We start from the raw sequence: 72,089 nt of genomic DNA, 5'->3' as shown, positions 1-72,089 counted from the left end.
TTTTGACTGACTCTAATGGACCACTTGCTAAGCCCTGGACCAATCTCCATGGTCAAGGAACTATGATGAAAACGGCTACACCAGAGCCCCAAGAACTGATTGTAGAGAACAGCTGGCTTCCCAGGAAAATCAGAGAAGGAGCTAGAATCAGCAGAAGCTAAAAGGAAAAGGGGTTAGTAATGCAGCACATATCTACAATCCGACAAGAATAGCCCCCAAACTAAATAGGCTGGAGGATAAGTATGCTTTTATTTATTGGGGGTTTGATGTTCTTTTACTGAAAAAAAAATTCATCTGGTTTAAAACGTACATCTAGCCATCCAGTTGCTTATACACCCTGAAATAGAAATAGCATCCTAAGCAAAGCATGAAAGAGACATGTAGTGATACCAGGGATCCACGAGCATGGTCTGCAAACTACTGGCAAGCCAACTCAGCTTCAGAAAAGCCAAAGGTCAATCTCATGAGGACGAACTATGGCAACTGCCATATGAGGGAACCTCAAAAAGTACTTTGTTTCTGCTTATTTCAACTTGATTTGCACTAACCAAACAACAAGCTTAAACCAAAATAGAAGGGGGTATGTTTTCAGATTGGGAAGTCACTATCAGAAAGTTAATTTAAAAAGCCAAGTGCTCGAGGGGATGACTTCTGCCAAATATTTTCTGGAAACCCAGATGAAGTTAGGAAACATGGATGTGGCAGATGTACAAACCCCAGAGCAAAACCCAGGCCAGTCTCTCTATTAATGCCTGACAACACCACATGGGCTTTATAATTAGAATGAGATGTTAAGAGATGACGTAAGTCATCCAGTTGGCAGAAGATCTAAATTCCTTGGAAATGTCTCCCGGCCTAGCTTGAACTCCCTGCTCTGAGCTAGCGGGCCGATCTTCACAGTGTAGGGCGACAGAGGAGAATGAGAGACGTCTCATCCCATGAGCTGCCTAACCACATCTCTGATGGATGGCCGGCGGTGGTGGTCTGAGGATGACTCCCTCTTACTCCTGTGCCCACCCCGACACCATCTTATCACGGTCCCCATCATACCTTCCAAAGTGGTACGGCCAGAAAGAAACCTAGAGGTCAATAGCACACCAACCTCCTCATTCCCAGATAGACAAACTTGCAAATAAGCTCTGTAGATATTTTATTTACAATGTGAGAGTGTTTCCTTGCCCTCGAACAAGACATATTTCTGTTCTGTGTTAATCTTGTTTCTTTCCCATGGTTCATTTTTTTCTTCTTCTTCTAGAATCATCTACCTCAAAGCTCTCCCTCTGTGTCAACCAACCAAATGCACTGAACTCTAAAACAAATGAAATGGAAGAAAAAAGACAGACTTCCAGTGCTGAAGTGTATGGAGGACATGATTATGTATGTAATTTAAGGCAACTGATCTGAAGCATTATCAACAACCTAATGATACTGTTTTAACCAAAACCCGTTTATCTACAGTGTTGTGTCAGACAGATAACAAATGGAATTAAATGGACGAGCTCCAGGCTTCATATTTACAATACCATGTAGACTGCTGTATGTGGGTCGATAGCAACAACTGTTTTTCGTAAGCATCACACATGACTTCGTAGATCTCAGATGTGGGTAGATCCTCGAGCCCCTCAGTAGACTTCTCAGGCAGTCACAAGCCCAGGAGGGCATCCTGAACTAAGGATAGAGATCACCCTGCCTTCACATGGCCCATATCACCCTGTAATATGGTGTTCTTAGAGACTACCCTTACTTTATGAGTTCAGAGTCAAGTCATGACCCACTACTAGCAAGGGAATAAGACTTTATGACATGCCATTTTGTACTTCATCTTTCTTTCTTTCTTGTTTTATTTTATTTGCTTCTAATTTATTTTTAGTTAGCAATATAATTTACATTTTCATTAATCGTGTTGCATCCTTTACGAGGCAAGGCATGATTTTTTGTTATATTCATTATCCTGTATCAAGTTACACTACTAGTGTGCATATAAATTTGGAAGTATCCCAGAAAGAGAAAAGACTTTGAAATCAAGTGGTCGTCCTTTAAATTTCTCTCCTGTCTATTTAGTACTTATGTGATCTAAGATGAGTTATTTAACTTCTCTGAAAGTCATTGAACTAGAAATGAGAATATCTACCTCAGAAAAGGTTGTCAGTACCAAACGTAGCATAGGTAAAATACCATGCACCTTGCCTGGCACTGAGTAATAACCCATGTATCATTGGATATACTTATTTATGAAGCTGGTTGTCCACAAATGTTTACGGGTGACCCCATCTTCTAAACAGGATTGAGTAGAAGCAAGAAAAGCAAATGCAAGAAGCAAGACTACATCAAACTAAAAAGTCTCGGCATGAGAAAAGAAATTGTCAACAAAATGAAAAGGGAACCTATATACTAGCGGAAAATATTTGCCAACTATATACTTGGTACAGGGTTAATATTTAAAATCTATAAAGAATTTATAGAGCTCAATAACAACAACAGCAATCAAAAAACCAATCTGATTTTTAAAATGGGCAGAGGAACTGAAAACCACATTTTCCCAAAGACACCCAAATGGTTGACAAGCATATGAAAAGCTGCTCTACGCCACTCGTTATGAGGGAAATGAAAATCAAAACCACAGTGAGGTGTCACCTAACAGATGTTAGATGGCTAGGCTCAAGAAGACGAGGTAACAAGTGTTGGCGAGAACGTGGAGAAAACAGAACACGCATGGACTGTTGGTGGGAAATGTACCTTGGTGCAGCCATTACGGAAATCAGTATGGAGGTTCCTCAAAAAAACTGAAAATAGAACTACCGTATGATCAGAGACAGAGAGCAGAATGGTGGTTACTAGGGGCTGGGAGGTAGGGGAAATGGGGGGGAGATGTTGCTCACGGGGTACAAACCTGTGGCAGGAAGAGGAATAAGTTCCGGAGACTGAATGTACAGCACTGTGATTATCATTAACAATACTGTATTATGTATTTCGAAGTTGCTAAGAAACTGGATTCTTAAAGGTCCTCACCACAAGAGAAATGATAATTATGTGATGGGATACAGGTGTTCGCTAATGCGGCGGTGGCAATCATTTTGCAATATCTGAATGCATCAAATCAACATGTTGGACGCCTTAAGCTTACCGAATGCTTACTAATAACAATAAATAAACAGGATTGAGCATTTCCTGCCAGGTTAACAAGGCGGAGTCTAACCCCATCAGTACTGAATGTCTTTCCCTGTCCTAATGCAAAAGTGCCAGCTCTGACCTTCCCTAAGGTGTCACCTCGAGACAGGGAGTGAACCAACAGGAGAGGCAGAGGAAGAGACGTCAGGAATGAATCAAATAAATAGCCAACAGTAATCAAGGCAGAAGGGGCCGTTATATGACTGGCTCCCTCGTTGCAGGATCACTAGCCAGTGTGGGTCTCAGTACCAACTGGCAACTGGTAAGAAAAGCCCATCAGAGTCTCTTACTGTGGAACCTGAAATCTTGACGCAACAAGCTCTCCCGGTGATTCTCATGCACGAGGAAGTTGGAGAACTACTTCCGGAAAATGCTAACGATAGAAGGTAACTGTGGCTGTCCCCCAGTCCAGATGGAAGAAGCCAGTGACCCCATAAGTCACATCTTGCCTCCAGGATTCTCCATGCAGAACTGCAAATAATATTTTAAATAGCCACTTTCACATTTTGACAAATGGCATTGCTAGGGCATCTTGAAAAATCAAATTAAATCTGCATTTCCGCGAGGCCACATTGAACAAGGATCAAAGAGTGGCACCCCCTTTAGAATAGTCTGTGCCATCCATTTTGTCTTGGTTCCCACCAGTCCCAATTATCATGGGTCCCCACACCCCACCTAGAGATCCCGTCAGGCCCCCGTGTGCTTTTGGAATGACCTGTCCGGAGTTGGTTCAACTCCTCCATTCCCCATTCAGAAAAATAAAGCTCATGTCAGAAAGTTTAGGAAAAGTCAGCCAGCAATGTGGGAACAGAATAATGTCTGTTATAAATGGTAGCTGTTGTTATAATATCGTTTATTAAAAGAAAAAATAATTTGAACCAGAACCCAGGCTTGGGGATCCCCTCCCTCCGTTGTTATGGTTCTGCATCTGCTTCCCTTGTGGCTGGCCTTGATGTTTGTTTTCATGAGATTTCTCCCACATCAGAACATTATTTGGAAAAGGGAGACACGAAGTGATTTGCTGAGTTTCACAGGAAATAATCCAAAAAGCAAAGTTTCGCTCTTACACGGGCTACGTCTTGTTTCGGTATTACCTAGTCAAAGGATCTCATTTCTCCCTTTATTTTTTTTTCCTAAGGTTTTATCTATTTATTTGAAAGAAAGAGATCATAAGTGGTGGGGGAGAGCAGAGAGAGAGGGAGAAGCAGACTCCCCACTGAGCAGCGAGCCCAGGACACCGAGATCGTGACCTGAGCCGAAGGCAGATGCTTAACCAACTGAGACACCCAGGTACCCCCAGAGGGTCTCATTTCTAACAAATACCAGAAATTACACTTACAAATGGTATGCTGGTGTTTGTGCTGGAAGACATTTCTCACATATTTGTATACATGGATATTTAAAGTTTCCCAGGTGATTCCATTTCATGCGACCAGGTTTAGGAAACACTGATTTGTTCCACTGCCACATAATCCAATTATCCTCTCTCTGTCACCCTAGACAGACGGGATGGTCATTTTTTAAAATGTTTTTCAAGCCAATCGAATTTTTGGAAAGCTGAGCTGAAATCCACTCCCTGCAATGTCTCTTTTCTACCGGATTCCCTTTGGAAGCTCTTTTAGGACATTTTGCACATCCCACCCCAACAGTGTCTCCGCTGATCTTTATATTGTTTCCAAACTGAGATCCACTGCGGTCATGATCTTTGGAGCAATGATGAGATTAGTCTTTTACGAATACCTTATTCTGTGTCAGACACAGAACTAGGAACTTTGGATTCCTTCCCTCACATTCTCAACAAGACAGAGAGTGAATTCGATTACCCATTCTTTCACTGGCAAACCAGAAATGGGTCCAAGGCTGTGGTGCTATGTCAAAGCTGTGTTGGCCTGGCACCATTTGGTAACCAGATCTGGGCACAGAATTTTTTAAACGGGGAGCTTCCTGGTCTAGAACACTATATTTTCAGGTTTTAAGTAAATAAGCATATCATTGCATAATTTGTTTTAAATCCAGCCTCAGGGGTGTCTGAGTTAAGTGTCTGCCTGGGGTTCAAGTTGTGATCTCAGGGTCTGGGATGGAGCCCCGAGTCAGGCTCCCAGCTCAGTGGGGATTCTGCTTCTCCCTCCCCCTCTGCCTTCACCCCCATTCATGCACTCTCTTGCTCTCTCAAATAAATAAATAAATAAAATTTTTTAAAAAATAAAAATAAAAAAAAATAAACCCAGCCTTGTCTCTGACTGGTTGGATGATGAAAGGGGGAAGATTCTAGCATCACCGTGCCAAATGCACAGTCGATCCCTGAGGCCACCCATAAGAGCCAGGACATCAGGAATGAGCTTGTCAGGGCCTTGAACACAAGACTGGAGTCCTGGCAGAATAGGGAAAAGGACAACATCAGCATAGTATTCATTGATGACGAGCCTTCATGAGGGGCTGGGAACTATACGTACGCTTTGACCATTAAATATAGGCTGTATATGGGAATGTGAAAAACAGGATGGGGTGGGGGTAGGGGAAGAGCCTGGATTGTTTTGTTTGTCCTTCAGTCTGGGTCTTGGTTTATTTTATTTTTGCTGGTCCCTGTTCTCCTTGCATTCATCTTCCATCTCCCATTTAAAAATAATGCATCAGGGTGCCTGGGTGGCTCAGTGGGTTAAAGCTGCTGCCTTTGGCTCAGGTCATGATCTCAGGGTCCTGGGATCGAGCCCCACATCGGGCTCTCTGCTCAGCAAGGAGCCTGCTTCCTCCTCTCTCTCTGCCTGCCTCTCTGCCTGCTTGTGATCTCTGTCTGCGAAATAAATAAATAAATAATCTTTTAAAAAAATAAATAAAAAATCAAAATAATCCATCAGTGAAGGTCACCTGGCCTGCTCAGTTGGTAGAGAAAGCACTTCTTGATCTCAGAATCATGAGTTTGAGCCCCAAGTTGTGTGTGGAGATTCCTTAAACATACAATCTTTTAAAAATAATAATAATAATAAAATAAATGAAATTTATTTTTTTTAGACGGAGAGAGCAGTTTCCGCACTTGGCACAGAGCCCAACACCGGGTTTTATTTCAAGACCCTGAGATCATGACCTACACTGAAATAAAGAGTTGGACATTTAACTGACTGAGCTACTCAGACACCCCTGATAATTTAATTTAAAGAAGAATTGTAGTCTATAATTCCAGTGACCGACCCCCAAAATAAAGAATAAGAACTACAGGGTGGGCTGGTATGCTCGGCTAACATTCGTCTTCTTTCTGCATCTTACCATATACAGGAGACATCACGAAACCTACACATTCCAAATAATGTGCTTGGCATTTCTGTGTCTTTGTCACGGAGTGGTGAGTTCATTTCCGAGGCCTCACAGACTTCTACGATTTTATTCTATGGTACCGCGTCTTTGTGGACAATCCTTTTACTGGAAATGCGTTTAGAAGATAATGATTTTTTAGCCAATGGAGTCATGTGTGAGGAACAATTCCTTACCTTACGTTGTAGATACTGTTTCAAATTCTTGGATGGCTGTTTCAAAAGAAGAGTCAGTGTGAACTCCAATTTATGCTTGTATTTTTAAAAAGCTTCAACAAACTGAGTCTTTTCTAATTGAAAGTTACTTGTGTAATTATGCAGCCTCAAGAACAATGGCAAAGTCAGTTTGCAATCACTTGATTTATTTCAAGTTTTGCCACCCTGCCGTTATTAAATTAATTCACCTTCTAATAAAAATAATTCCTAATGTTGAGAAAATACAGATAAGTAGAGAGAAGCTTTATTAAGATCATCAGTATTAAAACTAAATCCTTTTCTTCTCATTAAAGAAGATACAGTCAATTTAATTAATTCACATTAATCCCTAGTTGACATTAAATTCATCTAAAAATCTACACTCATATAGATTATTAACACAGAGCCATAAAAAATGTTTGAAATGATTAATATATAAAAGAAACACAGTTCTAAAGATTCAAGTGATTATATTTTAAAATGTTCTATAAGGGCACCCGACTGGCTCAATCAGTGGAGCGTGCAACTCTTGAGTTGCAAGTTCGAGCCCCACGTTGGGTGTAAGAGATTACTTTAAAAAAATAAAATCAGGGGTGCCTGGGTGGCTCAGTGGGTTAAGCCTCTACCTTCGGCTCAGATCATGATCCCAGGGTCCTGAGATCGATCGAGCCCCACATCAGGCTCTCTGCTCAACAGGGAGCCTGCTTCCCCCTCTCTCTCTGCCTGCCTCTCTGCCTACTTGTGATCTCTGTCTGTCAAATAAATAAATACAATCTTTAAAAAAAATAAGTAAAATAAAATCATAGGGCACCTGGGTGGCTCAGTTGGTTAATCGACTGCCTTCAGTTCAGGTCGTGATCCCGAGGTCGTGGGATGGAATCCCAGGTCAGGCTCCCCTGCTCTGGGGAACCTGATTCTCACTCTCCTTCTAGATAGAATCCCCCTGCTTGTCCTCTCTCTGTGTGTGTCAAATGAATAAATAAAATATTTTTAAAAGATTTTTAAAAAATTAAAAATCTTAAAAATAAATAAAATGTCCTATAGACGAACTAATCTTCTGAGGCCACTTTTTCAGTTTATCAAATACTTGGGATTTAGAAAAACAAGACGTCAGAGGAGTATCTTTTCTAAAGAAAAAAAGTAGAAAGTTTTACTATGATATTGACCTAGGATTGATGTTTCTTTCTAAATTAACTGAAAGTGATCATACTATAAAAATCGAGCCCCAAATGATCTTCAAACGTACATCATTTAAATTCTTATTTTGAGAGACAGCTCTATTTTGTGAAGATTTCTGATATTTTGTCCCTTTATTTTTCCTAGAAAAGGACAATTATGGTAAGTGTCTCACCTGTGCCAATAGTTCACCTCCAGCACGTTCAGATCATTCTAGATTGTAAAGCCATTTTATTTTAAAACATCTTTGGGTATGAACTTATTTTAATTGGACTTTTAGAACTGACCTCTAAATATGAGTAGATGTCAGGTGGCATATTTTTATTCTGGCTTTGTACATCTGTTTTCAGGCTATAGATCACTTGACAGAGAATGTCATCGTGTATGTTTAACACTAATGTCAGACTGAGTTCTCATCCCAAGTCCACACCAGTCAGCATTATAAAAGTGCAACCTTGGCTCATGAACTCCTTCCTGCAGAGTTCAAGTCTTCTACCAGAGCAAGACAAGCCAAACAAAGTAACTGTCTTTTCAGTGTACACTGAAGTAAAGAACTCACCTTTCACATCAAATAACAGCAACAAGAAATAGACTTGTATTTCATCCAGCTTTTCAGTTCCATGATAAGCTCTAGAGCTAATTAATTTAATAGACTAAAAGATGCCAATTTTCTTTATTTACTTTTTTTGTCTCGATAAACATTAGTGTGCTTGAGTGGACACCTCTTTTTTCCTTGGGGTTTTAAAGCTTCCTTTCATGTGGGAGAAAAATGGCTAACTATGTCAGGGTTTATCAAACAGAGCCTTGCTTTTTTGGCTGGTCCCTTTTGCCTTATCTAGCAAACACATTACCCTCTCCATCAAAATGTGGCAAGACAAACACTGCAGTATGCCCTCACACATAACCGGAGCTACCTTTAAACAGGCTCTGGACTCTTTAAACTCAGCTAGAAAGCTGATTAGGTCCCAGATCTTGCACATTATCTCATTTTTGATAGCTATGCTATGAAAAAGCAATAAAGAAAAGGCTGTCTAATAAGAAGGCAAGTTAAAGTGTCTGCTTACTTAAGAGCTGTACTTAAAAAGAAAGGGGAAAAAAGAACTATGTAAACTGGTTTAACTATTTGCAAGTCTCAAAGGCATAACGTTCAAAAAAAAAAAAGAATTTACATGTGAGTCAAAGGGGAATCATGACATTTCCTTAAATCTCAACATTCACATACAGGAAACAATTTCATCAAATCTGGGGCAGTTCTCCTATCTTTGTTTAGTACATTGTAGGCAACTTTGAAGCTGTTGTTTGTCCAAATATGAGAAAGTCAAGGATCCCTTCAAGGCCTATGGAACAAACACAAAAAGACACATAGGAAGTTATGTATATTTCACTAACGTTACCTTTCCCTAATTTAAAAGAGTACGTTAACTAAAATGGGAGAAAATATCTAATCCTGAAGCTGATTTGAAACATCTGAGACTCACTTCTCTTAGCAAATAGAGCAATGACAGATGATACTTAGGAGGAAATATTTTAGCAATATTTCTCAATATTGTAGCACATGAGCAAAATACAATATTTGTTTTTCTGCATCCTAACCTCCAAAAGCGCAGCTTCTCAGGACTTTGCATATTTCTGGCCCTTGTGCAGAGTGGAAACAGACCGTCTTACACCAAGGAGCAGGTTAAAAAGAAAAGATGTGAGCAGGATGTGGAATGCCGATTTAAAGAGATGAGGGGTGTGGTTCAAAGTGGCAAGGTCAATGTTAACATGTGTAAGAAAACACCAGCTCCTGTCTGGGCTTGTTTGCAAGATTTCATTTGGGAAGTGACATAAAATGAAAACTATTCGTACCTGAGGTTCTGTGAGCCAACTGTAACAAAAGCAAGTCATATCTATATCCACATAGAGCGACTGGGAGGCGGTGGGGAGGGGCACCGTTAGCCGCCTTTCAAGGACTCGGGTTTCTCTCAGCTCAGATCTTCAGTTACTATCTGAAAAGGCAATAGAGCCGCTCAAAAACATAAAGAAGGCTCATAGTTCAAGTAATGCTGATTTTATTCCCCGTTGAAACGGGCTTTGTCTTAATTTCAAAACAACGTGTGAAAAAAATCAAACCCTGAAATGATGTATTATTTATTTCTCTCTTTTCACACCAAGATCCTAGTTTTTAATCAACATTTTAACATTGGAGGAAACATTCCCTCTCTGCTAAAAATAAATTTCAACTCTAACAGTTTCATAGAGAATAGTGCCTACCACAAACAAAAAGAGTATCATAGGGGCACCTGGGTGGCTCAGTGGGTTAAGCCTCTGCCTTTGGCTCAGGTCAGGGTCCTGAGATGGAGCCCTGCATCAGGCTCTCTGCTCCGCAGGGAGCCTGCTTCCCTCTCTCTCTCTCTGCCTGCTGCTCTGCATACTTGTGATCTCTCTCTCTCTCTCTGTCAAATAAAATAAATAATCTTAAAAAAAAAACAAAAAAGAAGAATATCATAAAACCCAAATGATCTTAAAATATGCCACGAAGGACTTAGGCACACCAGGTAAAATGAGGATGGAGTGTGCTATCACCCTTACCAAACGAGTGACTGAGAAGTCAGTCACATAGCTGTTCGCCTTCTTCTAGGCTCTTCGTGGAGTTTTCCTGTGATCTGATGTTCAAACAGTTCAGTGGCGCGTTGTGCCAGCCACACCCTGGAGTCCCATTTTACTTGGGCTGTTTCATTTTACTTGGGCTGTTTACAAAGAAGGCAGCTTAGGAGACAGGGACAAGGACAGTAATCACTTTGCTCCAGGGGCAGTTTTCACTCAATCCAAGTTGATGGGACAATGCCTTAGTAGAAGCACTCGATATTTAGGGCTTAAGTTGTGGAGTCTAGGCACAACATCCCGCGTGACCGTAACTGTTGTCAATAATAACATTAATGAGACCCTGATGCATATATGAGCTATCATAATAGTAGATGACAATCTAGTAGGAAATAGACGGCAGATGCGACCTCAAGAGCTTCATGGGTTAACTCACCTCTTACAGCAACCCCTGAAACAGGTACTATTATAACTTCACTAGATGAGGAAACCAAGGGAGAGAGAAATAAATTAACTTGCCCAAGGCTATAGAGCTAAGAAGTGGCCAGACTTCAAAGAAGTTCCTTTGTAGATGTGTCTGTGTGTGAATATGTATTAAATAGGATAAAAGTGCTCCCCCTGAAAAGAAATAGTGCCCCATACAATTTATTTGTCTCTCCAGGAGATGACATGTGGAAATATTGTTTTGTTTTTGGTTTTTTTTTCATTATTAGGAGTAATATACATTGTGTTCTATTCAAGAAACTTGGTAGTGGATGGCTTTTAAAAGGTGTAATTTTTTTAAGGTTTTATTTATTTATTTGACAGAGAGAGAAATCACAAGTAGGCAGAGAGGCAGGCAGAGAGAGGAGGGAAGCAGACTCCCTGCTGAGCAGAGAGCCGGATGTGGGACTCATCACAAGACCATGAGATCATGACCTGGGTCGAAGGCAGAGGCTTAACGCACTGAGCCACTCAGGTGCCTCCAAAGGTGTATTTTCAATGCAGACCGATGATTTCTTTGTAAAGAGTTTTGGAAAATGGCTGCAAAATGATTCACCCGGTTTCTCAAAACTCCTTAGCTCAAATAATTAAAATGTGTTTATTTCGTTTGCCACAAATAGACCTTTCCTTCACCTTGCTTGGTTTGCCTTAGTACCCCTTGGCTAACACTCTGTCAAAGGTAAATATTTCCTTTGTTAGCCTACCTTTCACTTTTTCTGTTGGATACTCTGTCTGTACTTACTTTTGATAATGACTGTTTTTCTCTGCGGAAAGATGCATGCCCTGGACTTTTGCAAATATTTTGGTTTTTGTCATTGAACACTATCTAGGGATAAATAGTAACACTAAGGGATTAAAAAAATTGCTGAACATGATTTCATCAGCACAGAAGGTATACCATCGAAGTCCCCCAAACCTGCCCCAAATCTAAGGGACACTTACAAGAAAATATTAGCTGGAATTGAAAGTATAGATCACACTTGATTAATCTCCTTACCATCATTATAAAGTACACAATCAAGCCCAAAGATGCATTTTTGTGAATGACAACAGTAAGAAAAGAGGGGAAATGAATGAATGAGTGGATGAATGGTTGAAAGAGGAAGGAAATTTTAATTACAAATGTTGGGGTACCTGGGGGGCTCGGTCACTGGGCTTGGGTCACCATCCCAGGGTCCTGGGATGAGTCCTACATCAGGCTCCCTGCTCAGCAAGAAGCCTGCTTCTCCCTCTTCTACTCCCCCTGCTTTTGTTCCCTCTCGCTGTCTCTCTCTCTCTCTGTGCCAAATAAATAAATAAAATCTTTGGGGTGCCTGCGTGGCTCAGTGGGTTAAAGCCTCTGCCTGCAGCTCTGGTCATGATCCCAGGGTCCTGGGATGGAGCCCCGCATCAGGCTCTCTACTCAGCAGGGAGCCTGCTTCTGCCTGTCTACTTGTGATCTCTGTCTATCAAATAAATAAATAAAATCTTTTAAAAAATAAAATAAAATCTTTTTAAAATAATAGTAATTACAAATGTTGCCATTGCTGCTATCACTGGGGTATACAGATTTTTTTTTCTACAATGTTAGCCGAAGAACTGATGAGAAAAATAACTACTTTAGATGTGCTGACTTATGGGGGGGGGCAATTATGTACTTCACATCTTTTTAAAATGCTATGAATTTTCACACTCTGGTGCAGCATTATACACTTGTGCAACTAACCACATTGGTAATGACCTTCCCAGCTGATCTAGAATGACAACATGAAACTGATGGACAGAGATTCATAACAGTGCTAGGCACATAAAAGTACCTTTCTGGGCTTCACGAGTCATCCCAAGAGTTTCTAAAGGATAAATGTAAAAGTACCAAACACAATAAAAAACAGCACCTCTATTAGTGAAAAATAGCACACATCTGAAACTTTATACCTTTTATTTTTAAAAATTTTTATTTATTTATTTGACAGACAGAGATCACAAGTAGGCAGAGAGGCAGGCAGGCAGAGAGAGAGGAAGGGAAGCAGGTTCCCTGCTGAGCAGACAGTCCAATGCGGGGCTCCATCCCAGGACCCTGGGATCATGACCTGAGCCAAAGGCAGAGGCTTAACCCACTGAGCCACCCAGGCGCCCCTGAAACTTTACACCTTTACACACACACCCCCATTGCTAACCAGATTAATGCACAGAAGAAGCGTGTTCCACTTTGGAAATATTTTTCAAGCACAAATGAGTTGGTACACGTACCCATTTGTACTCTGTTGGTGTTAGTTTTTAGAAAGTCAAGGAGAAAGTTCCTTTCCTCCGTAATTATTCATTGGTCCTTCAGTAGGTAAGGCTAATTTTAGAACCACTAGACTGTGCCCAGATTATTCATGTTACTTGAAAAGACCCAAATATTAGGGAAGTTCGTGGACAGTTTGTACTTGTGGTGGTGGTGGGGGGGGGGGGGATCTTTCCTCACCCAGGGGGGTGAGGGTTTGGGGGGAGGGTTGGTCATTGAAGACTAGTAAAATCTGCTGCTAAAGGACTTCAGGACCTAATTCCCAATGCAACTTCAGGAGACAGTCGTTAAAAAAAAAAAAAAAAAAAAAAAAGAACCATTTGTCTGCCTTTCTCCTGCTTCCACATCCCAAACCTGCTATTGAAAGAAAGAGACCAAAGGAGAAGAAAAAGAGGAGCCCACACTATTTGACATTTTCACCACCAACATACCCCACCACCAGTCCACCCCCCAGTTATGGAAATATTGGTCCAGCCACACATTAAAATGAATAATCTGATTACACTGGGGAAACCAGGGTAAATAAAGTTTGTGTGCCCTGTAATTACACAAACGGAACCGTCTCAGAAGGTATTTAAAATATTTGGGGGTTGCAGGTGGAGAAAGGTTTCTTGGCAGTAGTTGTTCATTGAAATCTCTTACAGGATTTTTTTTTTTTTTTTGAAACCTAGGCTGTGATGCAGAACCCGCTGTGCTAAATTATGAACCAAAGGCTTTGGGGTGGGAACAATCAATCAAAATACCTGGGGTAGTGTGTAATGTGCGTGCTCCTGTCAGCATGAGCAGGCTGCCCCTGAACACAGTCCCTCAGCAGGTTAAATAAATATGATACTATAGACAAACCGACAGGATCACACGGCTGCATCAATCAGTTGTTGATAAAATACAATCTTCCTTTAATACACGCTGAGAAAGTTATTTAACACTTACAAAACCTATATCCATTTCTTGTCTTTTTTTTTTTTTTAAGTCTTCTTCCAAAGTGTAACTCTTTTAAAGGGCACGGGGAAGAAGTTGCGCGATCTCGGGTGGAGGAAGGGGGTTTAATAGAGCCAAGGAAACAGAGAGAAGCAGCTGTCTCAGCAGGGGGTTTACAAATAACAGCCCGCAGACGTGGGGGTGGGGGGTGGGGGGGGCGGGGATCTGGCCAGAGGGTCCGTGAGAAGGCAAATCACACCTGAAGCTTTGCCACGGGTCTCGAAAACCTAGACACCCCTTTGCAAATACTCCTGCAGGGAAGTCATGCAAAAAGCAAACCATGTTATTTCAATGTCGTTCTCCGTTCAGCTCATTTCAGCTCTGCGGTTTGCGTGCATCTGGTGCAGATGAGAGAACTATTCTGGATTTACTGAGGGCGGTGGGAGGGGGCGGTTGCTGGACAGCAAATGATTTTAAAATCATTTAAAAGATGGGGAGCTCCAGGGAACTTCGAAAAGTGACCGCACTAGAGCTGGGGGTAAAAGGGGGAGATCGCGGATGACTTCACGCCGCGTGAAACTTGGCGTGGGGCGGGGGGGCGGGGGTCAGGACTGGGGAAATTGAGTTAGCGAGGGTGCAAGCGGCCGTGTTCTTCGTGGCTTCCGGACACGCCTGTCTCCACACTCCCCACCTGCAAACAGGCCAAAGCGCCAGGGGTGGGTGGCGGGACCCTCTGGAGCGCCGGCACAGGCTGCCTGCCTGGTGATCTAGGTCATGCTGACGTTCACCTCCGGCTGGCGCCGGCCTCTGCCGCACGCTCCCTGCCGCAGGTTAAGCCTGGGGTCCTCTCCGCGGTGGCGCGTGGCCCTGCGGCCCGGCGCGCGCGGGTGGCGGGTCCCGCTGCAGAGTGGCGGAGCGCCGGGGAGGGCCGCGGCTGCCGAGAGGGGGAGAGCCCCGGCTAAATGCTGACAGGCTATCTCTTAACAAGTGAAGATTAATGTCCCATCTAAAACTAAGCTCCCCTAAGTGCCGTCGCGGCAAAGGAAACACTGGGAGTGAGGAAAGGCGTCGCCTGCCACTCAAAATGCCGATCTTTCCCAGCCTGTTGAAATAACCCGCCGGGGCGGCTCGAGGTGTTGACGGCCACGTTTGTCAGCTCGTCGGGCCGCCCCGGACCTTCCTCCGCGGCGACCGGAGCTCGGAACCAATCCAGTCCGGGCGCCCGTGGCCGCCGCCCGCGCTGCTCCTCCCTCGGTCGCGCACGCCCTCCCCGCCGGGTTCCCGAAGACTCGCGCGGGCGAGGGACCGCTCTGGAGACCCCGGGGCCTGGGGTCCCAGCGACTTAGGTCACCGCGAGCCGGGTTCCCGCCCTCTCTCTCGCCGCTCGCCAGCAGGCTTGCCCAGCGGCCCCGGCCTCGTAGGCGCTGAAGGCGACCGATCGAGACCCGGCACCGAGCCCGGACCGGGACGACCGGCCTGGACCCGCTCCCAACGCGTCTCGCATCGGGACGCCGCACCTCGCCAGCCCCACCTCCAGTTCCGAGGCCGGGTCCTCTGGGCGGGAGGCGGGGAGGGATCCAAGGGAGGGAGGGAGAGAAGGGGGAATCCGGCTGCCCTAACAGCGCTTTCAATCCCAGAAAACTAGCTTGGGGTTCCCCCCTTCTCTCCCGCCACCCTCCACCCCCCGGCGGCGGATTCCGCTTGCGGTGGCGGCGACAGGGGCTCGGGGACTGGAGGAGGCGCTGGAATCCTTGTAACCTTTTTGGAGACTTTGCGCTTTCAAGAGCTCTTTACCTGAAACTGACACCCGCAAGCACTCTCCGGGGACCTGTTGGGCAGATGGAGTGGCAGGGCCAGGCGGGGCCTGTTGGCGAGACACGGGGACATTTGTCATGGGTGACCCGGCGCCTCGGCTTCTGAGCCCACGCCGGCGCGGGGAGGCCCGCGCTAATGTAATAAAGCGAGAGCGACAAGAGGAAAGGCCTCTCTCGCCCCGGGGCCGCCACATGCTCGCTCCGTTTTACTGTCAGGGCTGGTCGAGGCTGTGGCTTCATTTCATATTCCATTAATATTTACAGCAGCTATTGAATTTCCCATTACAAAGTTCACCATACACACTGCTAATATGAAATTTTAATAGTATTGTGCACATTATGAAAAGTCCCGCCATTAAGAGGGGATGTGGGAGGGTCCTAGGGAGAAGTTGCCCTGGGAAGTTATCCTCCACTGAACGCTGGAAACGCTCCCACCCGCCCCCCCCACAAGTCGTTACATGAATTCATTTGCCACCATTACCATAAAGATGTGAAACGGTGTGTCTGTTATCAATATTGAAATCCAAAGTGAGGGAGGGAATAAAGTGGGTAAAAATCTCGCTGGTTAAATTGAGTTTGCAAAGTTGCGCCTGTTGGTGCTTGGCCCTCACTTAGGGATGTCTCCACTGCTCTAGAGTTAGCCCTCCTCCCGGAAGCAGGCAGGTGAGGACTGGGCAGAAGTCTCCAGGTCCTGTGGGTTTCTGGCTGCAGCCGGTTCCACTAGGTGGAGGCCCTGGCGACCTGGGAGGCCGCAGGTGTGTGAGACGGCCCTGACCTTCTAGAGTCCCCCCACTCCTTACTCTAAGCCCCAGAAGTTCGAAAAGCTGCAGCGCAGATCTGACCCTGGGGAGAAAAAAAATTCCCCCAAGAACCATGAGTATCATGTTGAACAACTTCTTAGGACTGGCGCCCTAAGTTTCTGGTAGGTTGTCCTGAGAAACTTGGCTCCTTTTCCAGAGTTGTGCAAGCTCGCAGAAAGGGACCCAAGCTAACTTGGAGTGAAAAGCGAAGGAGGGAGGAGGAAGAGAATGAAGCTGGCCTGGACTTCTGGGAGTGATCATGTAGGAGGGCGACCCCAAAGTTTTGCAGCCTTAAGTGGCCCAAACGGTGTCAAATCCGGAGGCTCCAAGGACAGGGTTTCTTTCCAGAGTGGAGCAGTGAGCTTGGGCTGGTGGTTCCTGACGGGACCCAGAGGAGCAGCGGGGGAGAGCTCCCCCTTCAGCAAGGGCTCCCAGGCCAATGGATTAGGTCCTGTCCACCTGCCTTGGGGCCCTCAAGCCACCCTCCCAAATGCATCTGGCCTTCCCAGTTTGTGCATGTGTAAAGACAGGCAACTTCCTGAAAGACCCAGGGAGCCTCCAGACCCCTGTCGCCTCTAGCATTTAACCCTATCCCAGAAGGGATAGTTAAAATAGAAGCAAAATCACACTTTATTTTGTTAAGGGGTGCATGCCATGTAATTTCTCTAGTTGCACCAGGCTGTCACACACCCCTGCCCGCCGGCCCTCACACCATCCCTCCCCATGCTCCCGGGGTGCAAATGGCAGTACTCGGGAGCCACGGTGGTGTTTTAATAGGCTTCTATTTCTGCAATGAGAAGGCAATTTCTGAATCCTTAGGTTACTTTTCAGCTACAGGAAAATGACAGTCCCAGAAGGTAAAGATGGTTGACATTTCCACAGGAAGATCTGGTGTTGATTTTTTTTCCCCTGAGTTTTAAAAATTATTAGTATTATTATTGTTCCCCCAATTTTGTCTGTGTCTTTTTTTTTCTTTACAGCCCCTAAATGTGTCATGCTTTGTCACATCCTCTGTGTGTGTTTTTAGAGAACATTTGAATAAAAGGCTCGATGCCAGGTATTGGTGACACAGGGGGTCAGCCGTTCCACAAAGAGTTGGCCGCCTCTATTTGCATAAGGTCAGAGTAGTGCTTCTGATAGAACTTTAGCAGCATCTCTGTCTCTTAGCAACACTCTTGCACTCTTGGTCCCTGCATTAAATTGACTGGTCCCTTCCTTTTCTTCCTTTCATTGGGAGGCTTACAATAAAATGTCACCCTTCCAACCTGTGCCTGTCACCCAGTAGGTCATCTGTATCTCCCCCTTCCCCCTCCCATCCTCCTCCCCTCCCCTCCCCTCCTCCTCCCCTTTCTCTCCAGTTCCAATTAGACAAGGAGATGATTCATTTGGTGGGTTCCCAAAACTGTTTCATTCTATTCTGTTAATTAATATTAATACCATTTCTCCTTTTGTTATTATTTAAAAGGCCCTCGTAAACAGAGGCGCGCGATAAGGAGCAAATTGCCACCACCTGCCCAACAATGGGCCTGGAAAAGGGGTAATAAGGCGAGTGCAGATAGAGAAAGCAAGGTTTGGGTCAGCCTCCCCAACCATTTAGTTGATGCAAGGTTGAGCACAGCCTGAAAACCCTTGAAGCACTTGGAATATGCCAGGCGGCCCTCTTGGCGCTGGGATGGGACACAGTGACAGAATCCAGATGCTGATAGGTGGTGTTAATGGAGGGTCACGTTTGGACAATAGTATCCATCACTTGCCTCCTGGCTCTTCAGTCAGATGGAGTCATTTCTGACGACTGCATCACTCAGATTTGGGATAGATTCAATTATTACCTTCACCTTGGCAACGGGATATACAAATCTATGCCTAAAGGACCAAATTATTGCTATTATTACTGTTACTGTTATTATATTTTGCCTGCATCTCCCTTGTTCATTTTAAAGTAAGAAGCCCCTAAGTGTTCAAATACCCCTTTCCCGTTTTAGCCTACCAACAGCTGCCGAGTTACTCAAGCCCACAGAATAATGGGTCCTTAATTAACACAAAGAAAATTTTGTTTGAATGCCTGGATGATTATTGCTGATTTTTATAATATGATCGGTTGCCCAAATTAAACAGGATCTGGATATTTTCTAAGGTTTTGGGAACACCCAACTCGGGGTCTTGGGGCTACGTTTCAAAGTGCAGAGGCTGTGTGTCTTCCCTTTTTGAGAAGTGTTTGCAACTGGGCTGCGAAACATAAGTTGAACTGAAAAGGAGAGGAGGAAAGGGAGAGGGGGAATAGAGGAGCCCTGGATGTAGCCATCGCTCATAAAGTTAAGAACTGATTTCCATCAGGTTAAAGATAAAATTAAAAGCCTGAGAAGTTCTTCATAAGGGGAAAGGGAATCAAATGACGGGGTGATGATGACCATCCTTTCAGTTCTGTCTCCGTGTCCTTGGACAGAGAAACTGAACTCTTTCTTGGAAGAGTGGTTTGTTTTCTGTAACATCCCTGGAGTGGGGCAAATGGGAAGGTAAAAACACCCTGCTTTCCCCCGATATTTTCACAAACCCTGGCTCCGCTTTTTCCTCTCTTCTTCTAGCTTGCACGCCCTGTAATTCTTGCTGTACGTTGCTAGATAAATGTGCAGGTAATGGGGTCTGAGAAAAGCAATCAGGGTTAGAAGTCAACTAGCTCCTCTTTAATAATTCACGTGTCATATTTCTTCCACTATGTCAAGTTTGCTAAAGAAGATGGACAGGGGCTGATGGGCAGCCACTTGAGTTTATTATTCTAAGCCTCAGAAGGGAGGAAAACCATAAAAAGAGATGTCCCCCGCTCTTCTTACAAAGGGGCTAAAACAGTTTAAACCTTTCTCAGAGTTGTCTGTCCCATCTTGCTCTCGCCCTGCTTTCCAGCTCTTCTCTGAGCCACTTGGAAGATTTGTAAAGACAGGAGAGCCAAGCCTGTTCCTGGGGATTTTGCCTATTTCCCTTTACCTCTCCTTAAACATTTGTCCCCTTGCCTCTGCCCCACTGCCTTCATTCTTAACTCTCTTCCAAGTGGCAATTCTGTTCCGGTTTTTTATTTTGTTGTTGCTGTTTTTAGCCACAATACAGAACACCTCTGCCAGGTCAATTTCAGTTACAGATGATGGCTCTTGTTTTAACTTTCTTACAGACGACCTTTCTTATTTTTAAAACTTTTTCTTTTTTTTTGCGGCACACTGTTGGTGACAGCTTCACATATCTTCTACTTAAATCTCAATCCTTTTTGTTTTTGGAAGGTTGGGGGTGGGGGAAAGTTGGAGATGTGTGATTTTTCTTTACTCTCAATAATTGGCTGTTTCCAGAAAGAGGGAGGGACACGGTATATTGAAAGGACAAGGACATGTGAAATCAATGAAGTTTTAAACATATTTAAGTTGGATCCTGGAGGACAAATTGATATGTCTTTGTGGAGATATCTATAGGTAGATAGAGTTCAAAAAGGAAGAGAGAACAAAAAGATAAAGATTGAATAGATTGATTCTTATGTGCGAAGACTTTGCCCCAGTGCAGAAACGAGCATTTTGTTCAGTGCATTGGCTTTTCCCCATTGCTCTTGTTATCCCAGCAGATTTGTAAGGATTCCTATTCACATAGCCCCAGCCGGGGACTGATTTCGTTTACGATTTCTTCCTCCCAACCTTTTCAAAAGCCAAACACCAGAGGAAGGCTTTCCATCCTGCGGGCTCAAACTCATTCTACGTGTGACTTATTCCGTGAAAAGAACCCAAAAGTTCCACAGATCTTTTAGCTGATGGGTTGCCTATGGCCAGTCCCATAAGGAACAACTATTTTTGCATTTTTCAGTTCTGAAGAGTTTTCAAACAAAAAGAACACAATATATCGATCGATCCTTGGGACAAACAGTTTTATCTTCAAGGTACAATTATCAGTAATGGCACACGTCATGACAGAAAAACAGGGTCTCCTATTCCCTTCATTTTGTGACTTCGGTGCTCTAAAAATGATCTATTTTCCAGGTGCCTTGCCCACTCAGTTTAGTGGCTCTTTAAATTTAGCACGTTTCTGTGGCAGATGCCCACTGTGGGCACTCACGATTTGGTTTTCAGCTATGAATCTTCCCAACTTGTAGTCATAACACTGAAATACAGACAAAGCTGTATATTTGTCTGTCTGACAAAGCTGTTGGGGGAGGGGGGAGGGTGAAATGAAAGTTCCAGAAGAACAGCAAACAATGGTTTATTTTTTAAAAATCAGGCATATTTTGATATGAGGAGAATAAACAGTTCTGTGGGGGGGAAAAAAAACTTAGAGTAAAAGATTGGGTTGAAGTTGGAAAAACTAAGTTGTTTGCCCTGGTCTTGTTGCAGGGTGCGGGGGAGGGGTAAGGTCTGTCCAAGATCATCACTCCAAGAAACCGCCTCTTTAAAAACCACTCCTTACAACTTTGTGGGGTTGTTACCTTTTATCTGCTTCCATCATCAGGCAAACACTGGAGCCATTTTTCAAACACCCCTCAGGACCCAGCCCTCTTTAGAGAGTGGAAAATACTGATGGACACATGTTACCTATCTGCAGTTAAGCTCTTCTCTCTTCCTCCTCAAGGACAGAGGTTCATATTTTATTTGCATTTTTTTTTTTTTTAACCAGGAGTGGAGAGGAGGCAAAGAAGGATCTGTAGGGGTTGGGGGTTTTGTTCTTGTTTTTAAGCATTTTGCTTAAAACACTTATTGTGCTAAGTGTTGCTGATAGAAAGTTTCTAGTTTTCTGACTTTGATGAAGCTCAAGCCCTTCAAAGAAACGAATTTTACACCGAGGCTTCCTTTTGACTATGAACTGCCTCTTCTCTAGATTTGAGAGATGGGAATGGAATTTGGATAAACATATCACTTGTGGGGATATAACGTTCCCCCCACTTTTCTTCCCCAACTTCTCCAGATAACTAGCCTCCCCGCCCCTAACTCAGCGGGCATCTGAAGACGACCCGAAGCTCGCCAGCTCATTTCCAGATGGGGCGCTGGCTTTGTGTCCCGTTTGGGGTTCCCTGTCCCACTTTGAGTTGAGGGCAGACAACGCTCTGCAGGTCTGAGCGCTCACAAAGACAGAACTATTTTCCACTGGCGATGGGTGATGAAAAGCTTTTGAAAAGCTGCCAGGGAGAGGGAGAAGGAGAAGGAGGACGCGTTCCCCACCCTGCAAACTGAGCTCCTCGGGAAGGACCCTGAGCCCCCGCTACAGCTGTGGTACTGACTTAGCAGAAACCCCCAAAGACGCATCTCCCACCTCGGAGAAAAGAGAAGTCGGCTGGATCGCATTTTTCACCGGTTTAACTAGGCTACAGGATGTAAACTCAGAGGCAAACCAAAACAACTCAAAGAAAACCTAACGCGAGTGTGCATGGGGCACATCGCAGATTGTGGGATGAACATCCCTACTGTCGCAGAGGTCCCCGAAGCAACAGTGCCCCGGAGAGAGGGAAATGCAGATTTCCTGCGCAGAACCTAAAACACAAATTTGGGCGGAGAGGGGAGGCGTGAATTTTCGGGGCGATCGCGGGCCGTGGCGGGGCTCCTGGAGCGAGGGTCTGGTCTGGGGCCGGTTGGGGGGGGGCTCTCGGGCGGGGCGGGACGGGCGGCCCCCGGCACCACCCCCGGCCCCCCGCGCACCCACACGCCGCGGCCCCCACCCAGGCCGAGCCCACACATTCCATCTCGAGTCCTGCTCACACCTATCATTTGAAGCCATCTTCGCTCTGTCTTCCAAACATCTCGAGCATTTGTGATTCCGCTCGCCGCTCCTTCTTATTGAGTTCTCCGTGTCTCTCGGCAACTTGTCATAACCTGTAATAAAATGCCCTTTCTGGCGGGAGGTAGAGTCCAGAGGGCAGCGGTTCTATTTTCAACTGATAGCCCAGGAAAGGAGCCGCGGCGGCCTCCCTTTTGTCTGCCTCGGGCTTTAACTCCTGCGGGGCCGGCCCGGGGCTCCGGAGATCCCGGCTGGGGAGTGGGGGAGGCGGTGCCCGCCCCCGAAGGCGCCCCTCCGGCCCCCTCCGGCCCCCTCCGGCCCCCTGGGCCCGGCTCCGGGAGAAAGTTCTGGGCTTCTGGGGCGGTGCATACACGTGCAGCTGAGGCGTGTTCCACAAAATGAGAAGAGCCTGTTTGCGCTTTTCGTTTCTTTATTTTTTTTTTAATGGGGTGTTGGGGGGCGGTGATCCCCAGCAACAGAACGGGATGGGGACAAATAGAAGGATACGGAGGTCACCTCGGCCAGCATCCTGGGAGCTTTTCACCGGTCCGAACCCTTTCCTTAATTAGACCCATCCTGTACTTATTTTAGTAACATGTATTCGAGATTTTTCTATCCGATGTGTGAAGGTGAAGGGTTCCCACGGCCTGCAATGTAACCTCGCCGGGGATGGGGAGCGCGAAAGGGCCGGGGGCTGCGGTGTCCCTCCGGCCGCCTGCGTGATCTTGCCCGTAGGGGTGAGCGCCCCTGAAAGCGAACTCTGGCTTCGCAATTTCCCCCCGGGGTCCGCGGTGGCCTGGCACCCCCTCTCCAGCAGCCACCGTTCAGTATTGAGAAGGACCCCTTCTCCCGCTTCATCCAACCTGAGTACTCCGGCCCACACACACCCATCCACCCAGAGAGGTCACCTTGGAATTCCCTTGGGTCACCGATGGGAGACATGGAATCGAATATTTTTCAGGTATCCTTCACTATCCGTGACGGATGTCCCCCGACTGGGGAGGAGCATTAGGAAGGCAGGCAAGGGTGACAGGACAGGCAAAGAGGACCCAAACCAGAAACCTTGCAACTGTCTTCTTGCTGCCTTATTTTGCCGTTGGTGTATTTGTTGAAAGAAGGAAGTAGGGTAGCCGGACGAGGAGATGGTGTGAGTGTCCCCTCCCTGACCCCTGAGGCCCCATATCCACATATCCAGCCCCAGAACTCTTGATCCAGGTCCCGCCTGAATGAGGAGGAGGCTGTGAAGTTATTCTCATTCAGCTGTGAAGCAGAAACAACCTATCCTTATGTTGCTCCCTAGGCCTGTCATCCTGACCTTCTCAAGGGCCTTTCCAAGAGAGATGTCCGAGACTCAGGCCTGGCAGACTGAGATTCCCGACTTCCGGTGGCCCCCCCCCCCCCCCCCCCGTCCCAATTCACACACTCTCCCGTTAATTTCTTTCTAGTAAAAGAAAGCTAGTAAAACCTTCAAAACAGTACTTGAAAAACCCAAACCACCTTCTAGCCCCTCAAGGAAACCTGCAGAAAATGGCCAGCTGTTCTGCAGAAAATTTCCTTTTCTTTGCAGGGGGGGAGGGGTGGGGAGAAGTCGAGGAGAAGGAAGAGTTTGTGTCCTAAACTATGATACGAGTCGAGTCGGGAAAATAGAAACATTTGATTTGAGACTAGGGGCTATTCGGGATTCTTCCACATGAAAAGTCCATTCTGTGCAGTTAAGAAAAAACAAATGCATTTCCTGTCTTCTGCCCCGCAGGCGCTGGTGAGATCTGGTGGGGAGAAGTTTCATATATCTGGGCAAACTTCAGAAATGGAAGCTTTTAATCGCCCCTCCCCAAGAGAAAAAAATTAAAAGAAAAATAGCAAGAAGACAGCAAATGCATTTGGGTTGGAGCAGTCGTTTTGGAGATACTCCCCTGTGTTGTCGATTGCCATGCCCAGCTTCTCCTTTTGTTTTATTTCTCAAGCTTGATGTCTGGGTCCCCAGGATGGCCTCCGTTGTGGTTGGGCGTCTGTAGTTGGCCGTGGTTGTGTGGGTACTGCCACTTTTATGAAGGTGATTATTGCTGTCCCTTTTAATCTCTGGACAAAGCCAGAATCCCTTTTCCCCGTGTGTCCTACTTCTGTACAAACTGTGAGGCTATAAACCCTAGACACGGTATTCATTTCAAACCCTGTTCAGAAACACTGAGGACATATTTGAGGATTCTGACAATTACAGGCCCATTCTCCCCAGTTAGCTCATAGGCTCTATTCAGAACGAAGCTATTTGGGGCCATGTAAAAGCCAGTAAATTTCCCGATGCACAAAAGAAAATGGTGCTTTCTGCCCACTGCCTATTTCCACTCGAAAGTGAATAATGCTCCAGTTACCACCAGGCCTGACTTGATTTATCTTGGTTAATAGGATTAACGTGTCAGCCCCTCTCAAGAATTTCCAAATGCAGATCTGGAGTGTCACTGACTCTCTGGTGTCTTTTTTCCTCTCTGATGGGCATAATGATGCACCCCCAAGCAGAGGGCCTCTGTCCGGTGGGAACAGGCAGATTATCTGTCTCCAGTGAAATAAGGCGTGTTGCAGCCCCCTTTGCCAAGACTCAAAGCCAGAACCCAGTCACTATAAAATAATTGTGTCACTACCTCACCGGTGCCCTGTTCGTGTTTCATTTATCTTTTGACTGTAATTGAATGGTTGAAAAGCAAAAATGCAGACAAATTCCAGCTGTATTGAGATCTGTTTCTTCCTCCCCTACCTCCGCCCATCATTAGATACTCTCCCTCTCTGCGCAGGAGGTCAGAGTGTATAAATATAAATTGCATTTTGCATTACTTCTAGATGAGTGAAGCTGTCAAAGCAATAATATGAGCTTTCAGTCCCACATTCTACCACTTCTTTCCCATTTTTTGGCCAGGAGGTCATGTGCAAATTGAACGTGACAACCCAGAAGACATGTCCAACAGACTCGTATTGTTACTCTGCTCAGCCTCCTGGCTCATAACAACATTAAGCCCACATTAGTCTCCAGTCTCCTCCAGGCAGGAGCTCCTAAACATGGGACCAGGCTTCTCAGAAAGTTTGCTTCGATGGGGACATTTCACTTGAAAGTGGTGAGTGCCACTAACCTAAACTATTTTTCATCCAAGTTTCATTGAGGATGGTGCCATCCTTAGAAAGACCAGGCCAGCGTCTTAAAAAAAAAGAAAAGAAAAAAAAAAACAAAAAACAGGCGAAAAGCTGAAGAGCCCCCCAAAGCACACACACACGAAAATATGCTTGCTTCTATTTGAAATTATTGAAGTTTTCCAGAATCCAATAGCAATGTGATTGGAAATCATTTTCCTTGTTATTTGAACAATGGAGATGTCACTCAGGAAGCCACCTTAAAATATGGATTGACCTTGGATCTTAGTAGCAAGGTCTGGTTAAAACCATTTTAAAGACCCAATTACATAACCCAAATTAAAGTTTCAGCAGCTTATCGTTGTGAATAGAAGATGATCCTCCTCAAATTGTATTGTAGCAAAGGAACTAGAAATTTTCATCAATCTGAGGAAAACCGAATGGCTTGGAGGATTGGTAATTGGCTATCAATATGACCCATTCATGTCTTGCCCAGATTGCAGTTAACGCAGAGCTGTTGTTCGCTGACAGGGTGTTTGATGGTTTCTAGGAAATGAGTGGCTGTTTTCATTCCTGTTCCAAATGGACAGGTGTCTACATCAGAATTGGCAACCTGGTTGGCACGCTCAAAGAGTGGCCAAAGAGCGAATTGTTTATGGAGAATAAACTTCCCTCCCTCCTGTGATGCTTGTGCACACACGTGAGTGCTGGCAGTGGGGAGGGGGCAGGAATGGAGACACTGGAAGCAGAAGGATTGATACAGGTCCTTGAAACGTAAGCAGGCTCATGCCCTTTTTGTTCTGAATGGTGCCATATGCAACCGCATCTCTCCTGAAGCCCATCCTGTGCCTGACCATGTTATACTCTACGTGGACAAATGAAAGTCCATGAAAGGCATTTAGCCTTCCTTAGGATGCTTTCACTGGTCTCAATGGCTAAAATAAAACAAAATAGGAGTTTTTTACGTCTTCTTAAATACGCTTTATTCTCACACATCTTCCTTCCCTTTTACTCTTTTGAATAAAGGAAGTGTCCTTCCCTTTTACTCTTTTGAATTATTTATTTACTATTATGATGCTATTTATTTTCATTGCTGTTATCCCCTCCTCCATAGGTCAGATGAACTACATGGGTTTAATACCAAATGTGAGGAGGTTGTAACTCTAAGAAGCTGTACCTGCTAATACCTGTTCAAATTAAGAAGTCTCCCTCTTAACCTCAGTGGATACCATCCCATTTTATCACATTATACCTTCGTGGTGCCCTTCAGATCTATGAAAGTATTCATCTCTCCTTTCACCTTTACGTATATTCCTGACCATCCCAAGTTACTGTTTATGCAAATGATTTTTATATCCTGAACGTTATTAAGAAACAATGCACGAGTTACAGTCTTAAGAAAAAAAAAATCAATCACTGTAATGCCCCCGGAACTGGAATCCCTTTTCCTGTCCAACCTCTACTTCCACAAGTGTTAAAGTTGTTTTAAGTCAGGGAAAAGAGTTTTTTAAAAAGAAAGAAAAAAAATATATACCTGGGCCAATGAAACTAAAGCAACCACAATTTTTAGTTTTTCCAAATTTAAAAATGTGAAGCTCCCAGTCAGAAGATTTTATCATTCTTTTCCTTCATCCTGACTTGTCTCTTCTCTTCTTAATGAAATATCTGTGTAAACCTGCCATCAATTTTTAGTTCATTTTTACTCCTCCACATTGCCAGAAATTGTAGCAATGAAGGTCAAAGGCTTTGGAGTGAGGTTCTTACACCTCTGCGTGATGCATTCTATGACCTTGGGCACATCCGACAATTCTCCGAGCCTCTGTTTCTTCATCTGTAATGTGGGGATATTAATCGTCTTTAATTTACAAACTTGTATGAGGGCTCATAAAATACCATGCTTTCCACGTTTCTGGAAAGGAGTTAGTCCTCAATCAGTGTAAAGCATCATCGTGCATTACACTAAGATGATAGTGTAATCTCTCAAAGTATTAGAATCTTCATCTGTGGAGCAGAAATAATAACAATATGGTAGTAGACATCGTGTGTGAGACATTTGGCATAGTGGCTAAACCAAAAGCAGACTTCAGTAAATGGGTGGTGGTAGGAGGTTGTCCCATTCAGAGACCCAGTGGAAGTAGGTGAAGGACTCACTTTGGAAAGAAATTTATTCTTTAGGAGTTCCACTTGGTGGTTCTTCATGTCTGGCTCTAGAGGCTAAGTTGGTAGAGCGTGGCATGAAGGAAGCCAAGCCGAGAACAATGCCCAGTTATCTTTCTTTGTCCCATGACCATAACTCAATACCTTGCTCTCTCATGAATTCCTCCCACTGGGTTAGGGTAAGAACCCCCTGCCAGAGTGGGCTTGGGTAGACAACCCAAGTCTACCTCTACTGTTGAAGAAACAGATGAAATGAGACTCAGGGAACGTGTTTCATTGATTTGAAGACGAATCTTCAGAGCTGAAGAAGAATATAGATACAGAATTGGAATATATCGTTTACTTTCTGGTATTATAAATTCACTTCTACATATAGGACCAAACCTTTCTGGAGTTCGTATATAAGGATAGACTAAGGTGCCATTTGAAGATTCATGGTGAAGGAACACAAAGGGACCCTGAAGCTGGCAGCCTCCAGTACCTGCAGAGATCCTGGCATTTCCAGGAAGATTTGTTCTGCCTGGGAAGGAGCCATCAGTCTTGGTTCTCTAGGAACTTCACATTAAGCCAATAACTAAATTTGATTTGGGCCCTTGGGGGTGGTGTGTCTATATATATGTGGAATATATATATACATTATATTATATATATGTTGAAAATAATATTTCATAACTTGGGAGATTATCTTGTATATCAGAGTTCATGAATATAATCTCCCTGGAGGCCGGGCCATTGGCAAGAACTGGAAATTTCCAATTTTAGACCATTTACGTATAACACCACTAAATAAAATGCTTGTACTAGAAGTGTTTATTTCCACATATAAAACCATACACTCTTTGAAGGATGAGAAAACCCATTTGATAACATAATAATAATGAAAAAGAAAACCTGTTTGTTCAGATAGACCCTGTTGCTGACTCACGGTATCAGATTTGCTGTGTGTGTGTGTGTGTGTTCCCACTCTATCAACTGCCCAGTGATATTTAAAAACTCTAATGTCTTCAGTTCAGCATGAAAGCCAAGTGGAATTGGGTTCACTCCATTCTCTCTAAACATAACTGCCTCATTCTGTAAGCATAAATTAGATTGAGCGAAAATTAAAATGTAGGCAAGAAGAAATAACTTCTCTACCCAATCACCACGGAAGACCCACATAGCCAAGTGTCTGGCATTTGCCTGTCATCTGCTTTTCTGACCATAGGGAGCAGCTCAAATGACAGGCACACAGATGGACACATCCTGTGATTAATGGCATCTACCAGGCCTGGTGGTGAGGATGCAGAAAATGGCGGCAGACATGAGCTAGTCCCCTCTTTGGTTTAGTGTTCCTTCCAAGGTTTGAAGGAGAGAGGAATCAGGAACAATTCCAGCCCTATTCTTCACTAGAAGATCTGAAGGCACCCTTCTTGCAGTCTCCAGAATCATTTGCCAAGACCAGACCTTTGATGGGTAGCTCTACCAGCCTTCTGACTAGCCCATCAAAATGACATTCTTCCTCCCACCTTCCCTCCCTTCCTTCCTTTGTTTCTTGTCCTCTATGTCTTTGTTCTTGTTCCCTCTTTCCTTTTTTGCCTCCCCTTTTTCCTAAGCATTGTCTCACCTCAGCAACCTCAGAGTGCAAACTAGTTCACCAGAGTGAGCTTTCCACTGAATATCTAAGGAACAGATGGAAGTGTGTGAAACTTGGAAGGGTCTGAACAGGCAGCATGAAGACCTATAGCAACCTCCAGCCTAGTGCCCTTGGACTTCACCCCAGCTACCCTCTAGCCAAGTTGGTCATTCCTAACCATGGCATTTCTAACACATCAAGAATACAGGAGATCGATGGGGCACCTGCGTGACTCAGTCAATTAAGCCTCTGACACTTGATTTTAGCTCAGGTCATAATCTCAGTGCCCTGGGATTGAGCCCCCCACCCCCCAATCGGGCTCTGTGATCAGAGGGGAGTCTGCCTGAGATTCTCTCCCTCCCTCTCCTTCTGCCCCTCCCTCCACTCATGCTCTTGCTCTCTTTCTCTCTGTCTCTCTCTAAAATTAAATGAATAAATCTTAAAAAAAAAAAAAAGAAAAATTGAGTGGAAAGTTTAAAATGGTCCTATATCACCTTACACTCCTCTCCACCTTTTCTCCCTATTATTAATATTTTACTTTAATGTAGTACATTAGTTAGACTTGATGAGCCAATATTGATACATTATTATTAGCCACAATTCACAGTTTACATTAGGTTCACTCTTCATGTTGTTGTATGTTCTTTGGGTTTTGGCAAATGTATAATGACATTTATCTACCACCATGATATTAGATGAAATAGTTTCACTGCCCTATAAATCCTCTGTGTTCAGGGCACCTGTGTGGCTCAGTCATTGTCTGCCTTCATCTCAGGTCATGATCCCAGAGTCCTGGGATGGAGCATCAAATCAGGTTCCCTGTTTGGTGGAAATCCTGCTTCTTCCTCTCCCACTCCCCCTGCTTGTCTTCCCTCTCTCACTGTCTCTCTGTCAAGTATATAAATAAAAAATCTTTTAAAAAAAATCCTCTGTGTTCTACCTATTCATCCCTTCCTCCTCCACAAAACCTCTGGCAATGTCTGATGTTTTTGCTGCTCCATCCTTTTGCTTTTTCCAGAAGGCATGTAGTTGGAATCATACAGCATGTAGCCTTTTCAGACTAGCTTCTTTCTCTTAACAGTATGCATGTAAGGGTCCTCCATGTCTGTTCATGGCTTGAGTGTTCATTTTTTACTGATGCATAATATTGTGCTGTCTGATATACAACAGTTTATCCAATCACCCACTGATGCACATCTTGATTGGTATTATGCTGTCTTCCTAAGTATGAATAAAGCTCCAGAAACACACACATGTACGTTTCCTGGTAGACAGAAATCTTCAACTCAGATGGAACTCAGAATCACCAAGGAATGTGATTACTAGATCATATGGTAAGAATATATTTAGTTTTTTTTTTCTTTTTAGATTATTTATTTATTTATTTGACAGAGAGAGAGATCACAAGTAGGCAGAGAGGCAGGCAGAGAGAGAGAGGGGGAAGCAGTCTCCCTGCGGAGCAGAGAGCCCCATGCGGGGCTCGATCCCAGGACCCTGAGATCATGACCTGAGCCGAAGGCAGCGGCTTAATCCACTGAGCCACCCAGGCACCCCAGAATATATTTAGTTTTGTAAGAAACTGCCAACCTATCTTCCAACTCAGTGCGGTTTTTTTGTTTTGTTTTTGTTTTCAGTAGTTTTAAAATACATATTAGTTAGCAGAATAGGCACTTAGCAAAGACGGAAACCCAGACCCCACCAGCCACTCCTGGTAGACACCAAGACAAGAGCTGCCACCATTTGCAGGGAAACAGTGTCAACCATAAGAACATGAACTTGATCAAGCCACAAGGGTCTACTTTTTGCCTTGGCTACTTATTCGCTCTGTGACTTCGGGCATGCTTCTGTTTCCCCAACTACAATTAGGCTTGGTAACAGTACCCAGATTCTAGGGTTCTGAGAATTACTGAGATATCCCATACGCATTTTGGCACACCACTTGGTAAAAGGAAGGGCTTAATAAATGTTCATTATTTTTTATATCTTATAACAAAACCACCATCTTTCCCACAACCTCTTCCCAAACAGTCAGTATTCTTTAGGGATGATTCTGTGTAATAGTGCATTCAAGGGATCCAAAGACAGAACAATTTGATACATTATATAATCTGGTGAGGGGAAAAAAATGTGCAGCAGCTAAAATAAAAAGAAATCAAAGCTAGAGAGGCAACGTCTTTAAGTGTGGAGGGTTTTGATCACAGAATAAATTCCCTCACTTTCCTCTCATCCTGGATTTCCATTAGTGTTTTGCTGGCTCAGAACACTCCGGGGTGAGTCCTAGATTATGAAATGCCCTCTCTCTGGTGGCCTGCCAAAGCCTGCTCTGCAGACTCCCAGACTAACCTGGCACCAGCTCACGGTAAGAAGCCTCCTCACCCCGAGGGCCTGACTAATGCTCATGTTTTTTCCTTTCTCAGAGAACTCCACAGGCAGGCTGTGTGCGGGGCGGGTGGGGGGGGGTGGCATTAAGCAATCCATGTGGTAATTTTTTTTCCATTTCTTTGGGCAATTCTTACATGATGACATAATGATATGTGCTAACAATGAAAAATAAATGCACTGTGGCTCTATCTCTTTGTACGAAGTTTATTTTGGAAATTAACAAACACACAAACAAGAAATCCTCTCCTGTGCATTCCTGATTAATAATCTATGGCTACCCACAATGCCCACACACTGGTGGAAACGGAAACATTTGAGGGCATCTACCAGCTGATTTGCCTTCATGATATCAGATGACAAGTTTTCCTGTTTTAACTGCACGGGCAGGGTTTAGGTGTCATGAGGTCAGAGTACATGGAATTTTTTTTTTTTAACCAAGAGCAAACAATGAAACCTGATAACTTATTCAGGGCATATGGCTCAAAAGCAGGCATTCACTGATATGAGGCATATCACATTAAGAAAGCCCCACACTAAGGGCAAATTTGGAGCAAAATCTTTCTGATTATCTGTAAAACTGAAATATGCCCAGCAGAGCTCAGAATCCTGCTGAGAAATTACAAACAGGGTAGGTTTGAAAAGTTGAACGTAGGACATGTGGGTCTGCTGGAGTCATCCAAATCGATGGCCACAGCCAGGTTTTAAGACTGTCCAGCCCATTGGTCCTGTGGGAGGGAGAACAGGAAGAGGGCAGAGGGTCAGAATGAGCAGGGTCTTTCTTGTTCCTCTCTCCCACCCTACTCAAGGGCCTCATCATCCCAGCACTGCTTAGTGGGGTCATGAGAAAAGGAAGGGAAGAACAGAGAAAAGAAAGAAAGAGTCAGTCCCCAGAAGAGATCTCCCACTCCAGATTTGCTTTGGGTACATAAGCTTTTTACTGAAGGCATATAGTTGGAATCATACAGCATGTAGCCCTTTCAGACTAGCTTCTTTCTCTTAACAGTATGCATGTAAGAGTCCTCCATGTCCAGAGAAATCCCTCTTCTGTTCTGGAAACTCCTATGCATTTTTTTCTTTTAAAATTTATTTATTTATTTGAGAGAGAGTGTGTGAGAGCAGGGTAGGGGCAGAGGGAGGGAGAGAGAGAGAGAGAGAGAGAGAGAGAATGAATCCTTAAACAGACTCCACACTGAGTGTGAAGCTCAACTCAGGGCTCGATCCCAGGACTCTGAGATCATGACCTGAGCTGAAATATGGTTGGCAGCTTAACCAACTGAGCCACCCAGGTACCCCTAGAACCTTCTGTGCCTCAAGGTCTAGTCCAGTGAGTCTGGATCATGATTAATGCACAGTATCCAGATCAGACAACAGAAACAAACTTGAGCTCTGGGTCCATCCCATGCTCGCTCTATGACCTGAACCCTTCTTCTCTTAATCTCACTTTCTTTGGCTGTGAAATGCAAATGGGACCCTACCTTCCTTCCAGCTGCTGTAAGGATCACGGAAAGTAACAGGGCCCAGCATGGTCTCTGATGCACAGTGAGTGCTGAGTCTGGTTTTTACTGCATTACTGTTGCCATCGTTCCTATTTTGAGTTGACTAGCCAGTTATGGATATCTTTCTGTCTAAAACAGGAAAGAGGCAGGAAAGGGATTAGTCATAGCAGGGTTCAGCCACGGACCCTAGAGCTGGGTATTTCAGTAGCCTCGGATGTCACCAGTGGTGCCACGTCTGCCATTTAATTCAGTTCCACAAATGCATTTTGAGGACCAGGGTCCAGGTGAACACCACATTGCCCCTGCCTGATCAGCACTTGGCCTCCCAGGGGAATTCCACCAACACAGCTGTCCAGTTAAAGTGACGTCATGTGAAGTTGGAGACAGTCCTTCAAAATAAAAGCCTGGCCTCTGAATCTGAATTAATAGATGTATTATCTTGATCCTTCTCCTCCCCAAAACAATATATATATATACATACAGAGGCCATACATATACATATACATATACATATACATATGTATATGTATATACATACAGAGAGAGAGAGGGAGAGATAGTATTTTCATAATATAATTTCTGTTCAAAGTCTTTTGAAAATATTCTCTGCCAATTGCTTTAAGATATATCTAGGTCAGAGTTGTGTCCTAGATATCCGTTAAGGAAAACATGCTTCCAAATACACAGTTTGTCTGCTTGCGTCCAAAGGATTTGTCTGCCACTGTGTAGATACGGTTGAATTATGGCTGTTTAACAATTTGGCATACAACCTCTGCTTCAATTTTCTTTTTTTTTTTTCCTGGTCATGAAACGGTGTTAAGGCCAGAAAGACCCTGCTCTGATCCCCCAACCAAGTTTCAGAATTTATTCTTGTATTTGTGGGTGCCTGGGTGGCTCAGTCGGTTCATCATCTGCTTTGTTTCTCAAGCACTTGGTTCCTGGTCTGTGAGCTCTACTTCTGGCTTACAGCTTACCGCTTATGGTTGTACCTCAGTGCTTAGCACCATATTTGCATGTACTATGTGCTCAATAATCTTTGATGGGAGTAAAAGAGAGAGAAGACAGGAAGGCACAGAGGAAGGAAGGGAAGAAGGGAGGGAGGGAAGACAAATGAGACAAGAAAAAGGCCAAAAGTGTGTCACTGTAGAGGCATTCCTAATTTGTCATTACCCACTCACTATACACACACATGCATGAGCCTCTCTCCTCTGTTTCCTCCCTCCTCTATTTTCCCTTTTTGACAGAAATACCAAAATTCAAACAAAGTTAAAGTCACTCCTGCTTCAGTGTGCACCCCAATTTGATCCTTTTTTTTTTTTTGGTCATTGTGGGTCCCCACAACGCAAGTATCTTTCAAAGCCAATTTAGTCAACAAGCATGAAGTATCATGTCTTTCCCACACACATCTCAATAAATAAATGACAAGATGTGTTTTATTAAAATATAATTTTTCATCTACGTTTTGAAAATCGTACAAAAGTTTTAAGTCACCAAATAATTCCATCTTGACAATGACATTGCAAAACTAATAAAAAGAAGTCACCAGAAATCATACTATTTGTGGGTGCAGGTGAAGATGAGGCACATCTCAGCAAAAAATCCACAGACAACGTGGTCTTTGGAGAGTCACTTTACTTATAATTTTATTTTATTAGTAACTAATGCCTGACGTGTCCATTTACTTGATAAAGTGATGTCTATCTTATTTAATAAAAAGTAGCCTTTGTTGCACCTAGAAGATATCCAAACTGGAAAAGAGTTGTGTCAAACTCCGTTGGGACATTTCCTGTGGGATTAAAAAGTCTCAAGCCATAGAGGGCTATGAGATGAGACCCTACACAGTGTATGGATTAGATTTTATTTTATTTTATTTTATTTTATTTTTAAGTAGGCTTCATGCCTAGCTTGGAGCCCAATGCAGGGCTTAAACCCATGATGGTGAGATCAAGACCCACTCTGAGGGACGTGGCTCAGTGGGTTAAACCTCTGCCTTCAGCTCAGGTCATGATCTCAGGGTCCTGGGATCAAGCCCTGCATTGGGCTCTCTACTCAGCAGGGTGCCTGCTTCCTCCTCTCTCTTGTCTCTCTCTCTCTCTCTCTGACTGCCTCTCTGCCTACTTGTGATCTCTTTCTGTCAAATAAATAAATAAAATCTTAAAAAAAAAAGACCCACACTGAGTTCAAGAGTGGGAAACTTAACCAACTGAGCCACATAAGCACCCCAGTGGATGAATTAGATAAAATTATTTCCAAGAAATTTTCCTTTGCTTTCGGTAGATTTCTCTTTTTTGTGTGCAAGAAATCAAGAAGAGAAAGAAAGAAAGTAACAAACAAACAATAGCATCGCCAAGGAAAATACTACACGTTCGCCTGTGTTCTTGTCTTCACCTTTTACTTCCTCACCTGAAGGAAGGTAGTGCAGGGATGGCAGGATTCCAGAGCAGGGCAAGAAACCGAATGCAGGGTAGATTCACTCATGACAGGAGATTTCAAAAGTTAGAATTATTAAATCTGGGCTGGAAAATAAGAGAGATTTACTTAGGCATTAAAGATAGGTACTGGCCTGTAAAACTGATAGATCCTTATTACATTGTCCCAAGAGAGACTGCACTCCTCGGCATAGTTAATGCTAAGGAAATTTAAAGCAAGTTATAGAAAATACTTCTTCACCTAGTAGAATTCATTCTGAGGAATTTACTGCCACAGGCAGTCATGAAATCAATCACGGAGTTGGATTTTTCAAAGGGGCAGGATAATGTATGACCCACTCTTCTGGCTAGTTGGGAAGGATAGAAGCAATCAATTCGCCTGCTTCTAGGAGATCACAGTTGATTACAAGTGGGGTCAGTGAAAAGATGTCCCCCGCTCTTGATCAGGATAATTAAAAAGTGTTTGCCCATGCTCACTTGTCCTGGAAAGAAATAGGAAATAGGATATAGAGATCAAATGACCTGATCCAGTATGACAAATGTTTTTTGACAGGGACAGAGCATTAAGCAACACAAAGATCAATCCAGGAACTAATTATAGGTCTTGCTAAAATATCTTTTCATCAAAGCCTTTTTTTCTGGTAATATAAATATTACACAATGTTTTTGTTTTTTAATCTGATTCTCTGACAAATATTCTTGGAAGACATCTACCAAACCTGAAAACACTTAACATTCATGACTTCTCTTTATCCCAATGGAAAGCAGAGTGTTGTCAAAAGTTGTGAGTACACTGGAAATATGAACAAGACAATGGAAACTTTGATGTTGTCATGATGGTCAGTAATAAACTCCTTTGATAAAGTTATCAGAGGTTAAATCCAGCATCTTTTTCTTTTGGAATCAGTATCTCACCTTTTTACCTTATTTTTCTTGGAAATGTGTAATCTCTGGGACATCCCTTGGCATTATAGCATACGAATGAAAAACAACATTGCTGAAGAAGACAAATACCATATCATTTCAGAAGTGGAATTTAAGAAACAAATGAAAAAAAAGAAAAAAAGAGATAAAACGCCAAAAAACAGACTCAACTATAGAGAACCACCTGATGGTTACCAGGGAAAGGTGGGTGTGGATGGGGGAAAGAGGGTATGGGGATTAAAGAACACACTTATCATGATGATCACTGAGTAATGTACAGAATTGCTGAGTCACTACACAGTACATCTGAAACTAAGAGAACACAGTACGTTGAAAAAGAAGGAGGAGGGGGAGAAACAGAGGCACCTGGCTGGCTCAGTACGTAGAGCGTGTGACTCTTGATTGTGGGGTTGTGAGCTCGAGCCCTACATTGTGTGTGGAGATTACTTAAAAATAAAATCTTTTCGGGTGTCTGGGTGGTTCTGTCAGTTAGGCATCTGCCTTTGGCTCAGGTCATGATGCCAGGGTCTTGGGATCAAATCCTGGGTCAGGCTCCCTGCTCAGCAGGGAGTCTGCTTATTCCTCTGTCCCTCCCCCCACCTCATGAATGCACAAGTGAGCTGTCTCTCAAAAATAAATAAATAAAATTTTAAAAAATAAAAAATAAAATAAAATAATAAAACTAAATTAAAACAAAACAAAACAGAGCAAAACACCAGACTCTGGCATTCTAATTCAAGGACTTCAGAGAGAGACGCTAAAAAAGATATTTCAGGCGAGGTTGGAGCCTGCATTTTTGTTTGGACACAAAAGAATTTCACACAATCTATGAAAAAGTGAAATTGTGAGCGGCACCTGGGTGGCTCAGTCATTAAGTGTCTGCCTTTGGCTCAGGTCATGACCCAGGGGTCCAGGGATCGAGCCCCTCATCGGGCTCTGTGGGAAGCCTGTTTCTCCCTTTCCCACCCACCCTGCTTCTACTCCTTCTCTCGCTGTGTTTATCTCTGTCAAATAAATAAATAAAATCTTTTTTTTAAGAAAAAGGGGGGGGGGGAATTGTGCTTTACAAAAATACAAAACAAAATCCTGGATGAGTCATCGTAAAACCTAGTCTTTGAATTTCAATAGTGCAGTGCTGAAAGGGCATCATTGTCCCCTCCTGAAAACCAGGAAGTATTACCTACTTTAAGGGACAAGAACCTACCTAGTGTTATTACCTGCGTTAAAGAAAAAGCAAACACAAAGATAAGAGGCATCTGGAAGTTTTCCCATGATAAACCACCACAATTTGAAATAGTTATTATAATCTGAACTTAAAGACATCTTTGTTTTTCTAAGTGTATTTTATTAAAACATCATCCTGACTAAAGACTAAAAAAGGTGGAAGTCTAGGGGTGCCTGGGTGGCTCAGTTGGTTAAAGCCTATGCCTTCGACCCCGGTCATGACAAATACCATATCATTTCAGAAGTGGAATTTAAAAAACAAATGAAAAAAAGAAAAAAAGAGATAAAACGCCAAAAAACAGACTCTCAACTATGGAGAACCACCTGATGGTTACCAGGGAAAGGTGGGTGTGGATGGGGGGAAAGAGGGTATGGGGATTAAAGAACACACTTATCATGACCCCAGGGTCCTGGGATCGAGCCCCGCATCGGGCTCTCTGCCCTGCTGGGAGCTTTCTTCCTCCCCTCTCTCTGCCTGCTTCTCTGCCTGCTTGTGATCTCTGTCACATAAATAAATAAAATATTTAAAAAAAAAAAAGGTGGAAGTCTGTATCTCCATGTCAACGTCAGAGAAGTTTTCTATCACTGGCCATGACAGGGTGCTGGAAGCTCTACAAGGCATTCCTAAGTCGGCTCATTGGACACCTCATTGCTGCAAGCGTTCATTGTGGAGGGGAAAATCTCTGGAGGTGGGGTGCTGGCCCTGCCTCTCATCCACAGGATTACCTTCAGAAAACCACTTCGTTCGTTCCCCTTGTCTTGAGATCTGCATCGGGAGAACAGGTAGAACGATATAGCCTCCTCCACAGGGTTGTTGTAAATTATATCAATATCAAGTGAGAAGAAAAAAGAAACAAACAAAACAACTTCCTGGTACATAATAAGTGCTTAGAAGTTGTTATTTTCCTTCAATCCCCAGAAAGCCTGGGTTTTAAGGGAAGTTCTATTTCCCCTGGAAGAGAGAGAGGAGCAGTGGAGGTCATTTCCTGTCTTGTGGATTTGGGGGTGAGAGTGACACGTTTCCATGGTTACACTCCCTCCCCCTTCCGCTCCCACCCTTTCCTCTGCCCCATCTCCTGCCACATTTCTCCTTGAATTCTGCTCTCTGCCACCAGCTATGTGTTCTTCCTCCCCCACCCCGCCACCCCACCTCCTTCTGTCTGCTCGCCCCCACCAAACTCCAATCTGGCTCATTCACACTCATCTATCACCCTCTGCTCAGATGGTCCTCACTCCCCAGATCTGAATTAGGTACTCCTCATACCATGCTCCCATCACCACTCCTCACTCTCCATTTACTCTCTGTACCCACCATTAGACTGCAAACTCCACTAGGCAGGGATTGGGTTTTGTTGCCCTCACTACTGCTCCCCGCCACTGGGCTCCACTTCTGACATACTGTTCCAAGTCCCAAATGGCTAAGAGAGGCCACCAAGATCCACAGGAAGCCTGCCCCTCCGCAGAACCGTGCTTTCTGTTTTTCATTTGTCTTTACTCGACCAAATCATGTGTTGATGAGGGTCTGCTTAAATGAAATGGCTGTACTGACTATGAGATTCAGATCCGACGTGCCAGAAGAACCAATATCTGGGTTGTGTGAAACTAAGTGGTTTATTTTTTTATAAAACTAATATTGGGGGGGAGTGCCTGGTGGCTTAGTCTGAGAAGCATGCGACTCTTGATCTTGGGGGTCATGAGTTTGAGCCCCACAGGGTGTGTAGAGATTACTTAAAAATAATAAAAAATTTTTTAAAATACTGGAAAATCTGTAAAGCAGTCCGAATTGGAAAGGCTCAAAACAGAGTTAAATGCTCATGAATTTGCAGCCTTCTTTGGGGCTCAGTGTAAGAAGAAAGACTCAAATGGCTGTTGTTGTTTTTACATAAGTCTAAACTTAACTGTTCAATCATATTGCAGAGTTCACATTTATCTGCTAGAATATGCAGAGTATTAACCTTATAATCTTTTTCTGTAAAGATTTTATTTATTTATTTGACAGAGAAAGAGAGACAATGAGTGCAGGGACACAAGCAGGGGGAGTTCGAGAGGGAAAGCAGGCTTCCTGCCAAGCAGGCAGCCCGATGTGGGAATCAATCCCAGGACCCCAGAATCATGACCTGAGCTGAAGGCAGACACTTAATGACTGAGCCACCCAGGCGCCCCTAACTTCATAATCTTTTAAGTACAGATAGCGTATACTTGGTTTTGTGGTGGGCAACTGGAATGAAAATAAAAAATAAATCAAGCAGTTAGAAGGCAAGTATAGACAGATCAGAGTGCAATGGTGTTTACAATTAATTGATCACAGCCAGTTACAGATTTCTTTGTTCTTTCCCCACTCCCACTACTTAACTTGAATAGAAGAAATAGAAGGATGAGAAGAGAAGAAGGAGGTGGAAGAGGAGGAGGGGGAGGAGGAGGGGGGAAGAGGAAGAGCAAGTAGAAGAAAGGGAAGATGACAAGGAAGAAGAGAAATATAGGAAAGTGAGGGAGTTCATCAAGCCGTTCATCCCCCCATTCCACCCATATCTGCAAGTTGCAATTAACAGAGACAGAGGCAGAAGCATAGAACACTACAGATGAATGATTCAGGTCCTTATTCTCTCTTTGTGATTGGGAGGTTAAAACTACCAAGATACGTGATGACAACTCTAACAATAACTAGCTTATTCAAGCTGGGGTCATATATGGAAACTCTGCTAAGCACTGTCCATGTATTAGGCCATTTAATAATCACAGGAATCCTATGAGGTTTGGAATAATTATAATGAAACAGCTGAGTAAGCGATGAAGAACTTTGCCCAAGGTCACACACACAACTAACAATCAGCAGAACCAGTCTTCAAACCATTGGTCATTTGATTCCAGAAATTTCTTATTAGCTTCTAGCCTACACTACTGCCCTCACCCCATTTCAGATACTGAGATGTAGTGGGGAAAAGTTGAGGTCTGGAATCTGAAGATTTGCATTAATTATCAGTTTGAGTAGGTCACTCCATCTCAGTTTCATCATCTATGGTATGAGAATAATTATATCCACCCCACCTGCCTTTCACAGCTCCTGTGACAATCCGGTGAAATAGTTTACATGCGAGAACTTAAGAAATAGGAATGTGCTATGCAACTATCAGCTGATAGGTTTTATTTACGAAGGTAGTCTGTTGATGGATTTGTAGGAATTTAGTTCGTGTTTACAGAATATTTTATGTGTGACAGTCAGAAATGAGTTCTACCCAAACCAGATATGACAATTGGATGAAAATGATGGACTTTGCCCACATAGATACATAGATGTGGTTTGAAAAAGGAAGTGTCTGTCCTATAGTCATGCACTCCAGGCTTGGGAAAATAGTAACTGTCCCCTACAGAAGAGTAGACATCAAAGACAAGGTTCCTCTTCTGAACACAGTTGTGTTGGGACCAGCACTGTTTACAGATTAAGCACAGGAAAATCCATTTGAATAACAGGGGTTTCCTGGGAATTAAAAAATGATCTCATCTAAAGAACAGACCAGCATTTCCATATTTATTTCCTTGGAGAAGACTGATCGCTTATAAGACTTCAAAATTTTGTTTTATAACCTATACATCTTCCCCCCAATATCTTTTTCCATAGGAAATGAAAATGCAAAAGACGTTATCCACTTCTATTACATTTCTGGGGAAATGTAGTGTTAAAGAGAAGAAGGTAATTTGAGGCCCAAATTCATCCATCAGATTTTCCACCTATCCTTCGCATCGTACTCTTGTTGCTTTTCACATAAAATAATACCCTTGACTACAATAATTTATTTTCTCATACTCAGGCATATCGTTGAGCACCCGAATAGATACGTAGTTCTCTGTTCAACATCCATTCCCTCTTCAGTAATAGTGTCTCTCCTTTCCTCAAAGATACCACCCTCTTTCTCTGTTCTCAGTCGTGAAGATTTCACTGGGGCTGACGCCACCTATGGTTTCCTTTGGTTGACTGGTGACCTACCCTGACCAATCAAAGTAATGGTGTTTTCTGTTTGTTTGTTTGTTTGTTTGTCTGTTGAAGGGACCTAATCAAGACTCTGGGCATTAATCCTGGAATGTTTGGTGCCACTACTGAGAAAGAAGCTAAACTTGGAAGATATCATCTTTGAGATGCTGGTAGTCATCGTTGCTGCCAATTGAAGAGAACTTACTTAAGGCCAACACAAAGAAAAGTAGAGCCAAAAGATAGATAGATGATAGATAGATAGATAGATAGATAGATAGATAGATAGATAGATGATAGATAGATTGATAGATGATAGATAGATAGATAGATAGATAGATAGATGATAGATAGATAGATAGATATTTCCTAAGGGCATCACTGGAGTACTTATCTCCCCCTTGTTCTTTTCCATTATGTGAGCTACTACATTCTCTTCTTGATTAAGCCACGTTCTAGTGAGGTTCTCTTACTTGCCGCGGAAAGTAACCTCACTAGCCCAGTGAGATTTATCAGTTCTGCAACGTTTCTGCGAATTACATGTTTTGTCTGCCAGGACTCTGATTACCTCTCAGAAATAGGAAGGAGAGATCCAAAGAGAATTTGTGGAGCTGAGATTTACTCCTTCTGTTTCATTTTCTCTCTCTGTTCTTGATTATTCCAGAGTGTTGAGTGACAGTAACAGCAAACAGGCTATTATACAGCACAGGCACAATGACAGGTACTCTTTTAACCCCATGTTTTTGGTATAATTATTACCCTCACTGTAACAATTAAGGAAACCAAAAAGAATTCCTTTCAGTGTTGCAAAAGACATCCAAGTCCTTGCAATGGAAGTTTAGCCTCAATGTAACACCTACCAGATATTAACAGGTGCTGTATCTGTACCAACATAAGAATCTATAAAAGTTAGAGTTAAGAGTCTAAGAGTCTAACTTTTAAGTTAGACTTTGGTTAAGAGTCAATTATGCTCCTCATTCTGTCACTGGAAAGCTACTGAAATTTGGAGAACGTCACCTAATCATTCTTTCATGCCAGAAAATCCAGAATGCTAGAAAATAGGAAGGGGGAAAAAACCTAGCTTGTCCTGCAGCATTGATCTTAAAAATCAAAGCCTTGGATTGTAGTCCCATTAATTCACTGTGTGAGCTTGAGCATATCATGCCATTTCCCTGGGCATCTATAAAACCAAGTCAGTGATTCAACCTGCTTATCTCTGGTATGTTATGTGTGAAGCAAACAAGAAAAGATATTTAAAAGTGATTTGTAAAATTGAAATACAATTCTTGGTACATGGAAGATACTATGACTACATCTAGTGTAAAAAATTTGCATTTGCCTGGTAAGAATATTTCCTTCGTCGTGGTACTAAGGGATATGACTTAGAAATTCCCCAAGCCACAACCAGAAAATAAGCCTTGGCTGGGTGAATAGGAAAAAGAGAGAAAGAGAAGAAAAGAGAAAAGGAAAGGAAGGAAAGGAAGAAGGAGGAGAAAAGAAGAAGTTAAGAACACAGTAAAGTCATAATTCTTCAGTCATACTTGGTGATTTTTCTAGCTTATGCTATAGCTTGGCAACATTTTTATGCCATCAGCTTCCATACAGAAAAGAGTTAACTACTATAAAAATAGTAGTTTTTGATACCTGGTATCAAAAAAAAGCTGAGTATTGGTACTGACTCTGCCATTACCTTATTTTGTGACCTAGGACACAGGTATCCCTAGATCTCACAGACTGAATTATATAATGTGATGGGCATCACTGGGGTGCTTTCCTCTCACTTCCAGGTACATGAAAGACTATATTCATCAGACTCTGCAATAATGCCTGGCCAGGTGACTAATTCTTGCCAACGGTATATGAGCAGAAGACTTACATGTCTCTTCTGGGCAGGAGACATGCCAATACTCTTTTCCTTTGCTAGAGCCAGAGAGGATGCCATGAATTCAGTTGTAGGTGGTAGAGCCTCCATCATCGGCCCCTTGGGTGGGTATCTGGAACAGAGTCCTCTTGCCAAGTTGCAACTGGTATGAAGAGTGAACAAGAAATAAACCTTTGTCCTGTGAAACAGCAATTAGTGCTAATTTGTTATAGCAGAATAACTAGCTTATCCTGAACAATAAAATAATTTTGTCTTTTTTTTGTCTCCACTCTCACTTGCTACACTTGCTTTGCATATATGTTTCTTATGTTGAAATAATGGGTTAAAGCAAAAAAAAGCTATGAACCCCATAGATCTGCTAGGATATTTTCATTTATAATTATAGGAAGAGATGGGGATAAGGAGAATCCATGGAGTTTCTTTGCCCTCTGAAGAGGGCATTCTAAAGATTTCCTTGAGTGCGTCTTTCAATTTCTCCCACCAGGACTTAAAGAAAAAAAAAGGAAAGAAAGAAAGAAACACTAAACTAAAAGCGGTGGTTATCTTACTAATGGATATCAAACTTGAAAGACACATGTTAATGTAAATGTGTAGAGAATAGACACATTAGATTTACCGTAATTAGGTATTACCTTTAATGTATTAGTCATATTTATTTGCACATGTGGCCCAAGAAACTTGCATAGTAAGGACATTTTTAATAATTCTAATAAATGTCATCATATCCCTGGCTGTGCTCATTATATCTTTGCTCTCAAAGCCAAGAAGTTTGTTCAAACTGGTTAGTGTATGGTGAATTTTATGTATTCATGTTTTGCCAAAAGGTCAGAAGATGCACTCAAGGAAAATATAAAAAGACTGAGAATAACAGTATACTTGGAGCAAGGAAGCAAGTCAAATAAGAAGGATATTTTGTCCATGTTACCTGAAGACTTATATGCTTTTTATCAACATTCATAGAAGCCCTAGACTTCTACCTAACATATAAAATACAGCTGGATCCATCCTAAAACACAAACTCGTTTGCTTGGCAAAATTCAGTGTGCCTTTACAACAGAAGCACACAACATGAGTAAGTAAAAGTCAGAAAAGGAAGGAAGCAAAGTGATTCCAGACCTACTCCTGGCTTTATTCTCCCCTACTTCATCATGCATCGTAGGTAGGTAGAAGGGGAAGAGGAAGGAGAAAATTAGGTACATTACAGGAGTGGATGAGAGTAGAAGAAGAAACTGGCAAAGTGAGTAAGGTGAACATGATAAAGAAAAAAGAGAAGAGAATATGCATGGAGTCTCATACAATTTCAAGCATGGTCAAGTCAAGGTGAAGCAACCTAGTGATGAGCAAGAGAACCACTTTTTGACTTGACTCCCTCACTTAATAGCTTTGAAATCTTTTGGTGGAGACACTCCTGCAATGACCTGTAGAGCTCAAGCCTCAGAACTGCAACTTAAATATATGGAGGACCCACCATTGAGGTCGCTTTGAGTGGTGCAAGAGAAGCTTCCAGATGCATTAAGAGAGACCAGTCAAAAGGCAGAACCAAAGCTGGAGGGAAGGCCATGTAGAGCTGAGAGGACAGTAGCTTAAAGATTCAGCGTCTTCTCCAGAGTCCAGTCCTATAGACTGTTAACATATCCCATCTCACCAGGCTCCTCTTGGGGTAGCAGAGAAGTCCAATGCTTTAGTCACACTTCTTATCTCTAGCTTTTCAGACCATCCCACCATACCACTAAGAGCTAAAGACAGGGAGGCGCCCATGAACAGGAAAGTGGTCTAACAATGGAGGAAATAGAAAACATATCATAAAAAGTAGCTAACAATTTCTGAGGGATGTACTGCATGCCAGGTGGTAAGCTAAACCTTTTCACCTTGTCTTTTAAAAAATCCTAAATCATACTCTGTGTTTGCTTGATTGATAGACGAAGAAAATGAGGTTCCAAAGGATGAAGTGAGTTCTTTAATTTTCACAGTAGGTAAATAAACGAGGTGGGATTCTGAGCCAGATTACCCGACCCAAAGGCCAACTACAGTCACATATCACACCATCGAGAGGATGGGCGAGTCACATCCCTCTACAAGTTGCTCTCATTGATTGTTAAATGCCTTACATTATTCATATCCCTCAGTTTAGTGATTGGTCTCATCCTCACCCATGAATACCTTAAGTATATCAGTTTACAGATAGCTTCTGTCCTTCCACTCACCCTTCACTCATCCGGGTGAGTTGTGTCTACTTACCTAGCCCAAAACTCTGGGTTTTAACTTATATGAAAGCAAAGAGACTTGCAGAGAGCGCTTCAATAAATATTTCCTTATAAAAGCCTGGCAGATGTCCAAAATGGGCTCACAAGAATTTCATAGTTAAAGAACGGTTCAAATAGTAGCAGCAATAAATATTTGCAGAATGACTGAACTTTTAATAATTAAAGAGATCCTCCCTTGGAAACGCTCTTCCATGAAGCTATTTTAAAAAGAGGCTGTAAGATAAGGAAGGATATAAATTAAACTTTTCATTTATTCATTTTAATTCACACTCTCCACAAATATTTATTAGCCTCCTAGTCAGTCCCAGATACTGTGCAACTTACTTCTTAGGGACATACTCATTATCGATTGCTGTGTAACAAATTAACCCCAAACTTGGCAAGTTAAAACAGCAAACACTTATGATCTCACAGTTTCTGAGGGTCAGGAATTTGAGAAGAGCTTGGAGGGGTGCTTTTGGTTCACAGTCTCTCAGAAGGTTGTGGTCAAACTATTGGCCAGAGCAGAGGTCATCTTAAGACTTATGGAGGCTGGGGGCACCTGGGTGGCTCAGTGGGGTAAGCCTCTGCCTTTGGTTCAAGTTATGATCTGAGGGTCCTGGGATCGAGTCCCGTATCAGGCTCTCTGCTTCCGCCTACTTCCGCATCTCTCTCTGCCTGCCTCTCTCTCTGCCCGCCTTTCTGCCTACTTGTGATGTGTGTGTGTGTGTGTGTGTGTGTGTGTGTCAAATAAATAAATAAAATCTTAAAAAAAAAAAGACTTATGGAGGCTGAAGAATCTGGGTCCAAATTCACTCACCTAGGTGTTCCTTGCTGTTTGTTACCAAAGACTCCAGTTCCTTGCCATGTGGGACTTTCTGTAAGGCTTTCCAGAGCCAGAGATCCAAGAGAAAGCAAAAGAAAGAGCATATATCCAAAACCAAAGCCACAGTTGGCTTTTTATCACCTAGGCTCCACAGTCGTTCTATGTCACGTCTGAAAATCAGGCTCCACCTTTCAAAGAGAGAAACATCAGAGAATCCCGGGATATCATTTTAAAACCATGGAGGAGAGCTGATTGGAGAGGAAACTGATAAAATTCGCTTTAGGTACTCATCCATGTTCTGACTAACTACAATTACCCTGTGCTATTTTATAACTTAATTTTCTGTTCATAAATGATATAGGACTACGTGCTTGGGATGTGAAGGCAGACTAATTAGACATGGGTCCAGGGACTAAGCATCCTCTTCTTTCTCACTTTCTCTACAAGAGACCAAGAAAGCATCAGTTCCCCATTAGGACATTTGGTATCTTTGGCTGAGGGATGTCATTTTCCATTCAGTGTCAAGGGACAACACAGACCCAAAGTTCTTGTCGGGGTCCCCATAGTAGCTGGCTGAAAGAGTGGGGGAACACTCAAAATGACACAGAAAAGACTATCAAAAAAGATCATCAGGGAAGCTAGAAACTGCCACATAAATGTGTTTGCCAATGATTTTCAACGTTCCCATTCATTTAACTTTTAATGGTCTGTATTTTGACCTGTTGAACTGTTTAGCAGATTCAGATTTTCACCATTGTCCTTCACATCAAATAATGAATTCTGAAGCAGAATATCCATCTGTCAGTTTGGAGAATGCGGCATCTCGTCTCCACAATGAAATCAAGTTCCCCTCACCTTTCAACAGCCAAAGAACCACTTCATTGTCAGCAACGTGGAAAGCCACAAATCAATTAAACTTACCTTGCATTTATGAGTGCCCATGAATTGCACTTACAATGGTTTTGCAAAAAAAAAAAAAAAAAGGTGAGAGCACAGGGTTCTCCACAGAAGCACCGAAGTCAGGTCATGGCACATCGAGGGTCTGTGGCACCTGCCCTCTTTGCCCTGTCTGTGACTCAAGGGGACTTCCTCATTTATTCTCCTTGGGCCCACGAACGTATTCGCCTTGCAATATTCCTTGTCGCTTTATTCAAATCCAAGAAGAAAACCACACGCAGGTTTCTGAAGAGCCACATGTGGCTGTGAAAGCCTCAGGTTGGAACGCAGCCCCTGTAATCCCCTCACAGGGGTGGAGAGAAAGCAGCTCCGGAGAAGCTTCCAAATACAGCCCATGCCCCTGCGAGCGAAGTTTTGCATTTCCTTCTCTGCTTTAAAATCTCTATTGGCTGCACATCTGAGAAGGCTTAAGAATATAATTTATTCCATATAAAGTTCCTGGTAATTTATGCTCACTAAATTGGCAACATGGGAAGAATTTTTTCATTGAGTCCCATGGGAGATTATGAAAGGGCGTTTCGTACCATTTAAGGACAGTACGGGTAGTCACACTTCATGCAAAAGGAAATATATGAGCAGCCCAAGTTTCAAGTTAAAACAATCTTTGGCTTTTTCGTTTCTACATTTGTAATTTGAGGCTTGGGATAGCTGTCCCTTCACCCAAAATCCTTCTCTAGATCGCCGACATGGTGCCTTTTTTAAGGGCTTCTGCCTCAAACCTGGTAAATCCAAGAAAACCTTCTTTCTATAACTCACTCCACTTCCATATTTTTTTTTTTCAGTTTCACATTTACGCCAAGATAATAGCTCATGGCTCTGAAATGCTGGCTTTCCTGACAGGTAAATATTAACTATTTGCTCTCAGCTTTGCTTTTCTTAGGAAGAGACAGAATTTAGTATCAGCTCTCCCTTTGTTTTGTCCCTCAATGAAAAACAGATTGGATCTACGTGCACAAAGCCAAGCCTCTGGCTGCAAAGTAGAAAATGTGTTCCGTGATTTATATGAAAACTTCCGAACATTTAGATAGTCACTATTCAACGATTACTGAATTTTTCATTTTCTTTTTTTTTAAGATTTTATTTATTTTTATGGCAGAGAGAGAGATCACAAGTAGGCAGAGATGCAGGCAGAGAGAGAGGGGGAAGCAGGCTCCCCGCTGAGCAGAGAGCCCAATGCGGGGCTCGATCCCAGGACCCTGAGATCATGACCTGAGCTGAAGGCAAAGGCTTAACCCACTGAGCCATCCAAGTGCCCCTGAATTTTTTTCATTTTCTTCTCACTTTTTTGGGCAGCTAATAAAGAGCATCATGGGCTGAAGAATGTTATTTGTAATTATTCCATAACGATGTAGTAGCCCTTCTTTCCTTCCTTCCTTTTCCGGGAAATGCTTGAATTAGGAATATTGGATCAATACATTTGTTGTAATAATTAATTAGATTCTTAGGTGTAGGCATGTATGCATGAACATAATTCTTCAAAGTGGAAGAAGGTATTATATTGGCTTGCAATAGAGTCTCAAAAGTGAAGTCTCTACATTTGGTGGTCTCCACAGAGCCACTGGCAGGCAATCAGCCAAAAGTTGGATTTCCCATCTTTTGCATTTGTGCGTCCAATCCCATTGGAATCAATTGACATTGGCTTTCTGGAACATATTTTAATATTGCTAATAGGAAACTTTGATCTTTGCCCCTGGAGACCCACAGCCCTCAATGTTTTGTCTTTCTTTGAGTCATATGCTGGAGGCTGGATGATATTTTTATAGTATCTCAGATGTCTGGGTACCAAGACACAGGTCAGTATCCCTGAAATGATTACCAAGGCTAAAATGGCCTCAACTCAATGCAAACAAAAGCTATGAGCACCTTTACTGAGAATTCCTACCTCACCCAGGAGCAACGAACAACAGTAAACATAGTGTTCAAAAATGTGATCTCTTTCACGTGTGAATTCTTTTGCAATATGAATTCTAAGAAGAGAATTCACAAGAGAAACAAGGTGGTGGGAAGGACTTTTCTTTCTTTCTAAGGGAGAACGTATTTGGAAAAGAAGAATGAGAAGATGTCTTGCCACTAAACCAGTGGGAATTTGAAATTTCTCCAAGCCAAGGAGCCAATAGACTGGCTAAAACATAAGGTAGAATTCAAAGGGAGCTGATCATGTTTTGATCTCATTTTATGCTTTTCTTCATGCTTGCTTCCAAGATCTAATTGGTGACTATGTTAGAGAATGTTAATACAGAACAGCGGTATAAAAAAGAAGGGCATTAAAACATCTTAGATGAATCTGTCTTCCTACATAGATCTCGCCCTTTCCCTGGGCAAATGGCCATAAGGTAGTGACTTTTAAGAATCCTAATCATTGCCATTCCTTAGGTCACACAAAGCTATATGAAAGCCATAGGAAGAACAAGATGTCTTCTTAACCACACGTTAGTCCAGCTGAGAAAGTATCTTGGCCAGTGTACAGACTGTACATAGAATGACAGATAACAACCGCAATAAATTAAGTTTTGGTCACATGACACTTTACTATTGCTCTGAGCCTTAAAAAGACCAGCATAGAGAGTACGGCCGAGGCTTCCTGTCATGCTGAGGAGTAACTAAAGCAACACGCTGGACACGAATTTGAAGCCTCTAGCACAGTGGTTTTCAAACTTGTGGCTCTCAAGTTTCTTGGAGCTGACCGTCCAAGGTCAAGGCAGAGGACACAATTTAATATCTCTTGTGCTTTTGCCCTTCACTTCAACAAGCTAGTCCCACTGTAAACAAAAACCAGTGTTATAAGAACTAGTTTTAATAGTGATTACTTTGTATAATCACAATGAAAAACCCAAAATGATCGGAGCAACCCATCTGTCTCGGTCAGAAGGGCAAATGACTCTTGATCTCAGGGTCCTGAGTCCAAGCCCCACACTGGGTGTGGATTACTTAAATAAAACTTTTTAAATTAAAAACTTCATATGCTCCAACTACCATGAACACCAAAGAAAAACCAATATCCTTAAACTCACATCTCTCCTTCATTCAGAAGGTATTGGGCTCTTACCCTGTGCCTGATACTGTGCCAGGGGCTGAGGACATAAGTGAATCAGCTAAACTCCCAGCCTCTAAGGGGCTTCCAGCCCCAAGGGAGAGAGAGACACATAAAACTAACCAAAACAGCATGTTTCATCTGTTCTGATAGAAACACAGGCACCCAGGAGGAAGTCAATGACACCAGGACTTTTTGGCGTACTTGCAAAGTTAGGATTACGTTCTGGCAGGATTTTTTTGTCCTCTGCAATGCTTAGTGTTCTAATCTTCTTTGATATTTCCACCACATTTTCTACTTTTCTGGGCCCTTCTCTCTGTCTTAAACCTTCAGTAAAATTCTCAGGACCCAAGTGGCTGAGTTTATTCACTCTAGAAGGAGGTCTCAACGTGGCTCGTTGGTTGGCTTGAAAAGAAACTCCATCCTCTGGGAAACAATTTCATCCACTCCTCCCTGCCATGAACAAGACAGGGAGGCGGAAGATACGCTAACTGTGTGAGAAACCTACAGCTTCTTCATGCCCACGCCAGGAAGCCAGGGAGCAATGACCTTGACTGTCCCTCAGAGAAAGCAGAACCTGTGCTCCCTTCCATGGCGTTCCTATTTCTCTCCTTTGTTCCCACCCCGGCTCTGCCTCACCTGCCCCATCTGCTGAGTCTCAGGTCAGGTCACCCCCATGACGAAGTCTTTCCCAGCAGTTTTCCGTGGCTGGAGAGACCACGCTCTCTTTCAAGCTTCCACAACTCTTTGTATAAGTTGTCTGAGTGGATTAGGTCACAGTTTCTTGCCTGTCCCCCACAAACTTGAAAACGTCTTGAGGTCAGGGCCCATGACTTGCTAGTCTTTGGGTCTACAATTGCCTTGCACTAGGCTTGAACATCTTACCTACTTGGTAGGTGGGTGTTAAATAAATGTATGTATATACATATATATATGTGTATGTGTATGTATGTATATGTATGTGTGTGTGTGTGTGTGTGTGTGTGTGTGTGTGTGTGTATGTGTATGAGAAAGATTCCTGGAAGAGCAGGAAAATAACCATTCCTCCCCTTTCTACTAGGTTCTGTGTTCTCCATGTTACACCCATGCCTCTCCCACACTTCTACTTCCTCCCAGGACCCACTTGCCAAGCCAGGGAGAGCTCTAAATGCAGTATATAGGCCTGGGGAATAAGCAGGTAGGCCCAGCCTATCTTGCCTCTCAGCCTTCCCCAAGGACTGGCTGACCCAAGCTAACTTAACCTCCCTCCAGACCAGGAACCCACTCAGATGGTTCCTTCCCACAAAATCAAGATTTGAATACTATCTGTCAGCCCGCTCTTTTGAACCATCATAATGTCTAACTAGGTACATTGATTCTACAGTGGGCCCCCAAATATTAACGATATGCCCAGCCTTTTGGAGACGCCTTAGTCTCATGGAGATGTAACTTACAGCTCGCACCAGGTAGCTAAATTTTTCCATCCGAATCACCAGGTAGTTTTGCTCTGGTCTCTCCCTTCCGTTTGGCTAAATGTGTACTGTTAGTGGGCTCCCACTGCCCCATGGATCTGACAAAGAGGATATGGGGAAAGAGCTGGGGTTGTCCTACCTCTGTGAACCAAGGCAGGCACGTCAATTTGAGTCAGTGGGCTCTGGTAGAAGGACCCCTGCACCAGTTACCCCAGGGGACAAGGCTTTGGCTCCTTAGCATCTGAGCATCAAAGAAGTCCTGCCCCTCAAGGGGCATGGGTTGCATGTCCAGTCACAACCCGCCTGTAAGAAACAGGCAAAGACTTCTCTCACTGATGAGAAAATGATCCCAAGCAGTCAGTAAAACAAAAACCCAAAACAAAAGCAAAAAACAAAAAGCCAGCCAACCTCCTGAAAGTTTGTAGAGACCTACACATGGGTCATTGCACCGAAGACAGGGAAAAACATGCGGATCTCCAAGGAAGTCATAATTTTGAAGACAATCATGAAATGGAATATTGAAACAACTGAGTGAAGGAGGAATACAGTTATCTTCACGCTCTCCACTCTTCGAACCAGCCCTCCCCCCAAAAGAAGAGATCCTGAAGTCCAGACATGCTTCTGCACATAGCCAAAATGGACAGCTTTGTGATACTGATTTCATTACCATAAACTATGGTGCAACAGTCTGGGTTCTAACCTTGTTTGTCACTGACTAGCTGTGTATGACCTTGGGCATATTACGTAACCTCTCTGAGCCTTGGGGCCCACATCTATCACATGGGGATAAAATAACTAATGGCATCCTATGCTTGTTGCCAGAGTCAAGTTAAATGACATAGAGAGGGATGCCTGGGGTGGTTCAGTCAGTTGAACAGCCAGGTCTTGGTTTGGGCTCAGGTCGTGATCTCAGGGTAGAGCCATGCAGGGCATGGAACCTACTGAAGATTCTCCCTCTCCCTCGCCGTCTGCCCCTCCCCCAATGCCGGCACTCTAAATAAATATATAAGTGACATAAATAAGTGAAGTGAGAGCCTGCCTGGATCCCACAGCTGAGGGGTTCTTCAGCTAAAAGTCAGAAACTGATGCCACAGATCTAGCATTAGAAGTATAGGATACAGACGGCATTATCCCCATAGCGCCTACTGGTTTCCACTTGCTGTGCGTAGGTCTACGTGCTTATCATCAGGACAACCACCATAGGTTTCATTTGTGATTTGCTTGCTTGCTTTTATTATATATTATTTACTTAACGATATGTAACATATACGTTTATGTATTTATTTAAAGCAATACATCTTTAAATACATTTATTTTATTTATTTTTTAAAGATTTTAGTGGTGCCTGGGTGGCTCAGTGGGTTAAGCCTCTGCCTTTGGCTCAGGTCGTGATCCCAGGGTCCTGGGATCGAGTCCCACATCAGGCTCTCTGCTCCCCCCACCCCCTGTCTGCCTCTCTGCCTACTTGTGATCTCTCTCTGTTAAATAAATAAAATCTTTTAAAAAATTATTTATTTATTTGACAGGGACTGTCAAATACATATTTAGAGAGACTATATATTATTTAGAGAGACTAAAAATATATCGTTATAGAGAATAATGGGGGGGGTCTAAGGAGAGTATTTTCTTAAATTCACTCAACATGGACTTGCTTAGTTAAGAAACCACCCTCACGAGAACCTTGAAGAAGGAAAAAACTTAAAAAGTAAAGAAAAATGGTTTGGTCAAATACTACACACCCCAATTTGGTAGGATCATTAATGACTTTCTGTCATGGCTACTAAATAAGTCGGTGAAGTAGATTAAAAAGAAAAAGTGGGGGGCGCCTGGGTGGCTCAGTGGGTTAAAGCCTCTGCCTTCGGCTCAGATCATGATCTCAGGGTCCTGGGATCGAGCCCCACATCGGGCTCTCCACTCCGCGGGGAGCCTGCTTCCTCCTCTCTCTCTGCCTGCCTCTCTGCCTAGTTGTGATTTCTCTCTGTCAAATAAATAAAATATTAAAAAGAAAAAAGAAAAAGTGGGAAGATGTCCTCCTTGCTACCTGTCCTTCCACTAGCACCTGCAGACAGGTCCTTCTGAGGACATAAATGGCCAGCTCTCTGTTCCACCCTAAGAACATTCTTCTGGGGTTCCAAGAGGAAACAGGACTTTTGGGTAAAGGGGAAGTTCTTGTATTTACATCAGTGTCTCCCCACTCCCCTCACAAGAAGGAGCATATTGGAGTGACTGAAATATAACTGCTTCTTTTGGTGCCACAAATTACATTGTTTACCGTGCACTAAACTGTGTCCATCTCCCAGAATAAATATGCCCAAATGTGTTGCAGGGGCTTTCTTTTCATTTCCCCTCTTTCCACCCTCCCCTCATTGCTTTATATACAAAAGCAAGTGCTCTTTTAATGGGACCTCAAAAAGGAATTGTTATCTCCTACCTTGTTTTCAGACACATGACACTAAGCCCCTCTGGTTCATCCCCCCAAAATAAGGAAAGTGCAAGGTCATGACTCTGCACCCTAGAAGCAGCAGGCTGTGCTAGGGAGGGGATTCAAGGACCTGGCTGCCTATTACTCTCAGCTGAGGGGTTCAGGCATTGAGGCTTCTCCCTGGCTCTCTGCAGGCGGGAGCAGATTTCCAGGGAAGGGCACTGCTCTGTCCCATAGAGAGGTTCCATTTCGCTCTCCAAGTGAGCCGATTTCTCTCTTGAGTCCAGGCTGGGAGAGAAGCGGGCTTCCAGTAAAGTCTGCTTGGCTCCATCGAGGCTTGGCTTATTGCTAGCTGGCTAAACTTGGTCAGGGCTCTCAACCTCTCTGAAGCTCAGTTTCCCCAGCAGGAAAAGAAAAAAAAAAAAAGGAAACTATAGTAGTACCTGTGTCTTAGGGGTATGTGAGGATGTAAAGAGATAACCACAGGTAAGGGACTTGGCCATGTACAGGGATCAGTGATGCATTTCTGTCCCCTTATTTCTATTCTTCTCCATGCTTTTTCTGAAAGAATCTTTCTAGTGGTTTGACAAGCAACTTTGGTTAACACTGAAGGTCAATGCCAGGTGAAAATCACTGCTGGGCAAAGTTTAGAGATGGGAGAGGAGTCAAAACGGCGTATAGATTTCATCAGGACTGGGCAGTGGACAAGGGCAGTGGGTGCAGATGGACCTGAGCAGTGAGTCTGAGTGGGGGCACGTATCACAAGCCCAGCTTTGCCTGCAGTCCTGGGTGAGAAGGGTCTTTTGTCAACTAGACCCACCTAGGTCTTGCTAGTGATCCACGCTGAGAAGAACAAGGTTTTGCCCTTGACTTCTTAACGTGCTCTGAAGCTGTTCCTCCCTTGGATGTCTCCTCAAGCTCAAGACCATGCAGATGCAGAGCGAGACAAGGGGGTGGGATCGCGGGGGGGGGGGGGGGTGTGCTGTTGGTGTGGGGCACAAAGCCAAGAACCCACTGTTCCAAGCGGAGAAAACAGGGTCCAATGAGGGCCAGGTCCTACTTTTCTTCTGTCCTTAGGTAAGCCTTGAAGTCATCTACCCCCAGCACGGCCAAGGTCTCCCCATCAAAGCCACTTTCCCGATTTTTGCATATTACCGAGTTCCCCAATGCCACTCCCACCTGCTCGCTGCTGCGGAAGACCACGAGGACCAGGAGCAGGGAATACTGTACACCTCATCTGACCACGCAGGAAAAGGAAAGAACTTGGTTTCGCAGAAAAGCAGGCTGTGGCGTTGTTGGGAGGAGAAGAGGGGATACGCAACCAGCTCTCAGGCCCACAGAGCGCATGCGCATTCACCTTGCTGGCTGTCTCCAAAAGCAACCGACTTTTTGGTTCCGAAGACAGGTTAGGTCTAGCAATCCCCGGAGCAGGCTGAAGATCTCTCAGAAAAAGAAAAGTTCAATTGGAGTCACATTGATTGATGAGTATGGTAGATGCCAAGCTCCCCCTCTGCACGTCCTCTAACTTGCCTGCCCCAACCCCAGGCGCGCCGCCGGAACACACACATGGGTTAGGTGAGTCCCAGACAAAGGCCATAAGGCTTTCCCACCTGGCTGCAGAGCGCCAGCCACGGTGGTTTCTCCTCCATGAAAGGCTTTGCTCCTCCTTGCCAGTTCTGCCTCTGGTCTCAGCCTCAGCCTCCCCTGGACAGTTCTTTGGAGCCTAACTCATTTCTGCCCCTCATTGCCGCGGATGGACAGGGGGGCCTGTCCTGGCGAACATCTTAGCCTTCTCTGGCTGACCTGCGAAGGCGAGGAGATCCTCACTGGGGGAGGGATGTGTGGGGGGGGTGTTGTCGTATGATTCTAAATTTTGCTCTTTGAGCCTAGAAAGCTGTGTGCAGCCCACAAGAGGGACCAGTGTAGAGTGAGTGGTTCCCGAGAAGAGGGCTGGTCTTGTGGTCACAGCGAGGACACTGCTGAGCGATGAGAGATGCGCCCAAGGGTGAGAGGGATGAAGGAAGGTTTCACAGGCCCAAGAAGGGTCAGAGGCTGCGGAGAGACGGAGATGATGAAATCTTGCTGGCTCCAACGTCCCGTCCCCACCTGCCGGGCAGAAATCCGAGGCCAGGAAGGTTGATCAGAGTCTGAGAGGGGTGGGGCAGGGAGCACCGAGGGAGTGTTTCAGCATCAGGCCCCAACCTTTAACTCCTAGCCCAGGGGCAGGAAACTTTCCTACCTCCTCCGGGTGATTTGCTCTTCGGAGAAGCCAGGCCAAGGCTGGGGGGAGGAGGACCGGGAGGCAGCACTGCCCAACCACCTGGAGCTGCATCAGGGAGCGCTGAGAATTCACATCCAAGGCAACAGGGAGGGCAAAGGCCTTGGTAGCTTGGAGTTCACTCCCGACCGCATATTGACTTTCCCAGCTTCTGCAACTCCAGGTCCTAACCTCATCCCTTATTCAGTCCCGGCTTCAAGTTCCAGCCTACTCGGGGTGCCTGGCTGGGTTAGGCATGTCCGCTGCCCCAGATGGATTCGCCAGGGGCCAGGTTCCTCCAGCTCCGCCCAGGGCTATGCCCCCAAGTCCCGGCGTGCCTGGTGGGAGGCTGGCAACTGCAGGAAGAGGACAGGCAGTCGCAGACCAAGCACACAACTTTTTTTGAAACGCTTTGCTGCGCCCCTGAAAGGTGTTATAACAGCAATTCAATTACAGTAAATGGCGCACATCGTCCTCGCAGCTGGAAAGTCGGTAACTAACTGTGACCGACCAGTGCAAAGGAATGCGGCTAAACGCACATTACTTTTTTTTTTTTTATTCCCCGCTCCTCCTACAAAGTCCACCTCTTTCCGTCTTTTCTTCTCTCTCTATTAATTGTAGCTGGACCTCAGGTTAATTAACTCCAAAGAGCTTAGTCTATCTGGACAGAAACACACTGAGAAATTGGCACGAGATCCTAAAAACTGGACGTGGCATCAGAAAGATCGCCCGAAGTTCCTCGATCTGCCTTCCACCGCTCTAGCTGTTGCCTCCAAGGAACAGAGTTTTAGTCCCTAGTGGCAAAGCCCGCTCGGGAGTGCGGCCACCTGGGCGTGCATGGGTACATGGCTGGACTTAGGTCAGGGAACCTCCTACCAGGAGATGGTGCCCACTAAATCACATGGCATCAACGTCTGCAGGTACCCAAGGAAAGGTCGGGTCTGATCCTAGGGCTCCACACTTGGAGTTCATTGCAGACACACTGGCCATTCCATGGCACGTGAATTTCAGGCTAAACTTTAAGTAGAGTTCCATGAAATTAACAATATCCACAAAAATGAGTCAAGGTGTTGAGGGGTGGGGTGGGCAGGAGGCGGGAAAGAACTGCATGCTTTCCAGGGTGGTGGTAAATCATTACTATTCTCCATATGTTAAAATCTGGAGGGAGGGACAGAGCGGGGGAGAACACGTCAGGAGTCAGCTTAGGCAGCCATTTAAATAAAGGTAAAATTAATATTGGCTCCCTTGAAGTTAGAAAGTAAGATGGCTTAAAAGCTCATTTTATTTATGTCCTATTGAACGGAAAGAAACGCGTTGCCTCTCCTGGTGTTTTAGTTTCACGATATTCTTTAAAACATCATTTTAGGAAAGGCCAAGGTGGCAACGTGGGAATTCGAGTACTTTCTCGCCGACCCTGCGGGGCGGAACTCCCGCAGCAGCCGCGGGAGGTTTCCAACGCTGGAAATGCTCAGTTTTCCGCGCCAGTGGTAACGCAGCGGGAAGATGCCTCCGGTGACTCGGCTTCTCCCTATCCAGCACTTCCTAGACGCAGGGATGTTTTGGTGTTTTACTCCTGGAGAGGGCAGAGCGCGCGGTATAGACGTTGGGACGGGGTTTTGGCCGTGGCCGCCCAGCCACCAGTGGCCCTGAGTTCTCTACCTGAGCTCCGCACCTTCCCTGACCTGGGCGGCGCCCCCAGAGTCAGCCTGGCGGGAGAGGCTCAGCGGCTGCAAAGACGGGTGCACACAGGGTCTCCTAACACGAGGCCAGCCAGGCAGAGACGCGCGGGGCCCAGCCCAAGGTTTGGCCCGAGATGATCCTGGAGCAGAGTGCTCGGCGCCGCACTGCCGTAGAAGAACTGAGCTCTGGCCCACGGGTAGCCAGAGGCGTTTGGGTTGTTTTCGGCTTTGTTTTCGAGTTCCTCTCCGGCTTGCTGAAGCCTCTGACCGCCACTCTACAATTCTCCGCTGGGCCCTGACTTTTTTTTCTCTCCCTCCCTCTTTGTGAGGCGAGAATGGGGCAGAGACAGGAAGATTACTCGTGTGTCCTCAACTCCCCGGGCTCGCGATGCTAGGAAAGGAGGACCCATCAATATGACCAGAGGTCACCGGCAGCCTGTGATTTGGAGTTGTCACCCTTGTCCCCGCCCCTGGATTTCCTAGTCAAGTGGTTACAGAAAGCACATTCAGCGCGGGTCCCTGCCGAGGTTTCACCTCCCCTCTTGGTCCGAGAAAACCCCTCTCTTGCGGGCAAAGCGGGCAGCGCTCAAGACTGCGTCGCTATTGGTGTGGGTTTGGTTTGGTTTTTTTTCTTTCTTTTTTCTTTCTTTTCCTTTCCTTTCGATCTTTCTTTCTTTCTTTTTTTTAACCGAGGCTCCTGCCAGCTCTGCATTCTGCAGGGAGGATTACCCCCCAAGACCTCCCGCATTCCACCCGAGGAACCTGGACTCCTTCTCGGGCCTGGCTGAGAGGAAATCCCGGGCACTCAGCACGCCCGCGCAGGCGTGGGTGTCAGCGGAACCCTGGCCCCCGTACGCCGCCTCCCTGCGGGGCCCCGGCGCGGCTCCTGCCCGGAGGAGGCAGAGTACCACCCCCCACTTCAGCCTGGGATCCCTTCCTGGCTCTCCCCGCTTCCTTCGGTTATCCTGCCGGCCCCTTCTCACTCCAAGCGCCTCCCGGGGTGCCAGGAGAGGCCCCGTAGTGTATTCGCGGCACTAAACCTCGCTTTTTAAAGCCCAGCTGGGGGGGCTTGGTCCGTGATGGGAGACCGAGAAAGAGCGAGATTGAGGGCCCTGTGGGCGGCCCTTCTGTAAAGAGAAAGCTCCCCTTCGTTTGCATCTCTGCTCCAGTTTCTAAAAGTTATACTTGGAACCTGCTTTCTATGCCTGTACTGTGGTTCTGAGGGAGGAGGAGGGATAGAGAAGCATCTTTTGAGGGCAGAGGCCGCCCAGCACACAGAGGGCCGCCCTTTCCAAAGTCTCCAGGGCGGGCAGTTCTGCAGCTGGAATTGGCCACTTGTGTCTGCAAAAGCTCTAAATATGGGACTTGAAAGGCACGCACACTCCACTTCCTTCCAGGAGCACCAAACCCAGGGCACCCATGGCCGAGTTCTCCCTTCAGAGTTGCAGCCGCTGGGGCCTGTCCCACTGCCCAGCGACCTGGCGCGCTCAAATCTGGGGTGTTCGCAGCCCACGCCCCAAAGGACAGACGCTGGAGGAGGCAAGGATTTGAACTTGTAAAACCAGTCAGGGCAACTCTTAAACTTTTCCGTTTCTGCCCACCTGTTAAAGGACCCAGGTTATTAACAGTTTGAGTCCATAACCCAGGAAACAGGAGACCTTCTTTCTGTTGGCTTCTTCTCCACCGTGGGGTTGCTCCCCAGGAGAGATCTCCTAATATACACTTAAGGGAAGTTCTTCAGAATCTTACTTTTGCTCATCTTGGTCTCGGAGTTAGTGAAACCCAACTATGATTCAGATTATTTCCCCGGAATACCTCTTGTTTGTCTAAGACGGCCAGCTAAAAATTAAAATTGGCAAAGCGATGATAAATTAGTCCCCATTTTACTCTTCCTAAAGTTCGCTAAACCAGTAGAGACTAATTTGAGGTGATTCCTATTGCTTCTGGTTATTGGGAAAGTGGTCTCCAGCTCTTGCCGTCTAAGCAGCTTTTTTGCCTCTACTAAGCCCGGTTCCATTTCAGAGTTCCTTAGTTTGATCTGTTCTCATAGAACCTCCCCCCACCCCCGTTCCTTTTATTTTCTTTCCCCTGGTGGATCAATCACAGAGACAATTGATTTTTCTGTGTCCCGTTTGAACCAGAAAGTGCTGTCATCTTGGGGGGGGTGGGCAAAATATGAGTGAGCATTAACTCCCACGAAATAAGAAGGCAGCCAGGCCTGTCTCCGGGTTTAGAGATTAAAGTTGTGTGTGCGTACATATATGTAAGTATATGCTCAAATCTATACACCTGATCTTGCCTACAATGGACAGCGGTTAAGAAATTTCAGTGTAATGCAGGGACACACACTAAATGAGAAATCCTCTTAATAAGCCAGAAAAATGAAGAGAGAGCCAAACCTAAATGTCCAGGAGTCAAACATTATGAAATCCCAAATTTTATATTATGAAATAATATTATGAAATTAATTATGAAATCCCAAACTCTTGAGCTATGGTCCTATACTAGCCAGAAAAGAATCATTTCCCCCACTATTTTATTAGAAAGAAGACCCTAAATTCCTTTTGACTAAAAGGAAGTTATGAGACAAGATGCAATTTTCTCTTTCTTTTCTGACAACTCTGTCATCCAAAGGATCACAACCATGTCAGAGTATCTGTCTTGGAAAGAAAAAGAGAGAGAAAGAGAAAGAGAGAGAGAAGAGAGAGAGAGAGAACTGGTGAGAGAAGCCCTGCAGCCCGTGGCCATCTTTGCATCAAAATTTTCCAGACCTCTATTTTTGATTGTGATCCCACTGATCTGAGTTTGAAATGCGAGTGCAGTGAAGCCCCTAAGCCTTCAATCGTGTGAAATTTTCAAAAGATCTCTAGAAGCAATCTCAGGCTGCCTGACCCCTGACAGGCGCCGATCTCTTTATTCCTCTCTCTGCCAGCACTTCATTTGCTGGAATATCTCTCAGATTTGCACCTCCAGATGACAAACCTGAGTGTTTATTATGTGTACATGAATCGGAAATCTTCAAGCCCGCACAAAAGCACCATCTTAAACATAATATTTAATTTCCCAGCCTAAGTGCCTCCTTCTTTATTTGCTTTTCATTAGCTTAAATATTTTTTCCAGGTCTCCCATGCGTCACTTTGATATTTAGATGATTCTCTCTTTTAATCATTATTTCCCCCTTGAAAAATCCCCTGTCGCCGGCTTCTCCGGGGCTCACGCTGCAGTGTTACTGTGTGCCGGGCAGCGAGGCTGCAGAGCCGGATGCTGAGCGGTTCCGGGTGTGCGGGGGCACCGATCCAGGCGGGATGGGGGCCCTTGAGGTGACAGAGAAAGGCTTGCTTTTAACTAGAAGCCAGAGCTGGGTCGCGATCAGTGATGACCCCCCTCATTCCACCTTTCCTCCTCAGGCCCTTTTAAATTCTTTACATTATTATTATTATTATTATTATTATTATTATTATTATTTTATTATTTTAAAACCACCACATAAAGCAAAACCTCAGGTGTCTTGCAAAGGTGCTTCAGCAGTTGGGACTCAGCCCCAGTACTTAAGTCTCTAAACCTGGGCTCAGGATTTAGACTTCTCACCCAAATCAGCCAGGCACCCCCTCCTACGTGGCTTTCTGGGGAAATCCCTACATCTGGGACACTGGGAACACTCCAGGGAAAGGAGGGGGGAGCTTCTCGGGAGAGGGCTGCTTTGTTAACATGCCCTCTGCCAAATAATTCTGCAGACAAGATTTTGGGGTGGATGACACGGCCCGCTCCTCCCCCAATCTCAGTCCCCAACTGGGGCTTCAGATTCCAGCTGGGCACCCAGGTGGACTGAGTTGAGACCGTGTCTCCAGCCACCCCTGCCCAAGCAGGAGGTGAATCGCCACCCTCAAGTACAGATTCAGGTCGGGAGGTGGTGGGCTGTAGCCCGAACCCCCCCACACCCTGTGTTTGGATGGGCCGTGTTGCTATGATTAACTTATTAAACCCCTTCGTAATTATTTTAATTTGACTCCAAAAAATACTTTGGGCGGTGTTGCGATGTGTTTGTATTCATCCATCCCCCCCATAAAACCTGTGTTAAAACAAATGTTACTTTTCTCTCTCTGTACATAGACCCTCCCTTTTTGAAATAGACCGCAGGGACTGCCATTAGATCGAATGGCAAGTCTTTATGGAAAGTGTTTTGCATAATTACATACCAAAGCCAGAACAGTCACCTCCACATTTTATGGGTCACAAACCATCAACAATTGCCACATTATTGTCCACGAAACCTTAGTCCCTTCATTGACGGAGAGGACTCCACCGCCTAATCTAGAACGAGAGAGGATGGAAATTTCTTCTAATAAGAACCCGAGAAGATTAGGTCCCCACTGACAACGTGTTTACATATAGTTATAAAGTTCAGAGGACCGACGGGGAGAGGAAAGGAAATCGGACTAGGCCTGATTAGGAGAGGCGCATCGGTCTAATACAGATAGCCCATCAAAAGCAGCGGCTGAATGCCTCTCCCCTTTTCAGATCCGACCCCTTTCCTACCTTTGTGATGCAGTAATTAAGATATTCTTATTTAGACAGACAGCTTCTCTGGTAACTGAATAATATTAGCTCCTTTGATGTCAAACTTTTGACAGTTATCACACCAGGACTGGGCAATTTAGCACAAACGCCCTCCTTAAAAAAAAAAAAAAAATTAGAAAGGAGAAGGAGAAGGAAAGAAAGAAGAAAAAAAAAAAAAAAACGAAGAAAGTAAAAGAAAACCCCCATCGGTTTTGAAGAAATCTAATATGTGTGATCCTTAGCACCAAATGATGTAAATCGCCCCCGACAGGCCGCCCGGCTATAAAATTACATTCGGTGTTAAATAATGAAGCCGAATTTGGGTTTTAGCTCATTGAGCAGTATTGGTGGAAACTAGAGCGGAAGCCCTAACTCCTGCACGTCCTTTCCCGCCCCCCGCCCCCCACCCCGAGTCGAAGCCCAGATCCGGAGGGAGGAAAGGTCCACAAAGTCTGGATGGGGGTGGGGGACGGTCCGGCCGAGCTGGGGGCAGGTGCAAGCAGAGCTCCGCGCCGTTGGCCCTGCTCGGAAGAGCTGGGCAGGACCAGCCACCTACTCCCGAGATGACACCTCGCCGTTGCTTTCGTAGCTAGGTCGCCAAATTTGGGATTTGCCAGATGGCGGGATTATTTTAGCGTCTGTTATGTTATGTGTGTGGGGTTCGGTTGGATAGCGAAGGTAGGATGTCCAGAGACCGCGCAGGTTCCTTTAAAATACACGCACGTTCCCTCTCTGCCCACGGTCGGGCTCGGACCTTTCCCGGAGCTCTGGGATCTCCCAGCCGCCCTGAGGCAAACAGCAGGCGGAATCTCCGCCACCCCTGCCCTTCGGTGCCGACCTCTCTGGACCCGCATCTCTGGACCCGGGACCCGGCGCCCAGATGCGCAGAGCTGGGGGAGGAGGAGAGTGCTTGCCTCCAAGGAGAAAAGGAGGGGCGTGGGGTGGGTAGGAGAGTTGGGAGAGAAGGGGGCAGAGAGGGCGGGTTAGGAAGGATGAGACTGTGACTGTGACACCTGGAAGGCATTGTCCTTGCGAGCGACACCTGTCAATCTCCGCTCCGGGGTCCCGGGGCCGGGGGCGGGGAGGCCGCGGGTCTCCGCGGTGATGTCATCGCACAGTCCCTTCCCGGCGGAGGGCGGAGAGGACTGGGAGGGGCGCAGAAACCCGGCGGGCTGGGAGAAGGGTGGGGGAGGAACAGAAAGAAAATAAACAGAAATCACTCTCACTCGCGGCGTCCTCTGCTCCGGATTTACATGGAAATCAATAAATCCAACTTTAGTGTTATTTCTGATCTTGATTGACCCGTCTTGTCTTTTCACTGGGGGAGGAGGAGTAGGGTTACAGCGTGGCATCCCACAACCCATCCCACAATCCTTGGGGGGGGGGCTGATACCCCAAAACACTGAGGTGACTGACCCTCCTTCCAGACCCAGCTCCCTCTTTTCCTGGCGGTTGTTCCAAACGCAGCCTTCAGGCTTAAGAAGGAAACATTTGGGGATGAGTTTTGAAAGTCTTCCGATATTGCAGAGGGCGAGGGGAGAGTTAATTAACGCCGGGCTCGCTCAGCAAGTGGGAGAGGGGGCCTCGGCGTGGGTGGGCGGGCCAGGTCCAACACCCGGGTGCGCGCAGTGCGGAAGGCGTGTGATCGGGAGGCCCCAGGCTGGAGGCCCCGGCTGGGGGAAAGTGATCTGCAGTGGCCTCGGCGGGGGGCTGCTGAGGTGCCCCAGGCAGTCGCCCGCGGGTCCTGGGGAAATTCTGATCTCCCACCTACTGCTCCCCCACCCCCACCCCACCGAGCTCTACTGGACTCTCCCTCTTCCTATTCTTTTCGGCCTGAGCTAATTAGCAGCCTGCCAGCGGCCTGATTTATGGAAACGCTCGGGCGGGCGGAGACGCGCTGGTAGCGGAGTCCTGGCTGCCTCGGGGCGGAGTGGAGGAGGAGTTTCCACCCGCCTCCCCCGCCGAGTTTTCCCCCGCCCCGCCGGAAGCTGGAAGTTGCAGTCCCTCCTCCCCACCTTCCACCCAGGCTGGTCCTGGAGGCCCCCGCGCCCTCGGCGCCCCAGCCTGGGACTCCGGGCACCCTGGCGCCAGCCGGGCGGGCGGGGGCGGTGGCCGCGCAGCCCGCTGCGGAGTCTCGGGCGCGCAGTTTCCAGCCCCAGCTGACCCGGAGGGCAAGTTGGGTACAGATAGGACGAGAGCCTCCCTGTCCACGTTCGGGTCTGCAGAAAAAGGGAAATCGGACCTGAAGGGGGGAGGGGATGGTGCCCGAGGTCCGCACCAAGCTCCCAGGCCCGGAAGAGGCGTCGTAGGCCGGGATGGGGCCGAATGGAGCCAGCAGCCCAGTTAGCCCCCCAGCAGCTAGGGTCTCTCCCAGGGAAGGGCGTGGTCCACTTCACTCTCCCTCCCCCCCACCTCCACTTTCTTCTGGGTCTCACATCCTCAGAGGGTCCTCGGTCTTGCAGCCTCCAGTCAAGAGCTGGGAATTTTGAGCCAGGCGAATGCGGGGCCACAGACAGTCCCTAGAGCCAGCCAGCCAGGCACTTGCCCAAAGACGCGGGCACCGCCTTCTCGCCCGCCCGGGCTTGCTCTCCGCCTTCAAATGGGAGGAGGGCCAGGGTTGCCCCCGGCCCTCCCAGCTGACCCAGACAGAAGGATGGAGAGAGAGAAACGGGTGGAAGTATCAAGGGAGGAAGTGCACCAGCACCTGTTGCTAGTGCTCCAGGAGTCTAGGGAGGACACTGGATGACCAGCTTGTCTAAGAAGTAACGACGGTGGGTGGCAAAGGAGAGGGGGAATCGTCTGTACCCTCCCCACCTCTGGAAGCGTTAGAGGAAAGAGAGAACTAGCCGACCCAGAAGGCCAGACACCCTGGACATGTTCTCCGGTTCAGACCTGGGATGGGATAGGGACATAGGGTTGAAGTCACTGGGAAGAGGCCCATGCCTCAAGTCCCGCTATGATGAAAATTGCAATTGAGGGGAAATGAGATCCACAGGAAAGTGTGTAAAATTTATTTTAAAATACCCCTCCAGTTCACCCTCCAGAAAACTGGAGGGTATCTGGACTCTGTGCAGAATTGAGATCCTTCTCCCATCAGAAGACTTCCAAATGCCTGTCCCAGTCCCCCTCCTTCCTGGAGTTTCCTCCCATATTAGGGCCATTTGATGTCATGGAGAAGCCAAAGCCCCCCCCCCAACCACCCCCCCAGAGCCTCAGGGAAATATGATTTCCTGCTCATCTTCCTCCCCTCCCCTTCCCCACCTCTGCCACCACCATTTCCAAAAAGTTAATAAGATCAGGGTGTCATTCAGGCCCGGCCATTGCGAGCGCCGCTAGGCTGGAGGACGTGGACACCCTCAGCCAGCTGGGGATCCGGGCTGAATGCCGGTCACATCGTGGCATTCAGTCTTCCGAATTTCCAACTGTGCTGAAGGCTGGGTCACCTGCCCAGACCTACTCGGGTGGCCCAAATCCATGATTAAAGTCTTGGTGGAAATGGAGACCCGCCCTCAACAAAATGTGGCTTCAGACCGTGGGTCTCTGGGGGCTCCACCACCCCAGAGCCACACTCCAGGCTCAGGGCCTCTGGGGGTCCCCCCCAGCCTGCAGCTCCTACAGGCCGACTCCAGGACCTGCCACCCGCGCCCAGCAAATGTTGGCTGTTAGGCCCCTAAATAATATTCTTCATTCATCTTTTTCAAAGTTGATTTATAGCAATCGACAGGTTAAAGCCTCATCTGACTTCATTACTTTTAAAAGCTGTCTATTTCACAACTGTCACTTTTCATCACTTAACTCAAATAAATACTTGAAGAAATGAATTGGAAGAGACTTTTAGATCATGTTTATAATTCTTGGTTGTTACGTTAACATTCGTAATGACCTGACCCTCTGAGTTTCTGCAGACTTCTAAATTGGGCCGAAAATTCCTGCATTTATACTAGAAAACTTCAAGGAAGGTCAGGTGGCCAGAAAGACCGGCTAAAACGAGTGCGGCTGGGTAGGGAGTAGACAGTAGGTGCCGGCTCAGCAAAGCTTCCCAGCGGCTGCCACCGCCCAGGCCCGGGCCTGAGGCCACTGGGGAGGGCGGAGGCTCCCGAGTCAAGGCGTTCCGGTGCAACGGAAAAAGGGCCCAAGCCTAACGAACCCGCGGCTCGAATTGCTCCGGCTTCGCAGAGCCAGCCTGCTAACTCAGGAGAAAATTGATGCAGAATGGAAATGCTGCTCGTTTCGACCATTATTACTATTATTATTTCTATGCTTCAAAAACTGTTTTAAAGGGCCCCCACGACCACAGGTTGGGTATGGCTTGGTGAAAGGCACTTCCTGCCGGCCATCGTTGACCTAGAGCTTGTTGGATACCGGGGGAAAGCAGAAGTGTGTGGAAACGAAATCGCTAGGACGGAAGTGCGTTCAATAAATCGAAATAGTTTCTTCTTCAATTTTGCTGCCATTTGCCAATGCTGGGTCCTCTAAGGCTCTTTTTCCCACCCACTCACACAGAACCATGTCTTAGAAATGGAAAGACAGAAGGAAAGAAAGACTAGAAAAGAAAGGAAGAGGGAAAAAGTAAAGAACGAAAAGGAAAGGAGAGGAAAATTACAGGAAAGAACAAGAAAAACCTAGCAAACAGGAAAACTGCCTAATTTGGAGGACAAAGCAATAGCGAGTGCGTAAGATTTCCTTTCCTTTATTTTTCCTTGAAACAAGAAAAAAGAAAGAAGAAAAGTCTCCCGACCCTTGGATTGAGGAGTTGGGCCACTCCCTAGCTTGTTAGGGTCTGTCCTCCCCGCAACTGGGCAGAGGCCGATGCCCCGCGCGCCGTTCCCGGAGGCTCTGGGGTCCCCGCACGCTCGCCTCGGCCCCGCCAGGGTCCTAGAACTTCGCAGATTCCCCGGAGCAAGAGCGCGGGGAGTGTGCACCGGCTTCAGCCGGGTCTTGGCTCCCTGCCGCCGCCGGCCTCCCCCGGTAGCGGCCTCAGCCCTTCGCCCACCCCGCGGGCCGCTTGGCCCAGAGGGCCTGAGCGCTCTCCGACTTTTGGTGCCGAAGCGAGAGGAAGCCGACGGGAACCTGGCGGCCACTGCCTCGCTGCGGGAACGCAGTCGGAGCGCTGGGCGGCCCGCGGCTGGGTGCGCTGCCGTGCCCTGGAGCGCCACCTCGCTGCGGAAACTGAAATTGCATGGCCACACTCCCAGCCTTCTGCAGCCTAACTTGACGGTCGCCCGACTTTCCCCTTCATCAAAACCTTACGAGAAGCCTAAACGCAAAGGCCTTCTCCCAGTCGGTTAAAAGCCATTATTTGTGATCGACATATTGCACAATGTCTGCACCGGGATGGAGGGGAAATAATAGGAGAAAGAGAAAAATATGTAGGTACAATTTCAGCAAGTCTAAGCGGTGAAACTGCTTTGATAGGAGAGATAAAATAAATGAGAGATGTCTTCTTGGAGGCCATGGGTTCGGGCCACTGAGTGCAGGCCACTCGGGCCGGGGCCAAAGCAAATATTTCGAAGGAGGCCTATGAAGTCATCCCTTCCCAATTACATTTGCACTCAAATTCATTCATTCCGGTGGGTGGGACATTAGAGGGGCTCTGCCAGCCCACCAAACCTTGGACCCCCACAGCCTTGGGCTCTGCTGACAGAATCACCACAAAATGCAGACCCTTAATCATATACACCTGTTGGCAGGTAAAAGAGCAACGGTGAGAGGTAAAAATTGCACTACATCTGACCCTATCTCACCCAGCTGGCAAGACGTTTGCCCCACTCTGAAGTCCTCAGGACTAAAAAAACATATATATACAGAAAAATTAATTCACTTTTATGGTGAGTCTTTGCTTCAGTTTGTTTTCAGAGTGCATCCTTCCAGAGATAAGTGTTACAGGTAAAAACAAATTTCACGGAACAAGAATTTTTTTCTGTGGCGATTCCAAACATGATGTTAAAAGTAAGGAGTCTATCTTGTGGTCCTGAAAGGATTTGTGTGGTTTCTTTGTTGGGGGGAGGGGGGCACAGCCCTTTTTCTAATGTAGTTTTAATTATAAGTTTGTTTTTGGTTTTAAGGAGCTCAGGGGATCCCACGTGGAATGATGCCTGAACTGGGGACCATGGGGGTGGGGGACAGTGTATACATGGTAATGTATAAGTGTGGGCATTTTCCTGCCTAAGCAAACCCAACATATAGATCCTTTCTTGAATCTTTGCCCTCCCTAAGTTCACAGAGTGGCCATGGGGGGAGTGCTCCTTTGCCCTGTAACTAACATTCCCTGTTTCAGATTTGCAAACTCTCAAAAAGCCTCCCACCCTTGCTCAAAAACTACAGGGCTGAGCCAAGGGAAAAACACACACACACACACAAACACAAGTTGATTTTCTGATGGTTTGTCCCTTCTCCCTCAGGCTAGAGAGATTCTTGACAGACCATACAGGAAAGAGGCCCAAATTTCTTAGCAGGACTTGAATGAAGATCCCTTACACTGGCCTGCTGAGGAGGGTGGCCTGGTCCCAGGGAGTCTTGGGGTTTTCTTTCCTGGAGGGATGCTATCTTGGGGAGAAGGAAGCTGTTGAGGGATCTGGGGAGCTAAGAGACAACTGCTGGGAGGGTCCTAGAACCACAGAGGGACAACAGTGAGGTACAGGAACCAAAAGAGAAGAGAGTGGAGCATTAGAAAATGAAATGCTTGAATCTACCTGCCTCCAGTTTTGAGAAGGGGAGTCTCTATTAGAAAGGTTTGCCTCTCTCCCTCTCCCTAGCTCTCTCTCCCTCTTCCTTTCCCCTCCCCTTTTTTACCTCCTTTCATTTCTCTCTCTCTCCCACCCCCTCCTCTTCTCACATTCAGAGATATTCTGTTTTGTTTTTTTTTTCACAGAATAATGCCTGGAGATGAAAAATGATTTTTATTGCTATTACACTTCCTACCGCAAGATGCAGTGCAAGGCGGCAGAGTTTGTCTTACAACTATGTCGCAGTGTTTCACTGATGCAAAACATGTAGCCAGAGGGTGTTACTAATGACTCCTGGATTAGAGTGAGATTGAGACTGAGAGAAGGAGAAAGAGAGTGAGAACAAGAGAGACGGAGGAAGGGAGAAGAGAGAGGAATTTCATTAGAGAAAGGGGGGAGGGGAAACACCATAGAATCCGGTCTAATAGTCTGACCAGGGTATTTTCAGATTTCAGTGTTCTCCCCAAGCTTGAGAATGAACTAGAGAGAGACCAATATCCTTTTAAGCACCACGGAGGGTTTTGTTGTTTTTTTTTTTTTTATGTTAATAACTATAAATTATGTTTACAGCCAGTTAGTTGAAGAACTGTCCTTTTGGAAAGAAACAAACTTCGGGAAAACGCTAAATATCTGATTAAAGGCTTTTCCTGGAGCCGAGGCCGCTCGGAAGGAGGTGGGGACCCGGTATCACCCAAGGGGGTGCGGAGCGCAGCGAGGCCTGCAGAGGCTCACGGATCCCGCCCGTGATGGTGCCACACACGTACACACGCCTGTGACAGCCTGGTGCGCCCGGGGTGTCCCGCCGGGGCCGTGGCGGAGCGCCGAGGCACAGCCTGCGGCCCGGACTCGGCCTCTGCTTGGTCTTGGCGGAAAGGTCCCTCCGGGCTCCGAACACCCCGGCGCCCTCCCCCGAAACGAGCTCTACTTAGGGAAGCGGGAGGTTTCGCGGTTCCTACCGTTGCCCAGGCCGGTCCCACCGCCCTGCAGTCCGCTTCTGCCCCCCGGGGCACAGCGAGGAGGGCATTCCCTCGGGGCTGCGGCCCTTTGAACCCGGGGAGCCCTCGGCTCCCGCCCGGGAGCGCGGAGCTCGCTCGGGGCCCGGCTGCGGAGCGGAGTGTGGGTGGCGGGTGGGGTTGAAGGGGAGTGGGGGAGGCGGGAGGGGGCGGAGGGGCGGGGGCGGGAGCCGGGCGTTAAGCCTGGAAGCTTGGCTGTTTACCCAAACGATTTTCCTTTCAGGCCCGAGACGCCAATGAGACAAGATCAAACTCCCCTCTTCGCTCTGTGCGTGCGTGTGTGTGTGTGTGTGTGTGTGTGTGTGTGTGCGTGCGTGTCGCCTTCTCCAAGCCGGGCTTTGTGAATGGGGGCTCCAGGACGCCGTCTGGGAGGGACCAGAGGCCGACCCGGGCACCAGCGCCTCCTCCCGGGGGCTAGGAGAAGCCAGGCGGAGGAGCCCCAGACACAGTGGTCCGGAGCGACAGAAGCAAGCGACAGGGACACAGGCCGCGGAGAGATAAGGGCCGCGTCCCCGAAGGCCGAGCGGGGAGACTTACGATCGTGTGTGGGAGGGGGAGACGGGAGAATGATAATCCTCCTTACAGTCCCTTAATTTCCGATCCCTCCAAAGCTTAAATCTAGCTCCTTGGGCCACCGATTTCTCGCCGACTCCTTCGCTCGAGATAACATTAGTTGCAAATTAGGCCAAGGTTTTGGCGATTACGTTACAGTGCAGGCCGCGCGACACGCGCCGTTGGGCCTGCGCCTGGGTCCCTCCTCGGCGCCGAAAAATGATGAGAAAGCAAGAGAGGATGGATAGTCTGTATTGACAAGACATTTGTCATTTTTAAAGGGGTCCCCATCCAAGAATATCCATCAGCCTGGGGGTGGGGGAGGGAAGCGTAGATGAGGGGACCAAGTCCCAGCCGCCGCGCAGCAGGTGATCGCGGTCCTGGGCGTGGCTCCGGCCCTGCTCCAAGGACCCTCTAGAACTAAAATGTTTGCAAAATAACGACAACAATACTTCCAGTATGACTAAAGATACGAAGAATCAGGAAGACGGAATTGTATTTATTAAAGGTCGTAAAACAAAGCCCGGCTACACGTCGTTCGTTGTACATTTATTGAGGGGCGCTGTCTCGGACAACTCATTCCTTTCGGCCTGGCAATTAAAAGCTCACCCAAAGAATTGTTTCTGGAAGAAAAAGGTGTCATTCTGCTGCTTCTGACTCATCCACCCTTGCTCCTCCTGCCTCAGCCTGCCCCTGCCCCCCACCCCTCCTTACACACACACTCCACACTCTCTCTCTCTCTCTCTCT

General features: G+C 45.7%; 1 long non-coding RNA gene across 3 annotated transcripts; it reads right to left on the bottom strand.

Moving 5' to 3' along the window:
* Nucleotides 1–31,924: 31,924 nt before the first annotated feature.
* Nucleotides 31,925–71,433, bottom strand: LOC123944922. 3 transcript variants are annotated; one of them, XR_006818867.1, is made up of 4 exons: nucleotides 71,327–71,433; nucleotides 43,623–43,770; nucleotides 35,609–35,721; nucleotides 31,925–32,434 (listed from the first exon to the last, which is right to left on the bottom strand). It is a non-coding gene; the product is annotated as an uncharacterized LOC123944922 (long non-coding RNA). The 3 variants fall into 3 exon arrangements; XR_006818865.1 differs by lacking the exon at nucleotides 71,327–71,433 and adding an exon at nucleotides 70,733–70,885; XR_006818866.1 differs by lacking the exon at nucleotides 71,327–71,433 and adding an exon at nucleotides 46,692–47,116.
* Nucleotides 71,434–72,089: the final 656 nt, after the last annotated feature.

The sequence above is a fragment of the Meles meles genome, chromosome 6 (genome assembly GCF_922984935.1).
Source record: "Meles meles chromosome 6, mMelMel3.1 paternal haplotype, whole genome shotgun sequence".
Classification (NCBI taxonomy): Eukaryota; Metazoa; Chordata; class Mammalia; order Carnivora; family Mustelidae; genus Meles; species Meles meles.
The sequence above is the reverse complement of the archived record's forward strand: the minus strand, read 5'-3'. Positions and strand labels throughout refer to the sequence as shown.